This window comes from Squalius cephalus, assembly GCF_949319135.1.
Source record: "Squalius cephalus genome assembly, chromosome: 4".
NCBI classification, from domain to species: domain Eukaryota; kingdom Metazoa; phylum Chordata; class Actinopteri; order Cypriniformes; family Leuciscidae; genus Squalius; species Squalius cephalus.
In genome coordinates, this window is record NC_137125.1 from 5,606,036 (window position 1) to 5,678,124 (window position 72,089).

Consider the following 72,089-nt stretch of genomic DNA (forward strand, 5'->3'; position numbering starts at 1 on the left):
ATGTTGTCTACTGTTACACCATAGGACGATTTTGAGATTTGCCTCAAAGGTGTAAAAAAAAAAGACTCCTACGCAATGACCAAAATATGGGAAGGGTCATATCGCACCTTAAGCAGGGTAACTGTATCTAGGACTGAGACTATGTAATAAATATTTTACAAAACGCTGTCCTTATCTAATTTAACAATCTTTTCTAATGATTAATAATTTTCTTTATTGGTTCTATTCTGTATTGCTTTATTAATTTGATTTAGTAATCGGTTTTTATTATTTTTGTTATTTTAGTGTAATCCACGCCAGTATAAAGTTCTTCTGGGTGTGATAAATGAGCACAATCACTGGACTATTGTTGTGAGTATCCATGAATACACCTCAACATTAAGTCCATAGAAAGTTGCAATGAAAGCAGATTAAACCTGTATCAAATGTAAGTCTTGTAAATATGTGTAACGTTTAATGCCCAATGATGATGAAGGTAAACAAGGTACTAAACAACAAAGCAGTTTAGTCAATAAAGCAAAACAGATAATCCAACAGTAGCAGAGACTACTTTGTCAATCATTTGTGAAATAAAAGCAACAGTTTTGAAAGTTATTTTCAATATGTAGCAACTAATATACAGGTTGTGATTTGTTTAATTTTTAGGCCATTTATCCATCCCAAAAAAGAACAATTTTTTTGGATCCCATGGGAGAATCATCACACAAATTGAGTAAATGCCTGGAAACCACTAGGTAACAAATTCAAAGAATATTTAGTAGCGTTGTTATGGGTAATGAAACTGTTACATGAATATTTACATTTACATTTACATTTATTCATTTAGCTGACGCTTTTATCCAAAGCGACTTACAATTGCTATGCATGTCAGAGGTCGCACGCCTCTGGAGCAACTAGGGGTTAAGTGTCTTGCTCAGGGACACATTGGTGTCTCACAGTGGATTCGAACCCGGGTCTCTCACACCAAAGGCATGTGTCTTATCCACTGCGCCATCACCACCCCGTATATATTAATTCTCTTTGTAGAGCCTTTATGAGGAGTAAAGGCTGCAAAGTGGCAAGGTGGACGTGTGATACAGTTAATCACCCTGTGCAACGTGATGGCACATCTTGTGGTGTTTTTGTATGTAAGGTAAGCATAAAATAAGATTGTTAGATTGTAATAAGTGTGTTTAGGTATGTTTATTTAAAAAAGTACTTTTTAGTTTGCAGAAAAAATCTTGACAGGCCAGCCAATAGCCTTCGCAAACACAGAAAAGGCAGTAAACCTGGTGAGAAAAAACTTGGCGGTGAACCTTATGCAGGAATCAGGTAAATGTTCCTAAGGGGGTTACATTAACAAAATGCAAAAGGTTCAGTTTATTTAAGTTAAGGTTCAGAGTATTTAAACAGTGCATTACATATCGACAAGTACAAATATTATTGTTCTTTATGTTTAAGCACATTATGATTTAATTAAAGAGGGCATGGGCAACTAATGCACTATATATTTAACATATGAGCAGAAATTGGCGAACAAAAGCTTATTTGATGTGGCAGTAGTCTATTTTACAGTAAAAATCTTATAATCTATCCAAAACTAGTCAACGAAATGTTGTGTTTTATATTTCGTCTGTAACATATCGTTTTTTATATATATATTAGGGCATATAAATGTTAATTTGCAGTTTAATAAGTTGCGTATACAAAGACATTTTATTTCAACATATTTCAGTCGATTTTTACTCATCTCAGTATAGCAATATAGTTTGGTAAAAGCTGTTCATTCATTCGTGAAAAAACTGAGGGTTAATGCTATTATAATGGGTAAGTATACTTTTGAATATAATGTTAGCATTGTGATCCTTACGTTTGTTCATTTTTTTCTGCTTCCAACACATCAACATTAAGAACTGACTTGTTCACCTGCTTACTTATACCACTCCCTGACAGGTGCCACTGTAGCAAGATAATGTTATTCACTTCACCTGTCAGTGGTTTTAATTCTATGACTGAGTGCTTTATGATTAATCCAGTGTCTAAATGTTATTGACACTCTGTACACTTTTGTAGAAGATTTGAGTGATCTCTGTAGGTTCTGTGGAGAAGACAGTGATCCAGTCTTGACATCTGCTTGGGTAATGGGATTTTTTATTTATTTATTAGTTTTTAGTTTATTTATTTAAAAAAATAGTTGTAACAGCCGAATCTAATCTAATATTGAAATAAAATTATTTTTTGACACTATATTGTATGATCATTCAGATTGCCTGTGATGGATGTGACAGGTGGTACCACCAGTCATGTGTTGGCAATCCACCAGCAGAGGCAGATTATTATTGCCCACTTTGTACTACATAGACCAAGGTGAATTATATACCAAGATTTTTCCTTATCTTGTTTAGGCGCTCTATCCTGCACATGCTCTCTGGCACAACTGTAAACTATCGCAATCAGTGTTCATTCTCTGCACTTGTGTTCATGAAAATTACACGTTGCTCCTTTGCTATTATCTCTCTGCTATTTAAGTGTTTGTTTTTTACCTCTTTGTCAGTTTATTGTTTTATTGCATGCTAGTTACAGACGCTCTACTTTGTGATTTACCCACCTTCTCCAGTCTAGCCTAGTCCTGTCCTTTCCTGTCTTGTGTGTCCAGCGTGAGCTCTGCTCAGTGATCCTGCTGCAAGACTGCTTCTCTGTGCTGCTGAGTCTGCACTCATATCTCCCTAAGTGTCTTCTGTCTACTACAGCATACCTCCTACACTCCGCCTGGTTGCTGCCAGGCCATTTTTGAGTTTCCTACTCTAGTTCTGTGTCCGCCAAAATGGCTGGTGAATGCCAGACTGCCTTATGCTACTGAGCAATAAATCTCAGTAACCAGCTTTCACTTTTTAGTCCTTTCTCCACATTACGACAAAGGTGAATTGTGAGTTTTCGAAAGTGTGTATGTTGTTGAAAGTGTGTAAAGTGTGTAGGTCAGGGGTGCCCAATCCTGCTCCTGCCGATCGACTGTCCTGCACAGTTCATCTCCAACCCTAATCAAACACACCTGAAGCAACCAATTAAGGTCTACAGGATCACTTGAAAAATAAAGGCAGTTGTGTTTGATTAGGGTTGCAGTCGATCGGCAGGAGCAGGATTGGGCACCCCTGGTGTAGGTTTTTTTGTTTTTGTTTAATTTAAAATGTTTATAGTTTTACAGATTCAGTGTAGTGTTATACATGCCCTGTTATACATTCATAAAGATGACACTTACATCACCAGCATCACTGTAGTGTGTTATAAATCCTCAAAAGGTAATATACAGGGGGGGAACCACTTTTTCTGGGCCTCCAGGTTATACTGTTCCCCCTGTGTTCTCAGTGGAAGAGTCTGATCTGTGGATGACAGTGTTTACACGTAAAAGAAGACACTTAAATGCATCACCAGCATCACTGTAGTGTGTTATAAATCCTCAAAAGGTAATATACAGGGGGGGGAACCACTTTTTCTGGGCCTCTTGGTTATACTGTTCCCCCTGTGTTCTCAGTGGAAGAGTCTGATCTGTGGATGACAGTGTTTACACGTAAAAGAAGACAATTAAATGCATCACCAGCATCACTGTAGTGTGTTATAAATCCTCAAAAGGTAATATACAGGGGGGGAACCACTTTTTCTGGGCCTCCTGGTTATACTGTTCCCCCTGTGTTCTCAGTGGAAGAGTCTGATCTGTGGATGACAGTGTTTACAAGTAAAAGAAGACACTTAAATGCATCACCAGCATCACTGTAGTGTGTTATAAATCCTCAAAAGGTAATATACAGGGGGGGAACCACTTTTTCTGGGCCTCCTGGTTATACTGTTCCCCCTGTGTTCTCAGTGGAAGAGTCTGATCTGTGGATGACAGTGTTTACATGTAAAAGAAGACAATTAAATGCATCACCAGCATCACTGTAGTGTGTTATAAATCCTCAAAAGGTAATATACAGGGGGGGAACCACTTTTTATGGGCCTCCGGGTAGACAAAACGTAACCTAGGCCTATAATAAAATATCGTAAATGAAAATAACAACACAGTACTTATTGTGCAGTGCAATATAGTTTATTTATGTGTGCAGCAAAACTGACAAAACGACACAAACACGATGTAGGCTACATTAAAACACACAGTAATAATAATAATAATAACAATAATAAAAAGAACTTGAAATTAACAAATACGATGTACATTAAAACATCTGAAAACAATACATTCTATACTTTAAAACCTACACGTAACCGCTAATTATCTAGTAAACAACGTAAACTGTACATTACTGTGATGGAGAGTAGGTAAATGTATATAACTGCGATGGAGAGTAAATAGTAAAAACACACAAATGCACAATATATCCGCTGAACGAAGCTTGCGCGGAATTATGAGGTCACGCGCGGCCTATTTTTTACAGTCTATGCGCGCGGCGCACTGAGGGGAAACAGGGGAACCGAATTCTCCGGAACACCGGCAATTCAGTATGGAAATACACACCGACAATGACACGCCCCCTACTGCGTGCTAGAATCTCCGAAAAACAAGGCGATTTCGACATCAAAATGTACGCTTTTAAATATACCAATACTGCTATCTCAAACATGGAGAGGCTTCTTCGTGATCTCAACTTACAGATTCTGCAAAAAAAACGAAAATCACCAATTTTGAACAAAACCCGCTTCTTTCTCATTTTGCTCGAAAGTTGTGCTGCCGACTTGTGTCCTTGGTTTCCGTGACTGGTCACATTTGTTTATCAGCCAAGGCTGGATAATGATAAAGATTAGATTAAAAAGATGTATTGTCCCTCTTGTAGACAACAGTGGTATTTAAGGCTTCATCTTCAGTTTAAATGTTTTAAAGAATGTACTGTGAGCCCTCTGAGCATCAGAAATCCTTGAAACCTGGCACGTTTCTTCAAAATCAGTTGTCCTTCATATCTACACAGTTTTGTGAAGTTTCTACTTTGCGCACACAACATATAGACATATTACTCACAATGGCCCATACCAGAAATATATATAAAAAAATGTATCTGCTAAACGGTTTCTTCGATCGAAATTCTTTTGACAACTTTTTGTCACGAGGGTCGCTAGATGATGCATGTGAGTTTCGAGCAATTCGGACAAATGGCCTATGAGGAGTTTGAAAAAGTAGAGTTTTCAAATAATCACAAATATTTAACAAATTATTTGATTGACAGTAGTGGTTCTTGAGGCAAAGTTGTTCAGTATGAGGAGATCTATCAAATGATATGCATATTGTGTGGATGTGAGAAACACCACGTGATTACAGAGCCATAAAACTCGTTAGCGCCATCTAGTGGCCGATTTCTTTCAAAATTCTGACAGACCTCTAGGGCCATGAGTTGAACATGCCCACCATGTTTTTTTCCGAACCACCTTCGTTAACCTTGTCTAATAAGTGCTCAAACTTCACTGGCTAATGGCGGCCATGTTTTTCGAGATACGCCAATGTCCTCATAGAATGGCATGGCACCCTGGACAAAGACACTGCATGCCCATTTTCAAGTCAATCGGACTAACGCTAGCTTAGTTATAAGCCGTTTTATGCCTTTTTCGTTTTATAGCACCACCAAGTGGTGAATCGCTGCAGATTTTTTTGTGTGACCACAAAATGAGCTCGTACATGAGTATAACAAGTTTGGTGAAAATATCTCAATGCTTTCAAGAGTTATAGCCATTAACGTACTTATAACGTTTTGGCGTCCCATGGCGACCGTGAATCGCTGATCGTAATTCTTTTGACAACATTTTGCCATGAGGGTCCCTAGATGATGCACGACAAGTTTCAAGTGAATTTGACAAACGGACTATGAGGAGTACGATAAAGTAGATTTTTCGGAAAATACATTTTGTTTGTCTGGACTCAAGGATTCCAATGATATAAGACACTTGAGTCTACGATAAACGGTATAGGAGTTATGAGAGGTTTTTCGCATTGTTGATTGCTGTAGCGCCACCTATTGGCCAATCGGGGTCATATTTTGTGAGGTTCTCCCCAAATTGAGACCTACCACCTGGTCAGGTTTCAAGTCTCTAGGCCTTACGCTTTGTTCTGCCCGATGCGTTTTACGGCGTAATAATAATAATAATAAATATAGCTGCAAGCAGCAATTATCGGGTCCAAGCAGAATCAGATGAAAAGACATGCAAACATGTCTGAAAGTGTCAGACCAACTGCAACAATGAGCAATATAAGACATTTAAAGAGGATTTTAGGCGAAATGGCTGAAAAATCATTTAAACAGTAATTTAAAATATGATTTAATGGATTATCACTTTCGACCAATAAGTGGTGCAATTACAAAATTGATGTGATGTGGTCAGAGTAAGGTGACAATGACACATACAAAGTTTTGCATTGCAGAGAAAAAGATGGAATAGTCATTTTGGCATCATGCCTCAACTTTGCTGCTGCGGGATACGAAAACGGCTTTGTCTATCGGCACGAAATGCATAACATTTTGTTGGAGGTTTAACAAAATAATTTTTAAAAGTATGGTAAATAGCCTGCAATTTAGGCTAGAATGACTTGTATAGAGACGTAAATTATACTTAAATGATTTTAAGGCAACATATGAATTCGGTTAATGTATTGAAATGGGTCATCTTCTGTAATAAAATGAATTATAAAATGGGCAGACATGTTTTGAGTTGGGCCGCCAGTGGGCGATTTTCAGCTAAGTTTGCTGCTGAGCAGCAAAGGAACAAATATGCTATTATTCCTCAGATCAGTGCTAATTGTGGATAACATTTTTCAAATCAATTTTGTTTTCAGTATTTCTTTAGTTGCCTGTTGTTGCAATATTCTTCTGGTGTTACTGGTCGGTGCTTCATTGGAAATAATTATAAAATCAGTTCATGTAATGTGCTGTATGAAATGTGATGAATTAAGTGTGAGTTACAAATATTCAAACCAGACATTATGTTTTGTAGGCTGCGGTGTTGAACAGTCAGTATGGCACTGCAAATGTCTTTATACTTTGTTAAAATATTGTCTCAATATACCTTTCAAGCTGAATTATTGGTGTTGCAAAGCATTACCTACAGTAGGCTACGACAATTGAGATACGCAATAGAGTACACTAAAATGGAGTCTGTTGATTATTTTTGTTTATTAACATGATATCATTTTTGTCAGTTTGCCAGTTTGTCAGTTGTCCAACGTCCTTGATTTGCAATGAAAATACCTCTTTGAATAGTTCTGGATCGTTGCAATCATGTTTTGTCTCCAAAACATCTTTATCTGCATGTTACAGTGATCTGTGGAAGCTTTGTTTATGTTAGGGAGTTCCTGGATTGTCACATGACATGGCTCTTCTTCATGTGTTGCATATATGGACTAAATGTGCGTAGGGCGCCCTCAGGCTGCTGGTATGGATTGAAAACACAGTACATCAAAGTATCCAGCACTCATAATGATTACATCGGCTCATTTTGGGTATAAATTCAATAAATATTATTCCTCTCTATACAAATCTGCTGTAAAACTATGAGAATCTATCAATATTTTTCCAAATGTTAAATTTTTTTTATATAAAAGCCCTGAGAGACGTTGTTTGGTCAAGCGCTTTCATGTCGATCGGACATTAGTTTTTTTTTCTGAATGGGAGTGGCTGAAGCTCATAATTCATAATGTATCGACTATTAATACATTATAACTGTCACTATAAGTTTCTCAGAAAAAAATAGTGGTCAAATATTGAAACTTTAGTCTTATATGTTTTTAATGATGTAGAGTTTGTCAAGGTAATTACTAGTGATCGACCGATGTATCGGTTTACCGATATTTTTCCCGATATTTAAGCATTTTCCCATAATCGGGTATCGGTTTTGTAATATCGGATTCGCCGATAAACGGCGCCATCTTGTGGCCGTTTTGAGAATTCCGCCATTGCAGCCCGCGTCTGAGGAGATCAGTCAACAACAACTCTGTGCACAGGTAAAGTATATGTTCTACTTGCTTTGCTTTAATTATTCATCGTTATTTAACATAACAGACATGCAGAAATGAGATTTGAGACATAAATGCCTGATATAGTTTATTTATGCAATTGGTTCTAAAAAATTGAGACAAACTCATGGAGTCACGTAGAGTAATCCGTCATGTCCTGCCCCAATAAAGACGTAACTTTACATGAATTAAATAAAACAGACATGAATGAGTGCATGTTGAAAATAAAAGCGCTGAATTTATTTCTCTATCTGTTGTATTTGCTCACCATTAGTGTCGGAAAAAAAGTTCGTTCATATTGCGCCTGACAGGGTTGATGATCAGGAATGCTGAAGCACGGCCACTGAATGAAACTTTAGACAAGATTATCTCGTTTAAACACCCTAAATTATATTATCATTTACTACATAGCAATTATTTCGCTAATACAAATCTAAATAAATACCGCTGTGTGGAAATTAATTATTTATTATCCCCACGCGCGATCGCGGTTGAGTAGCCTAAGTTATAGTTCTGTGTAAATGCATATAAACAGTGCTTTGTCAGAAAGCATTTCATGATCTAGACCGACAAATCATTATTAATAATTAATAACATACTATTTGGAAAATGCAATGATGTATATGCTGTTTTGTTTGTTACTTTCCTGACAATGTTATATTTTAGCTAATATTATTCAGCAATTAATATTACCCAGCGAATTATTCCTCACTCTTTAAACCTATTAAACAGCACATAAACCTTCTAAAACTGTTTAAAATGAATTACATTTCTGCAAAGGTGATATGACTCCTCTGTCAATTATTTTCTCCATATGAAAACATTAGACTTTTAACATTTATTTTGCATATTGTTAACATTCTTGCTGCTGATGCTTATAAATTATATGTATAATTTAGATATAAATTATATATAAATGTTTTTATTGTAATTTGAAGATTTAATTTAACATGAAAGACTGCTAACACTTTCAACACTTTTGTTTTGTTTTGTAAGATGACTGAAAGGAGGAAAAATCGAAGTGAAGTATGGACTTACTTCACTCAGTCAATGGCAGGGGTGGCAGTTTGCAAAGAATGCCAAATGAACGTAAGCATTAGGGTCGGGTATCGAGAATCGGTTCCATTTTAGAACCGGTTCCAAAATGCCAAAAACCGGGGATTCGATAAGACGCGTATTTCGATTCCGCTTATCGATTCCTTTACTTTGGTAATGCTCGCTCGCTCGCGTGGTGAATGGCAGTGAGCATTTGTTTACAGTTGTATTGTTCTGCCAGGTCCTGCCTGCCGCACCTCGCTCGCTCACGATGAATGGCAGTGAGCATTTGTTTACAGTTGTATTGATCTGCCAGGACCTGCCTGCCGCACATGCGCTGTACGTTATATTTACGATGGCAGAGCGCGGCAAGCGTTCGAAAGTGTGGTTAAGCTTTTTAAAAAAAGACGAAAATACAGCAAACTGTATCACATGCAAGAAAGACATTTCATGCAAGGGAGGAAGCACCTCCAATATGATGAAGCATTTGCTTCAACACGGGGTCAATCTGAAGGAATGCACCGCATTTGATTCGGTGCGATCTCTCAGCAGCAGTACAGGTTTCCACACACCAGATAAAGCTACTAGTAGCAGCAGCAATAGCAGTCTCTCACACTCAGGTACAAAACACAGATGAGCAGACATTCGTCTTCGAACTAGAGCCGCATAACTCTGGATAAAATGAGAACAAAACTGTCTACAAAGCACAAACAGGGGTAGTGGTAGCAGAAGAAATTGGGGATATTTTAGATGAGTTTGGGATAAGGAGCAAAGTTGCAGCTATAACAGTGGATAATGCATCCAACATGAATGTGGCAGTACAAAAGCTTGACCTCATTAAAATAGGCTGCTTTGCACACACACTTAATCTTGGGGCCCAAAGTGTGTACACAATTACCTCAGTGGCAAAATGTACAGCAAAGATTCGGGACGTGATTGTCTGGATGAAGAGGTCAACGATGGCCAAAACCGTGCTCTGGGAGAAGCAACACATTCTGAGTAAGAATTATTACTCATCATCATTTAGTTAATTAATATTAGATATTATTGTGTATGTGTTAGTTGTATAGAGTTCTAAGAACTGTTTTTGTTGTAGATCTTCCCCAGCACTCTCTCCTTCTTGATGTCAGAACCCGCTGGAACTCTCTTTACCTCATGTTTGAGAGGTTCCTTGAGCAGTATGCAGCAATTAAAGCAGCCTCTTTGGATCTACGGCTAAAAAAAACAATGGAGAGGGACAGGTACAATAGCTTTTGGAATGCTGATTGAAGAATAATTCATAATTCTTATGAATATCTATGAATTCTCATAATCTTTTTTGTCCTGAACAGACTCGCAAGAGTAACAGATGAGGACTTAAAAAAAGCAGAGGACTTTGTCCAACTCATGCGAGTTATGTACACATCCACACTCTGTGTCTCTACTGAAAAGAGTCCAACCTGCAGCCAGATCCTTCCCATACTGCAAAAGTCAAGAAAACATTTCACTGTGCTTGAAGGAGATACAGTGTTTGTGTCCACTCTTAAGACAACAGTCTGGTCTGATCTGTCCCAGCGTTATCAGGTAAAATAATAATTAAAATGAATATCACTTATAACAAAACTTATGTTATGTTTTGTTGTTCCAATTTTATATCTACATTTTATAGAGCGTCAATGTCAGAGCCTTCCTTGAAGAGGCAACTGCATTGGATCCTCGATTTAAGCAGAAAGTGGAGGATGAGACAGTCTGGCACCGAATAAAAGACAAAGTACTGGCAGCAGCACATCCTATGGAAACAGAGGAGGTATTTATTATGAACATGAATGTAGTGTGAAATTCATTTAGACCTTAAAGTTGCTCTAAGCCATGTCACGAGTTTTTTAGGCCAAAATATTTTTTGTCACATACAGCAAACATCTCCTTGCTATCTATCTGCTAGCTGCCTGTCCCCTGTATACACTGTAAAAAAATGCAATCTCTGTAGACAGCCCAGGCTCCAAAAATGGCAAGAAAAACAAAATGGGCTAACCCGCACCACGAAACATAACAAACTGTTCCGGCCAATAACCGACAAGAAGAATTTGGGGGTGGGGTTTGGGGGGTTAGTGCTCGGATGAGGAGGAGTGAGGGTCTAGCTAGCCTCAGGTTTGTTTGACAATACTTCAAACGTCAACAAGAAGTGACGTCACCCAACATCACTTAGAGCACCTTTAAGTTATCAAATACTTATTTCCAGCATCATGTCCTAGGTATGTTAATCCTTTGTTTCTTTAAATGGCTTATTTCACTTTCAGCTGACAGAGCATAGCGATGGAGGGAGGGACATGGGGACAGGTCATCAGGATGAAGAGGAGACTCTACAGGTGGTGAGCACAGCATGGTATAAAATTGCAGAGATAAACTATGCAAATGGCTAAAGGTTTTCAATTTTTTTTTCTTTTGTTCATTGTAGATTCAAAAGTGCAAGAAGACCAAGATGACTCCCTTGGAGGAGCTTTTTGCTGAAGACGATGCCCTTAAGGAGAACCTAATTCAGAGCACCTTGTCCATCCAGGAACAAACTGCCAAAGAACTGGAGATGTATAGGGACATGCCGCCTCTAATGACTTCTGAAGACCCTGCATTCTGGTGGTGGAACAGAAGAGACACATATCCTTTCCTGTCTGACCTAGCACAATCATACCTTTGTGTACAGGCCTCTTCGACCCCCAGCGAAAGGGTTTTTTCTACTGCTGGGGATACAATTAGCCAAGAGAGATCACGTATACTTCCAGAGAAGGCAGACATGCTGATTTTTCTTCAAAAGAATTGCTGACTCTACATCTGATGATGTAACATTTTTACGTCTGTTACATATTTTGTTATGTTATGTTTTTTGTGTTAAAATGAAATATTTTTGTAATTGTTTTTCATGATAATTCCTTAAAGTGTTATATATATTGTAAATTAAGACGCATTGTCACAGTTTTACTGGTAATAGCCTAAATGTGACAAGAATAAAAGGTAGAATTTTTACAAGTATTTGCTCTCCTTTTTCTCTCCAATAAATACTGGAATCGAAACCAAGAATCGTTAAGAACCGGATTCGATAAGCAGAATCGGAATCGGAATCGTTAAAATTGAAACGATACCCAACCCTAGTAAGCATGGGGTCAAAATCTACTACAACAAAAAATACCTCTAACATGTGGAACCACTTAAAGATACATCACTCAACTATCTTTGAAGAGGCAAAGAAAAAAAAGATGCTGAAGAGGCCACATCAAGCCACATTCAAGCTTCTCTTCCTATGATGTTTGAAAAGCAGACAAAGTGGAAGACGTCCGATGTCCGCTCAAAAACACTGGACAGGATGATTACAGAAATGATAGCTACAGACAATCAGCCTTTCACCATGGTTCAAAATAAAGGCTTCCAGAGACTCATGGCAACTGCAGAACCAAGATATACTCTGAAGAGTGAGAAGTTCTACCGCACAGAGATGTTCCCCAGTATTCACAACAGTATCGTTGAGAAGGTTAAGGCACTGCTAAAGCCTGATAATGCAGGTTATAACTTGGCTTTTACCACAGACTGCCGGTCCGGTACAACTGAATCCCTAATGAGCTTAACATGCCATTTCATTGATGATCAGTGGATTCGCAGACAAGTCATTCTAAACACAAAAGCAATGATTGGATCACACACTGGAGAGTACATTAGCGAGATGTTTTTGGGCATGCTGGAAGAATGGGACATTGACAAAGATAGTCAGGGACAGTGGTGCTAACATTGTTAAAGGTATGAGAATTGCTGAACTGCCTGACATGAGCTGCAGTGCCCACATATTACAGCTAGTTGTCAATGACGGCCTCAACTCACAAAGAGCTGTCCAAAATATTCTGTCAGTGCTGAAAAGCTGTGCTACACATTTTAATCATTCACTACTAGCTAAACAGTGTTTAGCAGTGATCCAGCAGGATCTTGGGCTACCTGCACATGCCATCATTCAGGCTGTCCCAACCCGATGGAATTCCACCCTGCACATGCTGGTCAGGATGCAAGAGCAGAGAAGGGCTCTGAACATATATGCCAGTGAGCATAATGGGTTCACTAGCCTGAGTGCTGATCAGTGGAATATTGTCACCAATCTTATTGAGACACTTTCTCCAGTGGAGGAGGTCACTCTTGAGATGAGCCACTATGAGAGTTCAGCATCATGCATCATCCCATCTGTCAAAGTTCTGAAGATGTTGCTTAGCAGTCAAGGTCCCTCCTCTCATGGGATTAAAACAATGAGACAGGAGATGCTGGAGAGTCTCACCCGACGGTTTGCAAAAGTGGAGGAGGTGAAATGTGCAGTCCTTGCCTGTCTTCTGGATCCAAGGCACATGCCTTTTCATCTGAAACCACACTGTTGAATGCAAAAGATTGGCTTAAGGAGGAGACAGAAACCTTAGAACAAGACATGGGCGTAGATTACACGGGGGACGTGTCCCCCCCACTTTTTATAAAATGTAAATTCGTCCCCCGCACTTTTTCATAGGGCAAGTGTGTCCACGACAAGCTGAGGTTTTCGCGGGTGTGTATAGCCTATACATCGAGATTTAAAATCCAAAGAGTCAAGGATAGTCTATCTACATACGTGACTTTCACATTTCCATGGTAATCAGTCACTCGCGCATCACGACACGCCCATGCTCGCACCCGCGCGGCCGCGCCAATCCATTTTTTTCATAGAGGTCGTCGCAAACTCGCAATGAGTTCAAAACGGCAAAAAAACTCTTCACTCCTTTTTCACGAAAAAGTCAAGCACTGTAAGTAAGTTGTCATGTGGTATCCGAATTGGGTTGCACAATGATGAATAACTCTGTCTATTTCTCTTGTTGAATAATTAACAAGTTTTCTACTAAAAATATTCACTACCCGCGAAACGTGCACTTATTTTCAGTCTTTTTTTATTCGTAATGTATTTTATTTTCACAGATGTTATCAAAGCTCTTCAAATTAGAATAAACATGGTGATTGTTAATGCTGAATTTGTATTTTAATGCATTAACAGCCTGCTTGAATCAGGCAGCGTTGTAACGTGTACATGATGACAAACATGACAAAAAAACTCTTGAAAAACAAGCCTAACCAGAAAGTTTGAAGTAGTTTTAAAAGCTTGAAGTTTGAAGGTTTTCAATTGGAAAGTTTTAGTTTAGTAAGACAGACAGACAGACAGACAGACAGACAGATAGATAGATAGATAGATAGATAGATAGAAGCAGCCTACTTCAATGTGACATTTTACCATATTATCATGCTTAACACTGAGAATTTGAATAATTGTAATTGTGATGATAAATATCATAGGTTTGGGCGGATGGCGGGTGGATTTTTTTATTTTTAACAGCAGATTCGGGTGATTCAAAGTGCACCAGATTAATGAATTTATCTTTAAAATGTAAAAAAATTCTTCCGGGGGGGCATGCCCCTGGACCCCCCTAGAGGTACCGAGCTCCACCCACAAACACAGTAGGCTATATAATGGTCTATGAAAAATACAAATTTTATTATCTTATTATTAAAATACATGATCAGGATTTTACCACCTCCGCCTAGTTTGGAGCCAGGAAAAACCCTGCATGTGTGATATAAAGTACTGAACATCTTTCTTTCTTTCGTTCTTTCTGTTTTATTGCTTTAAAAATAAATAGCATATTAAGCCAATTAAGCAAAAACCTGTCAACAAAAGTCTGAAAAAAAACTGGTATTACACTTGATATTCTGTCCCCCTCACTTTTGAAATGATGGCTACGCCCCTGGAACAAGACAACACACAAGGTGAAGGAACACAGTCAGATGATTCCAGCACAGTTTCAAAAAGGCCCCGGACAGAAGAAACTGAAGAAACTGATTGATGAGATGTATGACACTCTGCTTGGTGCTACTAGTTCTGAAGTTGGTGGGTCTAGCCTTGAAGGAGAGCTTCAGCAGTACGTTTCAGAACCAGTGATTGATAGAAGGATGGGCAAGCCACTTGAATGGTGGAAACAAAATGAGAAAAGGTTCCCCATCATTGCTCGTCTGTCAAGAAAGTTCCTTTGCCCCCCACCGTCTTCGGTGCCCAGTGAGCGAGTCTTTAGTGAAGTGGGAGCCATTTATGAAAACAAACGAAGCAGGCTTACAGGGCAGAATGCTGAAAGACTCTGTTTTCTACACTACAACCTAGTTCTGCTTAACTGGGAGTATTAAGTTACACTACTAAAATAGCTATGCAAAAACAAAATTCAGGTAATTTAGATTCCCCCCCCCCCCCCCCCCCAATATGTTAGAATCATTTTTTGCTGTATATATATATTTTTTTTTTTTTTTTTTTTACCTCATCAAAGCTTTTATTTTTAAACAAAGACACACAGTAACAGTGCACTTTATTTTTTGGACTCAGACCCCTCTATTTATTTGTGTATAAATATAAAGTTTTTTTTGTTTTTGTTTTTATGCAAGGAGGGAGTGATTGTTATAAATAAAATGGTTTGTTCAGTTCATTTGTGTTGTAATAATTGTATCAAAAACAGAAGTATAACAGTAAATAAATATCGGTTCTGCATATCGGTTATCGGGCACATAAACATGCAAATAATCGGTATCGGTTATAAAAAATCAATATCGGTCGATCACTAGTAATTACTGATAGTAACTTTGAACTATTCAAACAAAGAAAGATTCAGTGTGTAAGCGTCCTTTTGCTGGCTAACATTAAATGCAGCATTTTTGAGGAATGTTAGAATAAACATTCGCTGCAGTGCATTAGATACATTCAGTGAGCGGAGATATTAGTGCTTGTGTATTACATAACATGCTGATGATAATGGAGTTGGTTACTTGCAATTGATCATTGTACAAAAAAGATTGCTAAATATAATGGTGGAATTGTATGTAGGCTATTACGTTTGAGTTTGGGGTCAATGTGTCAAAGTTTCGTAGAGATAGCCTCAGATTCAGTTTGACATTATGCCATCAAATTCATTGATGTGGTATTGACTATGTGCAGCACCACATGTGTCCTGGTCAAAGTGGAAGAAATGTGAGTTTGATGCATGTACAGTAGGGTGGAATGGTACACAGAAGTCACGGTTCGGTTCATACATTGGTTCAGACATCACGGTTCGGTACGAGTTCGGTACAATGGAAAATGGAAAAGCAAAACAAAAATGTACAAGGCTTTTTTTAATTGTGAATGTCTCAGGCTGTACCACCAAAGGAAAATAAATGTGTTAAGGCTTGTATTTTTTAAATAAGTTTTATTCATAAAGTTGAGCCATAGAACTATTTTTTTCTTCTTTTTTTTCAACAATGTTTTTTTTATTGATTTTCCAATAAAACAAACAATAACCAAATAACAAAAATTATATCACCAAAAGGAAAATAAGTTACAAAAACATTCCAAATATGTTGATCAAAGCAGCAGTAATTAAAATAAAACAAAACAGAACAAAAATGTCACGCTCAGAACATTAATACACCTTCTTATTTCTTAAGGAAATCAATTAAAGGTGCCCACATCTCTTCAAATTGTTGTGCTTTACCCCTTGTAATGTACGTTAACTTCTCTAAAGTAATACACATTGCCATCTCCTTGATCCAAAAGTGTGCAGAAGATATTTCAGTCTCTTTCCAACTCAAAGCAACCATCCTCCTGGCCTGAAGTCGATAAGAGTCCTCTGATTGTTATTGATAGAAAGATGATCTGGGTATATCCCCAGAATACAAAGTTTTGCAATGCACGGTATTTGGGTTTTTGTGATGTTACTTAGGGTACATACAACCATTTTCCAAAAAGTTACCAATTTAGGGCACTCCCATACACAATGAATTAAAGTTCCCTTCTCAATTAAACACTTCACACACGTGTCTGGAATGTCCGGGGACCATTTGTTAAACAAGATCTTGGGGAATGGATCGCTGAATGTGGAGTGCCACAGATATACAACGCTAACCTTGAAAGCCTTCCCCAAATTTATGGACGGATTGTGAAGCACTTCATTTTTCACAGGTATTATTACCAATTACATAGTTTAAATGTCATGTTTTTTAAGACAATGAAACACGCAGTGACACAACTTTTCTTCCCTGTTGTAGGGTAAATCCTCTGTCATTTATATTTGAGCAAAATGAGAACAAAAATAATTAATGTTGGTGATTATCTTATTCACCGCCGGTGAATTTAACCAATCTATGACGACTTCCTTTTTTGCAACGCACCGTCACGGCCTAACTGACGCTGGAAATTACCATAAACACTGCTCTCGTGGTGTATTTTGTGGCGAGAACAGTTCAAGGCTGACCCATCATGTATTTCGCGTGACTCCTTAAAAAAACAATTTCATCATGTCTGAACGGTAAGAGAGCTGTTCAGGTATTGAATTACCTATTTTACTGCAATTTGGACCTTTTACTTTTCTTGCTTTCCTAATTTAGAATAACGCTGCCGACCAACAAAATTATACAATATTTACTCATGAACAAATGTATGTTATACATGTATAACATAAGTTATATATAACATTTGTTTGTTATAGATGGAGATAATAACATTTAGCACATTTTTTATCTGCAGAATTATTGTTTTGGGGTGACCAGAATAGGGACGGGACTTACCTTAAACAAAGAGTAAGTTATAGAAGCCAATAATTATGCTTACCATATTTGTTATCTAAGTTTTTATCGAATAATTATATTATTATCGTAGATGGTGAATAAAATGTTATCCGATCATTTCGGATAGCTGTATGCTATGCTACTATCTAAGCTAACAAACAAAAAAACAATGAGTTCTGTTTAATGTCACAATTTCTGTTATATACTAGTATATGAAACATTTAAGTTAAAATACATTAATTGACGGCACTAAAGCGATTAACGTTACCCATAAAAACTGGAGACTTGTATAAAATGATCAATGATGCAAACAATTTTGATGTTCAATTTGGATGTAAAGCTGCTCTAAAAATAAAGTAGTGTTGTCTGCAGCTTCAATTTCGGAATACAGGTTTGTGAATGTCTTCAAATGCAAATGTCAACAATCAACTTCAGATTTTTATTTCACAGGGTTTCACATTGGAGCTATGAATGTGAATTTTAGCATACAAGTACAAATATTTATTTAACAAATTTTAAAAATTAAATCCTCTCTAGTTTTGCTTCTCAAGTTAGCTATCAGGCATCTGTTATTCACACATGTTGGTTGTAAGTTGGATGAAAACAACATTAGATAATTAGGCAGGATTTGGATTAGGGTGACCACCTGGTTATTGTTCTGTTGCAGGACAGTAGTTGCGATTTTGTGGGACATGTGAGAGATCAATTTACTACTATTATATACCAGAGCATGTGAGCGGAGTGGAGCGGGAGCGGGAGCGGGCGGATCTTGGACAGAGCGCAGAGCGGAATTTTTAAAAGGACGGAGCGTCGCCTTATTTCCCGCTCCAATTTCGCTCAGCTCACACCACGAGTCTGAAGCATGCTCAGTCAAACCTAAACCAGGATCCATCTGTCTTGCACAGTCATCAACAGTAGACTATTTTCAGTCAAAACTCGGCTCAATAATGGAGTTCAAAAAGGAAAATGAGAAGTCATACAGATCAGGTGTACTATTAAAGCTGCTGTCGGCAACATTTTTTTGATCATATTCAGTGAAATCGACACTATAATCCGACAGAACAACATAAATAAAGTGGTTTTAGAAAAAAACCCGAGCTTCTAACTCCACCTGGAGCGTGTTATTTGTTTTGCAAAAATCCACCGCTCCCGGATCATCGTGTCCAATCAGCGCAGGGGGGTGTGAGATCTGACTGTCAATCACAGTTCGTGCACACGCCACAGATCCCCCCCTCCCTCGCGGCTCGCGCACGTTACAATATCACCAGGGTTCTAAATTAACACCCGCCAACCCGCCAAATTCCCGCGGGTTCAAATTCATTTTGGCGGGTGTTAATAAAAACTTACTAGCCAGTTTGGCCGGTGATGCATGAGGCATTACATGCAGGGATGTAGTGGAGGCTAAACGCCGTTTACGTACCTTCCAAAATTCGGAAATAGCGTTTACCCACCTTTAAATTGCGTTTATCCACCTCTAAATTTCACGCTTTTCCAGTGCAGTACATGATTCGACTGCATTTGGGCCGTTAACGACAGAGCAGAACATTGAGCAGAGAGCGCAGCGCGGCGACACACACACACACACACACACACACACACACACGGAAGAGAACGGCGCACACACTGAGCGGAAAAGACACGCTCGTGAAGTTACTAGCTGCGAGAGAATGAAACCTGATCGCCGAACACGGAGGGGCGGGACGGAACATTTTTGTTTTTATTTTGTTTATTTTTTGCAAAATCATCTGCCAATGTCGGCTGCCATTACACTTGTGGAAACTACAGTGCAACTTATATTGTCTTCTGTTAATTACAGAAACTTTTTTCTGACTTTTCTTTAGCCTAAAGTTTACGAGAAACCATGTAAACGAACGGACACAGAAAACACAAGAAATAAGACAAACGGAGTTGGCTAGTAAAGTAGGTTAATATTAAACGAAATGCGGCAGTGGTTGGGGCAGACTTCTGGGGGGCGAGAATAGGAACGAGGCAGGGGATGAGGATATCTACATACATATATAAGAAAAGAAAATGTAATGCCAAATGGCTGACGGGTCGTGAATGGCTAGTGTTTGATCACAAGAATGTCGTCATGTATTGTCAGGATTGCCACATGTAGCCTACTCAAAAAAACAAAAACAAAAAAAATTTGGCTAGTGGATATTCTGATTGGCTGGTAACTTTAGAAAGTTACCAGCCACATTGGCTGGTGATCAAAAAAGTTCATTTAGAACCCTGAATATCACATGCACACGACACGCCTGAAGTTCGCCTGAAGATTGTACGAAGCGTGATGGCGGAGAGAAAATCAACTAACAAGCTTCCAATTCCTCGGTTATTGCTATCTATGGATAGATTAGCCAGGGCAGCCTACCTCCGAGTCCATGGTGTTGATCGAAGCTGAAGAGACGGACGCGTTCACAGAAAATCAGGTGCACATGCACTGACGATGGGCGGGTGCTCGTTGGTAGTGGGGGAGGGGCAGGAGAGTTGTAAACATTCAAAATTTTGGCTAAGTCCACTCAATCTGCCAGACTTGCCGACTGCAGCTTTAATATAACTAACTAACAATGACAATGTGGTACAAGAAAACGAATGTGGAGACATCGTTTCAGTCAGTAAAGATTCATTTTGGAATCTCAAAAGACATCTCTCGAAAACATGAACGTGAGCTATGCGAACACGCTGGGAAGAAAACAAAAGGTTAGCAAATTGAATACGGAAACTTGTAACAAAGTGTTAATTAAATATAGCGTAATATTCAAACAAATTAGTTTTTTCATTCAAGTAGACCTAATGGTTCGTTTTATTTAGCCGTTTTATTTGTGTCGTCCGTAATAATATTTATATTATTAGGCCCATTTATTCGTTTAATTTTACAGCAGTTTGTGTGTATGGAAGCCAATTTAAATTTTAATCGTGCGCTTTAAAAGTTCACTTATCAAAATTCTGGCCTTATAGTTAATTTACTTTTAAAAAATGTATGTATATTTTTGTTTATATAATTTTTATTTATATTATTAGGCCCATTTATTCGTTTAATTTTACAGGACTTTTTGTGTAGGCTATATTCCTTCTTACATAGGCCTGTAGCCTAATTTGAAATAAAACATTTCTATTTGAAGAATGTTGTCATGTATTCTCTCATTGGTTGAGATTGTGATACTCCCTATACATTTTCAGTATATATTCTTTGTTCAGAATACTGGAAGCTAAGCTTTATCTCTTAAGCTTCCCAGGCTGGTCTCTTTTCCCAGCAAACATTGGTCCGACGGCAACGTCGTGTCCCTGGCCAAAAATAGTCGCGGTATGACGGCATAAATCGGTAAAAATATGTAACACAGAACATTTCCTAAAAATGCATTCAGATACATTTGTACATGTCTACAGTTCTCTGGGGTTGCATGTTTAATTGTTATTTTGACTTTTAGCTACGTGTAGTTCAATATAGTGTATCGGGTGAGAGGACGTCACCTGGCGACGTCTTTTACACGTGCATTTATAGTCCATAATGACCCTCCATCATGAAATCCTTGTGAAATATGCAAAAGCTGTGCTTAATCCTTGCATGGTAAATACTGCAAAAAAATTTGGAATGTATGCATATACATGTAAAACAGAAATATATCTGGTCACCATTTATGTCCAAAACTGTGCTGCCAAGATGTAACAAAAGATCTCCCGACATTACCAAATCCCGCGATAGGTTAGATTATCTCACGAGATGTTAACCCGTTTTCCCCATAGACTCACTCCGGAACACTGAAGTTTGAACAACCACGAAGAGAGGAGGAATTTAGGTCCAAATTATTATAAATCTACTGTTGGGTACGTACATTTTGTATTATTAGATTCACGTGCTAGAGTTTTACTTGTTTGATATGAATGAACCGAAAGAAATGATGCCCACATTGTCAACTGAAATTGGCTAACTGAGTTTGGCTAAAATTAGCTAGTAGGCTAAAAGTTACTTTGAACTTATACAACGGTATACCATAGTATAAAGTATGTTTAATGATACAGTCAAAGTTATTACTGTAAATTATTAATGTAGCCTTTTGAGAGTTTCTTTCAGAAAGTAAATTATCTGAAGTAGAATGAAATGGTTAGCTGGATTTTAACATGTATGTTTTCAGTAACTGCTTTAAAAATATTTTGTAATTTTAGAATAGCTAAACATGTCTATTCAGGGGACATCACAGCCCACCTGTCTTTATCAGAAATGTCCTGTTCACTTTCTCACTGTTACACACCTAGTTAAGGGTCTTTCTCAAGGGCACCACAGTGGTATTGAAGAGGCAGGGGACAAATGCTGTTTTGAATTTAGCTGAAGACCATAAAAATATTTTGAAAATAAGTGCATGTCATTTACCTCAAATTTTTAATTTTCATTTATTTTAAAAAGAAATATATTCTCTTCCCTTAGATGCTGTGAAGAGGTGGAGCCCACATGCTACAGACACTGAAATTGATGCATCAATGGCAGAACACCTGAAACACGCTCCAGGAAGAGCTGGGGGTGGTGGATACAAAAAATGAGCCAAACAATGTGATTAAAGGATAGTTCACCCAAAAATGAAAATTGTCATCATTTACTCAACCTCATGTTTTAAACCTGTATACCTTTCTATGTTATGCTAAACACAAAGATGTTTGGAAGAATGTTTGTAACCAAGCAGATGTCGCTTCCCATTAACTACCATAATAATTTTTTCTCTAATAATGGTAGTCAGTGGATGCTCTATTTGCTTGGTTACATACACTCTTCAAAATATCTTCTTGTGTTCAGCAGAAGAAAGAAACTCATACAGGTTTGGAATTTGGTGAGTAAATTACATAATTTTCATTTTTGGGTGAACTACTGTATCTTTATATAATAATTCAGTATTTTGCATGGGGGGGGGGGTTTGGATGACGACACACATGCATTATATAATTGCTTTGCATATGATGTGTCTAAAATGAAGAAACCCCTAGAACACAGTAAAAAAAATAAAAAAAATAAAAACATGGGAACATTGTGTACAATTAAGATTAGCTAATTAATTTATTTTCCAATATCCTATGATACTACATACCACAGGAAAAGGGCTTCGATTTATGACGTGCTGTCTTTGCATTTGAACATTGCACATTTTAGCTGAATAAATGTTAACCAAACATATTTATAGAAAACAGTTGACAAGAATAGACAGGAGTCCAATAATAGCATAACGAATCACTTATTCTAAAAATAATATAAAGTATAAGTTCCGAATCCGACATATAATGAGGGCTGTGTTAACAGTAAAACGTCACGAATTTTAAAAGCAGGGATGGATAATACAAAATGCTTTTTGACAGAAAAAAACATAATTAGGTACTTTAGTTATAATTAACAACACAATAACGTAACACATGAAGGCTACGTTTCTCAACACTGAGAATGAATGAATAAATAAACGACTGTTTCTCCAGACTCGCGCTTATCAGTAGCCTAATCCACAAATCACAGCACTTTCATAATCACTAAACCATAGCGATTTCAAGATTTATTGTTCAGCATTACTTGAGCATTTTATTATTTGCATGACTGAATGATGTCTTCCTATTTTCTGAGTGACCAACCATGAATAACTTAACGGAGTATTTTAAGATAATCCATGCGATCTGTGTGATCATCGAATCCATACGATTAAGTTAACTCAACAATCAACTTTCCACATCAAGCCCAAGACGTTTACCTTCAGGAGTCAGAAGTAGGCTACCGTACTGTACTGTCCTCGCTTATGAACTCAGTCAGACGGCGGCCGCGGGAGTGAAGGGGGATCGAGCGGGAATCTTTATTGCTGTCGATTTTCAGTCTCTTTTTAATGATAGGCATAACGCATCTGTCAATCATCCCTGCTTGCTATTTGGGGAATGAACCCAGCGCTATGATTGGTCGAACTCTTCTTCTTTTGCTGTTGCTTGATTTGAGGACAGCTCGTGCACAGAGGCGTCAGCAGGTTTTTGCGTAGTTTAGAGTGACAAATCGTACCAGCGTACTTTGAAGTCAAAATGCGGATCCGCTACGCAAAATGCGTACAGGTTGGCAGGTCTGCCTTTTTAGAACCTTTGTCAAGATGTGTAAACCTCAAAACTTGATTGTCTTTCACGATGTTACACAATAGGTGTGTGATTATTTTATATGCAGGCTTATATATACACTTAAATTATGCAGCAACACATTTAAACACATGACGACGCATTTAGACGTCCAGGGACGCGCAGAGGAGACGTGGAATTCACGGCCAGACGACGTCAAAGAACTATTTTTCAACCATAACGGGACGTCTCTGTCGGACGTCTTTTCAACGGTCATTAAACGTCCAAATGTTTGCTGGGTTCTTTTGTTTTATTCATTCACTACCAAATAAAGGACGGAAAGAAAAGACACTTCGTGTTGGAATGAACTTTATTTCTAACAAGCGCGAAGCAAACCTCGTTGAGCACTGAGCGATAATGAGCGGAGCGGCCTGATGTAGCTTTGAGCGGGGGAGCGGAGGGGTGAACATTTCCGTGAGCGATGAGCGGAGATTCTCACCCTGTGTGTGTGTGTGTGTGTGTGTGTGCGCGTGTGTGTGTGTGTTAGCAGCTGCGATTACCTCACGTAGACACACTAAAATGACAGAAACTGCTCTGCCTTTAATGTTAAATGGAGTCAGATAAGGATGGAGAGACTCAAGAAGAAGTGACAACACGCAGAATGCAACAGGACGTCTCTGAATTGTTATGTTGAATTTACAGTATGTTGCTGATGTGGAGTTAACTATCTTCAATTAGCATATTCTGTCATGTTAATCTATAAATCGCTCGTATAGGAACTGTTGTGAGATGCACACAGAGTGACTTTCTACTGCATGTGAAAAGATGGATGCTAAAGTTTGAGCTGACTCACAAATGTGCTCAACTACAACAACTTTTCCTCTTCTCAACATGGACTGCGCGTTCAGGGGGCGGGGTTTATGTAAATTTTAGGGTTGGTGATGTCACTAACCCGGGAGGAAGCTCGTGTAGTCCCTTCCAGCCATTTGTTGTAGTCCTTTTCTTTAAAAGCAAATATCTTTCTTTGCTTTGAACTTTGAGCGTTGTAACTTTGCAGATGTAGTTTATGCTCAAACAGCAACATTACACACTAACTAAAGTTAGAAAAGTCAAATCATAATCAGTCACCCCTTTAACAAACTGAAACCATCACACTTAAGTGTTGTTTAAAGTTTTTAATTACTTTTTTATCTTATGATACGGATAATTCTGGTCCTTTATAATGATTGGCTGATCTGTGATAGAAGCCATTGTGCCATCACAGTCACACCTGTGACGACATTACATCAGCATACTGAGCAACTATGTTTCTTAGCAACCATTCTAAATGCTGCTGAAGATCTTAATTGCATATAATAGAAGAATTATTAGTTATTAATAAATTACATTTTGTTTGCTTTGTTTATTTTATGGAAACTTGCATTTTATTTTGGAACTGCTAAGGGGGTTTAGGTACTCTGCACTATGGTGTGCCTGAGAACGTCCTTTAGCTTTACAATCTCTTTTAAAGACAGCAGCTTCTGGCTTTTTTTTTTTTTTTTTTACATTAAATACAACTTTTAATTGTCTATTATGATTTTAATTTTTTTTTTTAAATGTAATGATTTGGTTCATTTTTAACAGTAGTTATTCCAAACATAACTCCATCCTTCCCTCCCCTTATTTTATTTGGTTTTAACAGATGGAATTCACTAACTTTGGAGTGGACTGGGATGGTCCTGTTCCAGCCATGGATTGTGGTGTTGTTGCAGTTCCTGAGGCCCCCGCATCCCTTCAGGAGTTTGTACTGGAAGAAGTCAGCCACCACATCCATCCCCTAATGTCAAGTCAATCTTTTGGCTTAGATGTATACTTGGAGGCACTAAGATTGAGTGAAATAGTCACTATTTAGGGGCCCAAGCAGTGTAGGTGAGCATTATGCATCTGTAATAAGTTGTGATGTGTGAATGACCATTGTTATACTATGCGAATTGTATACATCAGACCAGTGCAAACGTGCTTTGTGCAGCATATACACAGGATTTCTTTAAGGAATTGATGGAAAATAATGCACATTTAAAAAAATCTCAATTTAGATCTATTTTTCCACAATATAGATCTATATTACCACAATTTCTCAAATTACCAATATATACATATCTACTATCTCAATTACTTTATAAATATATTAATATTTTAATAGAATAAAAAATAATATAAATCTCCAAATTACTTTGCTTGTGCAAATTTTTTTTCCCTTTATTACTTAAACTGTTATTAATCAATTAACAGTACTTCAATAATTGTTTTCATTACAGATCACCAAACTGGAGGCATCCATCTTCACAATGGACATTTCCAGTACCACAGTCACCATCAGGGAGAATGACTGCGAACTGAAGACCTGCTGTCTGGCAGATGCAACTGGCACCATCTCGCGGTCTTTATGGGACACACAAATTAGCCTTATAGATGTTGGCAAAACTTACATTTTCACCAATTTATCCACTAGACAATTTAATGAAAAGATCACTCACCACTACACGTGCAACCACTATAACCCCTACCCACAAAAAACTTGCAATACCGCCTACCACTGATGAGACCCAAACTCCTCCACCTACAATACACACAATAACCGCAGACATCATTGGTGCAGCGATCACAATAAAAAAACAGTGCCCCAAGTGTCATACCCCCCAACATGCCTTGACCAAAAATGACCATTTTCATCGGTGCACTTCATGCAAAATCCTTTGTAAAAGTACCAGCTATAGCACTAAATGATTTGTCACAATTGAAAGAGAAAATGAGGAAGTTTCTCTCTCTATTACAAATTCACTACTTACAAAGTTCATCAACATAGAAAACAACATTAGCACTATGGACAGTCAGGACATTGAGGAGTACTTTATCTCAAATGGCCCACTCACATTCACATTTACAGATAATAATCAAATAATAGACCTACTACACACAACCAAACAAAGCACGGATGACATCTGCGACAGTGATGAAGAACTGACCTCAATAATGATAGACATCCCAGAAGAGAAAACACAAACACCCGACACACAAGAGAACATAACAAAAAAAACACAAAGCAATCTAGCAAGCACACACACACACACACACACACACACACACACACACACACACACACACACTTTAAAACACACAATGCATTACATGTTTATAAACCATTTTTATTTACACTAACTTTTTTGTTAACAATTTAGCTAACAAACAAAATTTGCTAAAATTGCTTTTTCCACAGTCATTACACAAACGTTTATAAAGTTATATTTGATTTAAATGCATGTTCAGATTTATTTAATCTATAATAACTTATAAGTAAACGTAAAATATGTATGTAAATAGTTCACATTTATCCAATTTGAGGTCCAATTTTCTATTTTATTTTTTTCAATTTTACATTATTGCTCATTTCCTTTATTTGTTTAATGAAAACATTAAAGGGTTACTTCAGGATTTAGCATTAAGCTTTGTATTAGTAGAAAACCTGTAGTATTTTCGAATTACCGTGCTTTCCACCCTCATATCCCCCTGAGACAAGAGATTTATGTATTTTTTGTCTGGAAAAAATCCTCCGATGACGCAAAAATCGTCATTTTGCGTCATCGGAGGATTTTCTGGCCAGAGGCTAAAGACTACAGCCAGTAGATGGCGTTGTTCCGCATGTTTTCAGCCCGCCCATAGAGGGTGGGATCTCACTCACAGAATGTACACAGTGTCAGCCGTCTTTCTTTGGAAGCTAAGCTAGCAGGCTCTTGTTCTGTGGAGAAAGCTGAATAGTAGGAGAAAGCCGAGTAAGTAGGGAAAACCATCCTCCTTTTCCCGGACTTGTCCGGCGGGCGAGATCGTTCAAAATGTCCGGGATTCAGCATTTGCGTTCTGCGGTCGCCATTCATTGTTTAACGTTACATGCAGCTCACCTTTTGTTTCAATCTAACTGAATTCATTCCGATTGGTGAATCTGAATGCAGTGTTTACATGAACGCTAAACAAGTGATCGGTTGATGTGCGTTTTACCCTTGCTAAGAAAATTCCCGCTCCTCCGTGAGAGATGCGAGACCCGGCGCGTCTCAGTAATGACGCCACCGGCCTCGCGCCGTTCTCCCGCGGCCGTCAGCCTCGTTCTGCTCGCCACAGTAAACATAATGAATGGCAACTGTAGAACGCAAAAGCCGAATCCCAGACATTTTGGGCGATCTCTAGAGATCCCTGGCAAACTCATCACGTAGGCTAAGCCTTGTTGTTTTCAACTAGTGCGCACTCTTACCGGTAGGCGTGGCCTCCTAAGGCAGCGAAGCAAGTGCATTCTGGGAGTTGTTGTCTTTCATCCACATGAGCCAAAAATAAATTTTCTGGCTTTTCTCAGTCTAGAAAGCTCCAAATTCAAAAATTTCTTCACATTTCTTCTACTTAAATGACCTATTTTAAATACACATTCATCTTCCCAGAGGTGAAGTATCCCTTTAAGCAATGTTACTGTACAACACAAATTTGTACAAAATTTTTTGTGATGCTTTTTCACTTGTTCACCTGTAAACTAAAAACTCAACAGTTTTTGAATGCTAATACTAAAATTGTTACTCTATATAACAATGTTATTGATTGCTTTAACATAACCAACTTGTTTTATACTGTTAAAACCACATCTTAACTACTTAATACATTAAAGTGTCCAATGATAAATTTCAAATTTGTGTACTTCAAATTCTTTCAACTCTTTACCTATTGAAAAACAAAATAAAACATTTTTAAGCATGCATTATAGACTATGCATGCATTATAAAATACAAACCCTGGTTTGCCTTAGTGCAGAAACGGGTGAAAATCAGTTTAAAATGAAACATGAGACAATAAGTGATCTTCAACTGCCCTACAAGTTTATTATAGTTTTGCATTTTTCATTACTTATTTTTATTTTGTTTTTACTTTGTTTTCAAATTTAGTTTAGTTTTAATTAGTTTTTAAAGGGGGTTTGCAAATTTACTTTTTTTAAATGCTTAGTTTTATTTAATTTTTATTAGTTTTAGTGTTAGTTTTAGTTTTTTTGCAATTTGGGTTATTTTAAAAGGCAATATTAAAAAAAGGCAGAAAAAAATGGTGTAATAACTCAATAAAAGCATCATAAAATACAATTTTAGAAATATGTATTCAATAACCAATACATAAAATGTACGTATGGGAACAAATATGTAAACAATCTCAAGACTCTGCAGTCAGTACAAATAGTGTAAGTGACATGTGCCTAAAAAACTTAATAGCCAACAGACTAAAGACATACATGAACAGCATGTATTCAAACCATTTATGAGCCACACAAGACATTGCTATCAGATTGTCACTCTAGAGGGTTAACATTTACATGAACCATCTCAAAATTAACTAGGCTACTCAATGAATTGGACTGCCCAGCATTAGATGCATGTGCTGCAGCTCTATTGCAAATCAAAACAATACTGTAACTATGATCATATAATTTTCATGTCATAATGTTCAAAACTAGTGCAGTACAATTCTCTGGACTCTCTAGATCAGGGGTGTCCAAACTCAGTCCTGGAGGGCCACTGTCCTGCAGAGGTTAGCTCTAGCCTGCCTAAACACACCTTCCTGGAAGTTTCTAGAATGCCAAAGACCTTGATTATCTGGTTCAGGTGTGTTTAATTGGGGTTGGAGCTAAACTCTGCAGGACAGTGGCCCTCAAGGGGCAGGATTGGACACACCTGCTCTAGATCAATAATTATCAGAAAAAGTTGAACTTCTTCATTTGGATGGCTATAATAGGGTCACTTCAAAACGTGGCCTTGACCAAGTGTCCCCGAAAGCCTTTATCTCTTCAATGAATGCTCAGATCTTCTTAAAAACAAGTCAGAACATGTGACATAAGACTCTAAACAAGCATGAACATTTTCAGAGAGATCAGACAAAATTTGCCTCTATCCTCCTGAGACCCAGAAAAAATACGTTTTTTGAATTTAGTTTTTTCCATGTCATCACATTGTTTAGAGCACAATAAACAAATGGTAAAAAAACATTTTTGAAAAATTATATTTTATTCATACGTTATGCTATGTCCTCTGTAGTGGACGCCAGGACTAAGTTGTAAATAAAATAAAATGACATGAAATTATATGTATAGGCAAAAACAATGGGATTTTGTTTTTCAATCACCAATACATTTTTGGGTTTCAGGATTTTTTTTAACCAAAATTTGTATAATGATGATTCTCAACTATGTTGTGAAAGAAATAACAGAATGAATTGATACACCATTTTACTTTATGCAATATGTGGGTAAAATGGCCATAAATGAATATTCCCATTCAATGCAATGTATCTATACACTGTATCTAATGTGCACATTAATGTGTTTTTGGAGCAACATTTAATGAAAAAAGAAGTGTAATAATTGGAGTAATAATTGGCAACATTTTAATAATAATATCTAATATTTCATAGGAATATTAATGTATAATTTATTTCCATATTCACTTGTTGTGTCTCACAAAATGCCTGATAAACATGATTTAAGTCCTGATGTCCTCTACAGTGGACACGTTTGAAATCAATGCCCTGTTCTGTAACAGAAATATTTTTTTTTGTTCTATCAACAGAAAAACACTACTTACATTTGTATTTTATAAAGGATAAATATTTTTTAAGGAAGTTGCCATATGACCCAGTATGCATCCCTGCGGTTTACTAGCCTATTGATTGTTCATATAAAGACTGTTACGTCTACATTACAATTAGAATATTATCAAAAAGAAGTTGAAAGTTATGACGGTGAAGGTTTACAAATCGGTTTATGGGTTCGATATTTCATTTGCACACATAGGCGGCGCTGAAACGCCCCTTTCCTCTAATTTGGTCAAATCGCACGGCCTTCAGTAAGCGTCAGGCAGAATAAGAGTCAGTACGAGTGAGGCACTGACAAATGCACTTTAAAAAAAAAATGTCTGAAATCACAACTCACTGTTAACTACGCACAATATCTGAAGCAGAAATATTTTGCTGGTCATGTAATTCGTGCTGCTGTGACTTGCAAGCGACCCCAATAATGTGAACCACAGTAGGCTATATCTGTAGGCTTTAGCTGTGCCCCGCCTTCTGCATCACACCTCTCTTCCGCGCTGAGAGCAGGAGCCGCTGCCTCTGACGAGCCGACCTCACGAGCACGAGCTGCCTCGATGGACACAAGGAAACCGTCCTGGGTCACTTTCAAGTCGAAGGCGGGGGACAGTAAGAAGTGATCCTCGATCGCCTCCGCGTCGTTGAACAGATTGGCGAGGCCGGCGCCGCGGAGATAGGTTGACAGTGCCGAGCTGGTCAACAACACACTCTCTTCTCCGCTGTCAGTGGAGACGACTGCTTTCCCTCCAAAACAGGCGGAGAAACAGAGGGACGCACCTGAGCATCGTCGACTTCTCCACGAACGCGCTCTGCTTGAACTGGCAGCTAGAACACTTCCGTTGAATAGCCACCTCAATGCCCTTTATTGTGGCGCTGAAAAGTGCCGTTGATTGCTCTTTCTCTCCGCCTTCTCCCTCCTCCACCTCCAGATCAGCGATCTGATCTATGGTGCTGGACGGACCAGTACACAGACAAATGCACCCGTCTCTCTCTTGCGTAGACAGGTTCTTGAACTTGTAGGAGTTGCCGCCCTCCGCCGAGTTGACGAAGCTGTCCCACAGCGTCACCTTTATCTCGCCCGTCCCGTCACAGATCCGCACCTCCTTAAGCTCGCAGTCCGACCCGTTAACGCTAACCACTCTGCTCACAGATCCGTGCAGTTGAACCTTTCCTTGCAGCTCACCCACCTAAACACATCACAAACACAACATTAGTTTTCTATCCATTGCCGCCATAAACAGAAGCGGTCAGGAAAAGTTAGCTCTTCAAGTCACACCTTCTGCCTCGGACCGAGAGCTTTCACCTCCGCTATTGCCATTGCTTTGCAGCTCGGTGGCGCGCACCGCCAAAACGGCAGACTGGTCACCTCCACGGTCGAGAGCACAAAACGTCAAAACCGTCTGGATCAGAGAAGTCTACAAGAAAAAGCAAAATAGTTTTATTAAAACTGAGCCCACTGGCGATCCAGCACTGAACCACAACACATCAGTGAGGCTGTTCTGTAAAGAGAACTAGGCTACTCACTTATACTGCGCCTGACGTTGCGCAGCCTCACTGCGTTGCCATTCTTTTCAGCTTGACTGAAGGTGGCTTGCTTGTCCATGGAGAAAACGACCACCCTGTGGTACTCCTGCCTGGCGCTCTGAATAACTGCGGTGAAAAACGGCGAGCTGTTGCGGCTCTGCCGTCTGGGTGACACGTTATATATGAATCCTTCGACAGCGTCTTCACCCTCCTTTCGGACCTTTGCAGGACTAGCCATCCCTCCGCTTCTTTATTGGTGACAGATGCGTGTTGACTTGGAGCTCCAAATTTGCTGTCTTGGACAAATCTCACTCTCACTTCCGGTGGAGAGAACGCTGGCATGTTTGGTTGCTGCTTCTCCACTCAGCAATTTTAATTGTTTTTTTGTTTTGTTTTGTTTTGTTTTTATTATTATTGTTTATTTATTTATTACTATACGTTATTGTTGGATTCCTTCCTTTGGTCGTGTTATCACATTCCTGATTGGGATCGGACACACTCACGCTGTGCCTGGATTTTTCACTCCTGTGTGCTCACCGTGTTCCTGTGTAACCGTGCTTCAGAAGATCTGTTTCACTCCAACGCTTTGGATTTACTCGGACATTTTAGACTCGATCAAACCGTGTCCTGTGTAGCAGTGTCTGCTTTAAGGTTTATCATAACATCTTTTGACCTTATTTTGACATTACTATGTGGATTCGTCTGCTATCTGCTGTCATCGGTATTCTCTCAGTGTCTGGGTTCTGTGGAGAACGGATCCCCGAACACCCGGACCACGCTATGATAAGGTACTCTCTGCCTGAACTGCTTTCACAGAAACACCAGTTAGTACTTAACTTACGTGTTCGTGAAACTTTACGATCACTCCACCTTCTACGTCGGCCTAAATATGTTCACAGGGGTTCACAGCGGAATTTTAACATCACAGGGACTGACATTAAGGTCTTGTGTTCCCGTCCCGCATGTACTGTTATTAAACAAAACATCTCTCGCGGTGTTTGCCCTACGAACTTATGCTATCCTCAACAAGTGTCTACAACATATTCTGATAAAGTACACCCTGATTCCATCAGGTTTGCCCATCTCAATGTACGTTCCTTAAACAAAAAGACTGATTTGCTCTACGACATCATCTTGGACAAAAAACTTGATGTCTTCTGTATTTCGGAAACTTGGCACCAACAGAATGACTTTTTAAATCTCAATTTATGTACTCCAGCGGGATATAGATATCTTGACAAATCCAGAGCAACTGGAAAAGGCGGTGGTCTTGCTGTTGTGTACAGTTCTGATGTCTCTGTTACTGAAATTGTTGTTCCTTCTGTTTCATCGTTTGAGAGTATTGTTTTCAAAATTAGCGGTGTTTCTCCTGTTCTGATCTTGTTTATTTATCGGCCACCGAAGCCTAACCCTCTATTTTTTGATGAACTTACAGAGCTAATTGCATTCGTGAATCCCTTTTGTCCATCTATGATTCTTATTGGAGATATTAACATTCATGTTGATAATCCTAGCTGTTATCATACTGCTAATTTGATGGAGATTCTTGACTGTTTTAACCTGATACAACAGGTCAAATTTCCTACTCATAGAAAAGGTCATACACTGGATTTAGTGTGTACAGCTGGTGCTGATATAAATCAGCTTGAAGGTAAAGATTTGTGTATTAGTGACCATAAGCTCTTGAGTTTTAACTTAAATGTTTCTCTGCAAAAACTACAAAAGAGGGTTATTAGTTTTAGAAATCTTAAAAATATTGATCTTAATCAATTTTCTTGTATGATAAATGACAGTTCTGCAGGAAACACTGTTGATCATTATAATTCAATTTTATCATCAACTCTAGATGTGCTGGCCCCCAAGAAGGAACGTGTTGTTTCATTTTTTAAATCATCACCCTGGTTTACTTCTGAGCACAGGGCCCTTAAAGCAAAAAATAGACAGTTGGAACGACAGTTAAAAAAATCAGGGCTCACTGTCCATAAACTTATGTATGATGAGCATTTGGTTCAGTACAGCGATGCCCTCAAAATATCAAGAACAGAATACTACTCTAAAATCATTAATGATGGTACTGCTAATCCAAATAAGATGTTTAAGGTAATTAACAAACTTCTTAAACCTTCCAATTCACTTATTTGTTCCACTGTGCAGCAGTGCAATACGTTTTTGAATTTTTTTGCTGAAAAAATTGATAATATTTATCAGTCTATTACTTGTGCCTCTCTGAGTGCACCTTCTGAGATTCAGCCTTTAAATTGTCCGTCTACTTGGTTTTCTAGTTTTAAAACGGTTACCATTGACTACATTTCCAAATTAATCATGACTATGAGTTCTACTACCTGCACCTTGGATCCTATTCCAACTCATGTTCTCAAAGAGTGTCTGCCATCTATCAGTTCTCTCATTTTGAACATTGTTAATACTTCCATTACTACTGGACTTGTTCCTCAAGCCCTTAAGGTTGCTTCCATCACACCAGTTCTTAAAAAGCCTGGGTGTGATGTGTCTGATCTGTCTAACTACAGACCAATATCTAATCTTCCTTTTTTGGCGAAGGTTTTGGAACGTGTGGTTGTGTCACAACTGCATTCTCACTTGTCCACGAACAAGCTTTTAGAACCTTTTCAATCTGGGTTTCGTTCTGGACATAGTACTGAGACTGCCTTGGTCCGAGTTATGAACGATCTCCTCGTCTCTGCTGACTCTGGTGCCCTTACTATCTTGGTGCTCTTAGATTTGAGTGCAGCTTTTGACACGGTGTGTCATTCTATAGTGCTTGAGAGACTTGAGACCTGGCTTGGTATTTCCGGTACGGTGCTGGAGTGGTTTAAATCTTACCTGACTGATCGTACCCAGTTTGTTATTTTAGAAAATAATAAATCTAACGTTGGACAGGTGTGTCATGGTGTCCCTCAGGGGTCTGTCCTTGGCCCGATACTTTTTAATATCTACATGCTTCCTTTAGGGCAGATTATCAGAAAGCATGGTCTCGGGTTCCACTTCTATGCTGATGATACACAGATTTATATTAGCACAAAAACTAATATCACAGGTGTATCAGCAACCCTTTCTGACTGTCTCCAGGAAATTAAATTATGGATGTACCAAAATTTTCTTAAATTGAATGGTACAAAGTCTGAGGTTCTCTTAGTTGGTACCCCTGCAGCTACTTGTAATGCTAACAATTTTAATTTGGAAATTGAAAATAATGTACTGTCTGCATCACCACAAGTACGCAACCTTGGAGTAATATTGGATTCTCACTTGACACTTGAAGCACATATCAAGAGCATTTCAAAATCTGCATTTTTCCATCTGAGGAATATTGCTAGGATCAGGTCCTTTCTTTCATTACCTGATGCAGAAAGGCTTGTCCATGCACTTGTGACCTCCAGGCTTGATTATTGTAATGCCCTTTATCTTGGGCTACCAGCAAAATCTATTAAGCGTCTGCAACATATACAAAATTCAGCTGCTCGTGTTCTTACACATACTCCTTTTCGTCAGCATATCTCGGGGGTGCTTAGGAACCTGCATTGGCTTCCGGTTCATGACCGTATTGATTTTAAAACTCTTATATTAACATATAAAGCTGTACATGGAATTGCACCAACATATATATGTGATTTAATTACGTTATATATGCCTTCTCGATCTCTCCATTCTGCTAACTCTTTTCTACTTAAACAGCCTTCTTGCAGACTGAAAACTATGGGTGAAAGAGCGTTCTCTGTGTCTGCCCCCAGGTTGTGGAATGCTCTTCCTCTAACTGTTAGGAATGCACCAACACTAACAAGTTTTAAGAAACAGTTAAAAACCCATCTTTTTAAGATGTCTGTGACTTAATTGGTGACACTTGATGTATATTCTACTATACTTCTTGTTGTTTTCTTTTTTTAATGTATTTTTAATGTATTTATCTTGTATTTTTGTAGCGCTTTGGGTATAAGAAAAGCACAATATAAATAAATTGTATTATTATTATTATTATTATTAAATGACTTAATATGCCACCAGAGAACAATTTATACCTGTGATATGCAAATTAAGCTGAGAATGATGATTGGCCGCTACTATAGCGAGGGGCGAGCACAATCATTTCATCATTCAATTTCGTTTGTAACATTTAGTTAAAACTCAAACCTTTTGCCTTCAAAGCTGCTGCTCTAATATACTTCAGAAAATAAAAAATTAAAACAAAAGACTACATTTGCAATACGCTGTAACTCAGGCCATGAAAAACATCTCAATTAGCAAGGCGCAACCTGATGCTCCAGCGCTCAGTTAGGCAATATTTTCAATCTATCCAACTAATTAATTCACGTCCTACATTTCCTTCTTATTCTACCAAAAAAAACAAACAAAAAAAAAACTCCCCCAAAAGACAGACACTACAACTTAAGCCCGCCTTTTTTCAAGCTCTTACAAAAAAACCTAGATTGGGGTTGCATGCATAACGACATTATAAACATGATGCATATCGAATATTTGTAAAACTGAAACTAAAATTGTCACGTTTCATTCAGAACATTATGACTGGAAATTAACTTTATAAGTAATAAAACGCAGACCACCCAATACAATATAGCAACCACAGACAAATGCAGAAACAAATAAAGCAAATTTATTTAAAACCTGTAAAGCTGCGATTATCACTGATCTGATAATATTATATCATTACCGAAAGGAATATCAGTTACGTAGCCTTAAGGCTGATTTACACTTCTGCGTCGGACCTACGCCGGAGCCTCTACGCTGTAGGCAACGCGTTGGTTTTCATTTATACTTCTGCGTCGTTGTCCGCGTTGACGCGCGCAGAGGGAGCATGTGAAACCTGAGGGAGCGGTCCTAGCAGACCAATCACAGCGCTTGCGTCCGCGTAGAGTTGACGCGTTGTTACATTTTTGGAGAGGTGCACGTCAGGGTACGCCGAAGGGTACGCGCGCTACACACAGCCTACGACGTAGCTACGGCGTAAGTTAGACGCAGAAGTATAAATTGGGCTTTAGACGTACAGCCGACATTCCACAGTGGTGATTTATTATTAGCGTCGTCTGCGATCGCACGCGGACAGATTGCATAACACATAACTAATAACTGACTTACTCAATAGGAATAAAAGCAGGATAAGAGCAACAGAATTATAAAACGGGCTTGCACGCATAGCCTACATGCGATGTTCAAAGTGCGTGCTTCTCATACCGACTCCACTCTGAGTGAGGGAGTAACAGAGTGCATTCCACCTTAAAGGCGCAGTACCTAACTCTACTTGTTACAAACTATAATCTAGTTCCCAAGTCTTTTCTAAATTTAACTGTTTTAAACAGACTTTAGAATCGACCTGAATCTCGTAACTTATAAACAAAAAAATAATAATACATTACTACTTTGATAAATTAATATAAAACACTTCTTCCTATGGCTTATTGATCTTTTAGGCCTAGGATATATATTTTTTACATTCGACCTATTTACCATAAGAATGCATTTATTGATATTATATAAGAAATCCCATTTGTCCCAGTCAAATAAGCAGACAATACAAATAGAATCAAATAAATTAACATTTTATTAAACATTTGAACACGCAAAATACTTGTAGTTAAAGAAAAAAATATATATAACAGTAACGAAGCTGAACTTGGCATCTCTGCTTCAAGCCTCCGAACCAGCAGACACCGTGTTGCTTTCCTCAGTTAGCTGTGCCCCGCCTTCTGCATCACACCTCTCTTCCGCGCTGAGAGCAGGAGCCGCTGCCTCTGACGAGCCGACCTCACGAGCACGAGCTGCCCCGATGGACACAAGGAAACCGTCCTGGTTCACTTTCAGGTCGAAGGCGGGGGACAGTAAGAAGTGATCCTCGATCGCCTCCGCGTCGTTGAACAGATTGGCAAGGCCGGCGCCGCGGAGATAGGTTGACAGTGCCGAGCTGGTCAACAACACACTCTCTTCTCCGCTGTCAGTGGAGACGACTGCTTTCCCTCCAAAACAGGCGGAGAAACAGAGGGACGCCTGCTTCAGCTCGCAGCCCTCGCACCTGAGCATCGTCGACTTCTCCACGAACGCGCTCTGCTTGAACTGGCAGCTAGAACACTTCTGTTGAATAGCCACCTCAATGCCCTTTATTGTGGCGCTGAAAAGTGCCATTGATTGCTCTTTCTCTCCGCCTTCCTCCTCCTCCACCTCCAGATCAGCGATCTGATCTATGGTGCTGGACGGACCAGTACACAGACAAATGCACCCGTCTCTCTCTCGCGTAGACAGGTTCTTGAACTTGTAGGAGTTGCCGCCCTCCGCCGAGTTGACGAAGCTGTCCCACAGCGTCACCTTTATCTCGCCCGTCCCGTCACAGATCCGCACCTCCTTAAGCTCGCAGTCCGACCCGTTAACGCTAACCACTCTGCCCACAGATCCGTGGAGTTGAACCTTTCCTTGCAGCTCACCCACCTAAACACATCACAAACACAACATTAGTTTTCTATCCATTGCGGCCATAAACAGAAGCGGTCAGGAAAAGTTAGCTCTTCAAGTCACACCTTCTGCCTCGGACCGAGAGCTTTCACCTCCGCTATTGCCATTGCTTTGCAGCTCGGTGGCGCGCACCGCCAAAACGGCAGACTGGTCACCTCCACGGTCGTCCCCCGAGAGCACAAAACGTCAAAGCCGTCTGGATCAGAGAAGCCTAAGAAAAAGCAAAATAGTTTTATTAAAACCGAGCCCACTGGCGATCCAGAACTGAACCACAACACATCAGTGAGGCTGTTCTGTAAAGAGAACTAGGCTACTCACTTATACTGCGCCTGACGTTGCGCAGCCTCACTGCGTTGCCATTCTTTTCAGCTTGACTGAAGGTGGCTTGCTTGTCCATGGAGAAAACGACCACCCTGTGGTACTCCTGCCTGGCGCTCTGAATAACTGCGGTGAAAAACGGCGAGCTGTTGCGGCTCTGGCGTCTGGGTGACATGTTATATATAAATCCTTCGACAGTGTCTTCACCCTCCTTTCGGACCTTTGCAGGACTAGCCATCCCTCCGCTTCTTTATTGGTGACAGATGCGTGTTGACTTGGAGCTCCAAATTTGCTGTCTTGAACAAATGACATAATATGCCACCAGAGAACAATTTATACCTGTGATATGCAAATTAAGCTGAGACTGATCATTGGCCGCTTCTAGCAGGGGCGAGGACAATCCCTTTGTAACTAAAGGGTAAACTGTTTGCCTTTAAAGCTGATACTATAGGCTACTATACTACACAAAAACAGATACAACTACAATACACTGTCACTCACGAAAACCACTCATTTAAACTAATTCGCCTATTTCTCGTAAATACAAAGAAATAAATACTTTTTCTATTCCCGCCGCAAACTAATATAAGAAGTTCATCTCAATGTCTCTTTCTACAATTTCATTCCTACACTCCTTAATATATGAGGCACATACTGGATTTGGTTCTGGACGGTTTGGATTTGGGTGCTGTAGCCCCTGTCCTGTTCTAAAATTAATCAAAAAGTACCTTCTCAAACAAATATCAATGATAATATTGTGTCCATTAAAACAAAATGCATTTCATTATAATTAATTATTAATTATAATTTGATTTATTTTTATGTTTCTGTCAGTCTGATGTGTTGCCATAACGTGTTGTTATGGGTTGCATCAAATTGCGTGAGGATCTAAAACTCTGGACTAATGTGTGTGTGGACAGCAAGCGTAACCGTAGCAAAAGTTATGCGTTTTAAGATGAAACAACACTCGTGTAAACACAGGTATTTCACAGTCTGCTCGAGAACCAATGCTCTCGAGCTAACTATTTCAGTAATGGCTCCACGGCAAGAAGGAAAAAACAAAACTAATTTTACACGTTTTTTTTTTTTTTTTAATAGTATTGTGTCGATTCAATAAAAAAAATCCACATATTTCAAAATATTACATAATTCATTGAAGACCATTTGTCATGTAAAATACACCGACATTGTTATCTGACACAAGTTCAAATTTCTTTGAAACTGGGCATGTTAATTGACCCTTCGCAGGGAGCTTGAGTGACAGGCGATCTAACCAATCATAATCAGTGTTGCCAGATCTCACGAGACAAATAAGCAACCAGGCCAGTAAAAACAAGCCCAAAACAAGCGACCCCCCCCCCCCAATCCCCATCCCATACTCTCTATGCGCCCCCCCCCGCATAGACATATTATTATTAATTAATAATAAATAGTTTATTAATAATAAATAACTGTGACGTAGGGACTGATTTTAAACTGTTGCTACAGATTGTCAATTTACATCCATGTAGACAGATTGGTTAACGTTAAATGTGCGCAGTTTTGCAAAACTGTAGCCTACACATGGTGACGTTACAGTGTTTTTTTCTTTTTTTTCTTTTTTTATTATGTTTCTGTGAACATACATTATTTATCTGTTCATTTATTATGTTCTGTGAACATACACAGAGCAATAATGCGGTGCATTTTGATGTCTTTGTCACAAGTTGAGCAAATTAATTCCCCAAGGTGATCGGCTGATTTAATGTATGTGTGACAAGCTACATCTACCTTTAGCACAGCTCTAGATCTGTCTTGACTCGTGTTTGGAGACCGTAAATCCAATGTCCGGAAGCCTCATTGAGGAGAACGGTGCTGCATTTTTAGCGCAATTTTCCACCGGACAAATTGCGCTTGTTAACTCATGATTTCTGTTCTGTCTGTGCGCACCAATCTTGCACTTCTATCTAGTATCTACTCCTCAAGACCACCTAGAGACTTCGGGTTTTCGGCATTATGTTAAGGAAGGTCTAATCTCGGGAACGCACAAAAAATCCAAGAAAATATTTACTATCTCTTAGTGTTGTGATCCCATGAGGTGAGAAAATTGCGCTAAAACACTCACTGAGTTGTTATTACTTGTTTTAAATTATGTGCATTTGAGTCATCAAAGTGCTTTTGAGTCATCCCCCACGAGTCACGACAGGTTGAATCCATACTTTTACTCCTTTTTCTTTCTTCCGACTCGCGCGTATTTTCATTTAAACGTCACTGACGTTTTCCTAACCATAAAAAAACAGACGGCCTCTGATTGGCTAACTTTAGTACTCGTTGACATCTGAGTCAACCCTGCTTTCTCCTGTGTGTATGGGAAAGGGGAGGGACAGAGGGAACAGGCAAGACAAACTACGTTTAACATATAGGCAATATCTGTTTGACAACTTTTTATGGAGCTGGGAACAAGCCCAAAATAAGCAACTACACTTTAGAAACAAGCCCAAAAAAACGCAACCCGCGACTACCAATATTTGTAAGCGACTTTACAGAAAAACAAGCCCAAAGTCGCTTATAATAAGCGGACTTGGCAACACTGATCATAATCCGCCATCCGCCATTTTGTCCGACAAAGCAGTCAGGAGAGATAGCAGATTATGGGAGGATTTGAACTTGAAAAACGGAGTGTACTGACGCCTTTCTGCGGTTTAAAACAACATTCCTTCTTATGTTCATTCATGTTTATTTGAGGCTATAAATGAACTAGAAGGAAGAGATGATCGGTTCACGAGCAGCTTTAACTGATGCTCTACACGTCTACAGCGATCTGTCAGACACATTTAAGAGACACAAAACGGTATGTATCGTTTAAATTTCTTTTAAAAAATGATCAAATTTGAAGGGTGAGACTTTGTTTAATATGTTTAATATCAAAAGTAACCGAAAAGTAACCTGGTCGTTCCTGTCTGTCAGCGTGTTGTCAGTCTCCTCTCTGTTCCGCGATGTATTTTCCACTGTGTGAGAACATGGTGTGGCGTGAGACAGGGGCGGACTTTACCATTAGGCAAAGGTCTGCAATTGCCTTGGGCCCCGAGCTACCTAGGGGCCCCCAAAATGCCCTATTAACTTATGCTTATGTTTTTATTTTTTTTAATTTTTTATTAAATATTTCTAAAACTCCATTTGCGAAAAATGGCATCAAAAGATAGATAAACAATAGATAGATAGATAAGCGCGAAAGATAAACAACACGCAGTAACAGGAGGACTGGGAAATAGAGCAATTGATCCCCAGGAGCAAGACGAGTCTAAATGCGAAAATTTAAAGTTTTGAAGTTACCCAAGCGGCTCAAATAAAAGAAAAAAAGTGAAAAGACGCTGATAAGTATTTGGGAACACTGCCAAAGATGACAAACTTTTTTACGACTATTGTTGGGGATACAGATCAGGAACAACAACGTCTAACGCACAGAAAAATCGTGAAGCAAAGAGGACACGGAGATCGACAGACAAAACTGAGCAGTTTATGAATCATGATATTTAAAAAAATCTCAGCTCTCAGATTCTGTCAATTCTATTACGAAATTCAAACAATAAATACCGTTTTGCCGTTTTAACCCTAATAAGGTCTTCGTTTCCTGTTTACAAATCTGGTCTTTGGGGTCAATATGACCCCAACAATTGATAGAGAAATTATACAAAAAATATACATTTTTAATTATACAAATAATATATGTTTTTTTTTGTTTACTTCTCATCTATTCATTAATGCTGTGTTTTGGGAGATATGAAGTACTTTTGTACCTATTTACCACACAATTCCTCAACTACACCATAAGCTTGCATATGAAATATTAATTTTTTATGAAAAAATCACTTAAATGATGATCTAAATTTAATTTAAATTGTTTCTGGATATTGATCTAGGTGTTATGTGTAGAAGTACACCATCTACTGGTTAGAGATAAACCTAAATTCTTTGCAGTTTAAGAAAGAAATAGTTTTGACCAGCAGAGGCAATAGAGAGCCATTCATTTTACTGCATGTGGCCAACTGCTTGTATTACAACTTTTGAAATACATTTTGTGAATTTATATATATATAAACATAAGAAAGGACATTTAAAATAATAATTTTTTAAAATAGTAGAATTTTTGTAGTTTTGATGCATTTTGAAATGTCTGTTTTTACAAAATGCCACAGAGATTTGACAGAAAAATGCCACCTAAATGCCACCCAAGACACACCTAAAGGACAAGACTTGGAGTCAGATTTTAGTTGCATATTGTTGAACATATTTTAATGAACAAAGTGTAAAAATAAATAATTAACTTTAGAATGCAAAAGAAATGAATAAATAATATGTAAACAAAAGCAATATGAGTGAACATCTAATAACAATAAAAAAAAAAATTTCAATAACATTCTGAACACTGAACATAAAAGCAATAACAAGCTACAAAAAAATATGTAAAACAAATTGTAAAACAATAATCAGTCCACGCACATCTGGCACAGGAACACTGTGTGAGCAGCACAAATGGCTCTTTTGCAGTTTGTGCACTGCTTGTCAGTTTTGGTGTCCTTTGCCCGTGGACAAACCTGACACCGTTTTCTTTTTGGGGGTGGATCAGTGGAGGGCCCTGGCTCGTTGGACGAATGCTGTTGTTGTCTCTTCAGAATCGCTGCAGAGGCTGGTGTACGAGGCACGTGTTGTCGTCGCTCCATCTGAGGGGACACCAGAGCTTTTCCCAGCTGCTCTAGAAAGAGCCTCCTTTTCATACACTTCCCTCTCTCCCATGATGGATTGATTTCTCTCCACACCACAAAGGCATTTATGGCCGAAACATCGAGGATTGTGGAGAAGACAACCATTGGCCATCGATTAGTCTTTCGCTTGCAGCTGTAGCTTGAAACCATCTGCAATATTTCAAACACACACACACACACACACACAAACAAATTAGTATATCTGCTAGCAAAAGAAATACCAATTACTAACTCAGCAACTTTGAAAATTCGCTAAACAATGCATCAAATAATAAAATTTGTAAATACCTTGTCAAGGTTGTCAACTCCGCCTTTGCAGCGATTGTAGTCCAAGATGACCTCTGGTTTCTTGTCCTCCCTGTCGCTGATTTTGTCAGCCTTGTGACATGTGCTCATGAGCAGCACATTTTTATGCCTTTTGGGGCAGTATGAAACAATAGTGTGTGTTTCATTGAACGCAAAAAGAGAAGAAAACACAGCTCGGTCTCTTGTGGTCAGTAGAGCAGGTGGGAGTTCTGGTTTGTTTTTTCGAACTGTGCCCACCATGGTCAACTTCCTTCTCAGGAGCTCCTGGCCAAGGGCATAGGAAGTGAAGAAATTGTCACACGTCACTGTGTGTCCCTGGAGACCAGTGGTCAAATCAAGGACCACACGCATGCCCTGGTTTCTTTCTGGCTGGCCACCTCGAGGTTTGCCGGTGTAAACTTGCATGTTCCATGCATAACTCGTTCTGGCATCACACACTGCCCAGATTTTCAATCCATATTTCGCCGGCTTACTAGGCATGTATTGCTTGAATGAGCATCTACCTCGAAATGGCACCAGGCACTCATCCACTGTTACGTCTGACCCGGGGTTGAACATTATTGGGAGACGCTCAACCCATAAATCCCACAGGTCCCGAATTGGTGCCAGCTTGTCAGTTTCTCGGCGAGCAGGTCTTGTTGCCCTGTCATCAAATCGGATGACTCTTGATAAAGTTTTAAACCTTTTCAGAGTCATTACCGCACAAAAAATTACACGCCCAGTTTCAGCCTCCCACAAACTGGACAGGGCCTCATTGTTAGAACGAAAAACTCCGGCAAGAATAAGCAGACCAATGAATGCCTCAATATCAGTCCAGTCGACATCCCTCCAGTCAGCATCATATACTCGCTTGCCTTCCAAATTTGTCATCTCCACCAAGATGCTTTGGATGCTTGGTGGAAAAAACAATAAAAAAGATGACTTTATGTCCTCTACACGAGAACATGCGTACCTTGTCGGTCCGGGTGTCAGCTTTGTCACACGTGCTGCTGAAGCTCTCCCTGGCCCCTGGGAAGGTGGGGTAGTAGACCAGGTTATTTGCCCATTTTTAGAAGTGAAGGTTTGATCTGCATCTCCCTCCTCACAGTCATCATCTGATTCCTGGTAATCTTCCAACCCTGTGTTGTCTTCAGGGGGCTCAGGGTCTTCTGGCTCAGAGTCTTCTGGCTCAGAGTCTTCTGGCTCAGAGTCTTCCAGGGCATCTTCAGTTTCGCTGGAATCCAGCAAGCAGTCCAGTGTCTCGAGGAGAGTGTAGCGCTTTGTCATACTGCCAGCACAGAATGAACTGTGTGCAGGACACCAAAGACCCTCTTTTATAGCCTTTGCGTGGGAACAATTCCTTTGTTTTCAAAACACAGGTCTAGCTCTTACATCTAGACGTAAACTTTTTACAGTGGAAAAGGTCAGTTGTCTTTTATCTCTGTTTCATCTCTCTCTTGCTCTCTCTGCATGTGAGTGTGCATGTGGATGCATTAGGTCTCACTCACACGTGTTCTGCATTTGGCTTCATTAGCCAAATTGGATACTAATTCTCTCTGTGACAGTCACACCTGTGTGTGTGTCTGTGTGTATGTGTGAGAGAGAGAGAGAGAGAGAGAGAGAGAGAGAGAGAGAGAGAGTGTGTGCATATGTCTGTGTTTGTGTGTGTGTGTGTGTGTGTGTGTGTGTGTGTGTGTGTGTGTGTGTGTGTGAGAGAGAGAGAGAGAGAGAGAGAGAGAGAGAGTGAGAGAATGCATGTGTGCATATGTATGTATGTATGTATGTATGTATGTATGTGTGTGTGTGTGTGTGTGTGTGTGTGTGTGTGTGTGTGTGAGTGTGCCTGTGTGTTTGTGTGCATGAATTAGGTCTTACCCTTTTATATCTTTGTTCTGCATTTGTGACTGATTTCCTTTGCCAGTTCTACAAAAATGCTGTGGCAGTACACACAGACATGTGTGTGTTTGTTTGTGTGTGTTTTTGTGTGTGTGTGAGTGAGCATGTCTTTTCTACATCACATTTATGCTCTAGTAGTAGGCCTTCATTTCTGTGTGAAAATTTTCTGATTTATGCTGGATTTATAGATTTTTTTTGACAAATGAAGAAAAAATATTGCGTTTTTTTCACATTTCCCATTCATTTCAATGTGGGGTCATATTGACCCCGAAGACCAGATTTGTAAAAAAAATTTTTACATACCTTCAGAACAACCGAATCAAGCCCAGTTTTTTTGTGTGTGTATAGATAGATTATGTAGGAAAAGTCACAAAATATTATTCCACTCAGATGAAGGGAACCCTTTTTTTTAATCAAGGAAAAGTCGATTGGGGTCATATAGACCCCAAGAACCGATTGAGGGTTAATGTGATGTGACAGATTCTTACCTGTATAGCGGCACGTGAACTGATCATCTCTACCTAATAGTAAATAAACACGAATTAACAATGTTGAAAGATACCGTATAACTTACCGAAATGTATATTCCTCATTCATAATATCGATCAATAAGTGTTTTTCAACTGCGGAAAGAGGTAAAACAGCTGGAGAACAATCGTCACATAACATTTACCTCAGAAGCCATTTAATTGGCTAGAAAAAAAGAGCTATAGAGAGTATTTGGCTAAATATGTGTACTACTTATTTTAACCTTAAATTATACCAGCTGACAGGGCTTTTTTTCTTTCTTGAGAAAAAGTAACGCCTGTCTTGTGAAACGTTACCTAATATTTATCCAAATGAGTCAATATTGAATCAAATCACAAGAATTGAATCAAAATGGTGAAATTTTCCAAGCAAAAAACAAAACAAAAAAAACATAGTTTACCAGAAATTATACCATGTAGCCTAAACATTGTAACATGTTTCTGTTTAGGAGTAAAGAAGTCTATGCAGGGTTTAAAGGGGACGTTTTTTTCTCCTCTCTAACCTTTATTTCCCGTAGATTAGCTTTACCTGCCTATCCACCATTCAGTTGGTACATATTTTTTTCGTTCTCTTTTAAAGATTGGATGGGTAGGGGCCCATAGCCTACCTTCGCCTTGGGCCCCCGATTTGCTAAATCCACCACTGGCGTGAGAGCAGCGTAGCTTGTCGGACATAGCAACAGTAACTAAGGGGGGTGGGTCTTTGCGAAGGGTCAATTGAAAGGACTTGCACGTCTCTAAACTGGTTCTATATGAAGTGCCTGAAAGAACCTTTTAAAATTCTATTTAGAACTATGCACCATCAGACTGTAAGCTACACCAGCAACAACATCTAAACAGTTAAAACAAAAAAGATTGGCAAACCACCACAGTTTACTATCATTCTTGCAATAGTTTAGAAATGCTGTTGGAACAGCATACATAGATGAGCGGCTAGCGCGGTCATTGGCAGGCTCTGACGCAGCAGGGCGCGAATTGCCCTGATTGGATTGCGCGTCTGAGCCGCCACGTCATAGGTTCGTACGGTGCATACGGTGACAAACCAAACCCACGCAAAGCATACTGAAAAGACGCAGAACACAGAACGCGCTCCAATCTCAAAGGGGAAAGCACTGTGTTCATACTTTTTGTGAACGAGGACCGCAACACCTTTGAAAACGAATGTGGAAGTTACTGCCTTTTGCCTTGACTTCTCACTTTTTGCAGACATTACAAACGTCAAAATAGAAGTCAAAAGTCAAGCTTGAACTCAAGATTTTTAGATAGGCTACTTTTCATTATAAAAAAATAATAATAATTGCCGCATTTTCAGTATCATACCTATAATTAATTTGGCTGGACAACTACAAATCTTTCATATCATTTTCTCACTTCTACACTCTACCAATTAAGTTTAGCTCTTCCCTTTGTAAGGCAGCACTGCCAGACGCCGCCGGCGTTTCACTGGCGTTATTCTAGCGGACCAATAGTGGCGTCTAGCATCCGCTACCGAGCCGCTGGTTTATAATATGTTTTCTAGGAGACCACGGTTTATAATCAGTTAGACTCATGCTAACCAAAATGACCTTAGATAATTAATACAAAACACAAAAAGATAAAAACGTACATCATTCTCAATAGCAGTTTCAAATTTATTTTTATTAAATACATTTTCAGTGAACAGATTAAATAAACACTTTTACATTTATTCAATATATCAAATCCTTTTATCCAACATGACTTTAGAGAATTTAAGTATATTTGTACCTTTATGAAAATTAACCATGGTTTTATAGCATTTGCAGTAAAATCATAGCTAACAAAATGAACCATGGTTTTACTACAACAACCATAGTTTCACAATTTATGATTACTATGATTACCATCATTTTACTTTAGTATTACTACAAAGAACCATCTTTTGAATGTAAGATAATAAAACTCATGACTTTAAAGAAGTATTCAGTTAAACAAACATTTTTAAAAGTCAAGTGTGCAGGTTTTCAACCTACTATTGTTACAATGTTGGTCATATATGTAAATGAAGACTGTTTAATCTTTCTCTAAGTTACAGGTTTATTTATCAGCAAAAACATTCCCTTTAAGACACTTTGCCCAGTTTCACAGTCAAGGCTTAAACAGGACTAAAATGCATTTGACTACAAGACTACAGGACCAGTGGTCAGCATAGAGGACTACTCAGTTCTCCTGTTATTTCAGTGTTGTATTTGACTTAAGGTAAGCCTATCTTCGATTCTCTGTTTATTTTTCATTTTTAACTTCACATAATTCTGTATTTTATTTAGACGCGTTGCTACATTAATAAACAGCCGCGTGTGAAAATTATTATTGCAGTTTAATTGTACTTAAGTATTGGCTCCATATTGTAGTCATTTATCGCCCCCCAGGTCAGCTGGGTAACTTCAACATTCATCTCGAAATGCCGCATGCAGCAGACTTAGTCTCTCTCCTAGCCTCTTTTGATCTCAAACGACTCATCACCACAGGAACTCACAAATCAGGCAACCAACTGGAACTGGTTTACACACGCAACTGAATCACAGACAACATTTTGGTGAGACCTCTCCATGTTTCAGATCATTTCCTCATTACTTTCAGTCTACAACTCTCTACCCCTGCATCTCCAACCCCACCACCAGTCACTTTCAGGCGAAACCTGCGCTCACTTTCTCCCTCCCATCTTTCCTCTGCCGTGTCATCTTTTCTTCCCCCACCCTCACAATTCTCATCTCTGGATGTGAATACCGCAACGGATACCTTATGCTCCACTCTAACCTCTTCTCTAGACAATGTCTGCCCTCTCTCCTCCAGGCCTGCACGCGCTACTCCCTCTAACCCCTGGCTGTCAGAGGTTCTTCGTGAACACCGGACCGAACTCAGGGTAGCGGAGAGGAAATGGCACAAATCAAGAGACACATCTGACCTGAGTATGTACAAATCTCTCCTCTCTTCCTTTTCTATTGATGTTAATGCTGCAAAGTCTTCATACTTCCACAACAAGATCAACTGCTCCTCCAACACACGATCACTCTTCAAGATATTCAACTCTCTCCTCTGTCCACCTCCACCACCACCCACCTCCTCCTTAACTGCTGACGATTTTGCGAACTTCTTCACCAACAAAACAACATCTATCAGCAGTCAGTTCTCAGCTCCACACACACAGGAACCCAGTCTGACCCTTTCCACGTCCAATAACCCTCTCTCCTCCTTCTCTCCACTAACCAAGGAAGAAGTATCTACACTTCTCCTCTCCAGTCACCCTACCACCTGCCCTCTTGACCCCATCCCCTCACACCTTCTACAAGCCATCTCTCCCACACTTCTACCAGCACTCACACACATCAACTCATCCCTCCATACTGGCACCTTCCCTACAGCATTCAAGCAGGCTCGGGTTACTCCACTGTTAAAAAACCAACTCTAAACACATCATCTGTAGAGAATTACAGACCTATTTCTCTCCTACCATTCATTGCGAAGACACTTGAAAGAGCTGTCTTCAACCAAGTAATAGAGCCCTGCATTTCAGCCCGAGCCCGACGGGCCCCGACTTTTTTACGCCCCTAGGGCCGGGCTTCGGGCCAATTTTCACGTCATAGTTAAAATGCGGGCCGGGCCTCGGGCCTTTTTTGGGTTATCCTGCTTTTTATATTTTTAGACATTAATTAAAAAAAAAATATGAGAAGTTGACGTTGACGATAGAAAAACAAACATAGAAAGACATTTCGTAACCTCATAACTTATGGCGTTTTTTTCCTGTCAAATGTCGAGAGCGCATTATTGTAGCGTGAAAGTAGGCTACATTAATATAATGCGCGAGCGCGAATCTCTCTGCTCGCACACGGAATATAATGTGCCGAGCGCGAATCTCTCTGCTCGCGCGCGGGAACCTATGGCGGGAACTGGACGTGCCCTGCACTTAAAACGTGTTTTAAATACTGGCCATTATAGCCATCAGCTAATCTTAAAATTACACTGACATATGACTGACATGACAGTCTGTCTCACGCACGCACACAGAAGGTTTCCCGTCAGCGCGACTCACGATTCACCTCATGTGCAAATAATGGAGAATATTAAGAGAAAAATCGCGTGCGTGAGAAGAATTCGTGATAGAAGAAAGGAGGACTGGGTTAAAACCTTCCACTGTGGATGCTTAGCTATTCTTTTTCTCCACGATGCTCTGTTAGAGACTGTTCTAACTTTTCGTTTGATTGGACTTTATTTTCGTTTAACTGTTGGAAACCTCTGATGTTTTTCGTTTGATTGGACTTTGTTTTCGTTTAACTGTTGGAAACCACTGGAAAAAAAGAATGGCCATGTTCTGTGGTGCATTTTTGAGGTAAGATAATCTGCAAATAATTTGTTTTTAATTTATTTAATTTAATAGGCTATTGCTCATTTCGTTTGCAAGCGCTGTTGCGAGCAGCCTGAGCCTTCCTCAGTATTTCAAAAAAAAAAAAATTACTCACTGTGGTTTAATAAATAAACATTTATTAAACTAACTGTCTGTGTGATATGCTTGAAGTTTTTTATATCTATTGATTTTATTGTAGACAAGTAAAGTATTATAGCATTGATTTGAGAGGCTCAATTGATCAAACATGTTTTACTTGCTGTCGGCTCGGTTTGCTTGGTCGTCATTTAAAAAAAAAATGCTCCAAACATTTGTCTAAATTAACCTAATAAAGAAATGAAAATAAACATTAATTTACATAACTAACAAAGAAACATAACTAACAAAACTGAGCTATTTTAATGGCTGCAAATAGGGCAGGCTGCCGCTGTGTAATAAAAATAAAAAATAAAAAATAAAAGCTCGGGTCGGGCTCGGGCTGATAATTCTGATGGTCGGGCTAGGGCCTGAGCGTCTCGGGCCAGGGCCGGGCTCGGGCCTAAATTTGAGGCCCGTGCAGGGCTCTACCAAGTAACATCCTTCTTGTCTCTAAACAACCAGCTGGATGTCATCCAATCCAGCTTCAAGAAAGGGCATTCAACTGAGACTGCATTACTGTCGGTCACAGAAGCCCTACGGATCACAAAATCTGCTTCCAAATCTTCAGTTCTCATTCTCCTGGATCTGTCTGCTGCCTTCGACACTGTGAATCATCAGATCCTTATGTCCAGCCTCTCATCACTGGGCATCACAGGTACTCCTCTCCACTGGTTTGAGTCCTATCTCACAGGTAGGTCCTTCAGGGTCGCATGGAAAGGCGAGGTATCCAGAGCACATCAACTGACCACAGGTGTTCCCCAGGGTTCAGTTCTTGGTCCCCTCCTCTTCTCCATCTACACCACATCACTGGGACACATCATACAGGCACACGGCTTCTCCTACCACTGCTATGCTGATGACACACAGCTCTTCCTCTCATTTCAACCAGATGATCCCACAGTAGCTGCCCGGATCTTAAGCTGTCTGGCGGACATCTCGACATGGATGAAGGAACATCACCTGCAGCTCAACCTGGCAAAGACTGAGCTTCTCGTCCTCCCTGCCAATCCAGGAATGCAGAATCCCTGACAAAATTCAAAAGACAGCTGAAAACCCATCTCTTCCGTGAGCACTTAACCTCATAAAAAACAAAAACAAATAAAAAACCTTCCCTTTCCCTCTAAAACCTCACTTATCGGGCTTATGCTACTCTGAATAATGCCTGAACTTCGTATTTTGAGCACTTCTTGCGTTGTTTTTGCCTCTTCATGATGACTCGCTTAATTTAGTCCTAATTTGTAAGTCGCTTTGGATAAAAGCGTCTGCTAAATGACTAAATGTAAATGTACTACAATACATATTTGCATATTTCTGTCTTAACTGGAAACAACTTGACCTGACATATTGTAAAATATGTCAGTTCTATTGTTTTGTCTCAAGATTCACTTCCAGTAGATAGAGTTCTCAACGGGCCTGAAAATTACAACCCGACCCGACCCGGCCCGTGGCTTTTAAAGCCCGGACCCGATGTAACCCGACACATAAACATGAATTATTTGCCCGAACCCGACCCGCGGCCCGACGCCGCGTCAGTTTTTTTTTTTTCTCTCATACACATATTATAATGACCAGCAGACGGGAATTCAAATCAACCTTTAATGTTCACGCCTTTTAACAATACAAACAATACAAACAACTGAAACAATACACTTTAAATATATAATTAGGCTGTAGTAGCAACGGTGAATTCACCTGCGGCAAGTCAGGTCTGCCCCCGCCCCTCTCCATGATGCACGTTACATGCAGCAGCCAGACTTTCTTTACGGTGACCAGCAGCGATGATTAATAAATGTTTTTTGTTTTTTTTTACTGATCGGAAAAGATTAAGCCCGAGGTCCGACCCGACCCGAGTCATTTGATTATATTTTCGACCCGAACCCGGCCCGAACCCGCGGGTCCCGTCAGGTTTGTCGGGCCGACCCGACCCGTTGAGAACTCTACCAGTAGATAATGTTTTTTTATGTTAGATAATGTTGTTACATTTAAAAAAAGATAGTTAAATATCCTAATTTAACTAAAATCTTATCCTGACTTAATCTGCCCTGTCTGTAAAACCGAGCCAATGCAATATAAGCATAATATCTGGTAGTTTTTTAAGTCCGTCTATAGTTGTCATCATCTGAAGTCTTTGTCAGTGTTTGCAACATCTGAAGTCTTCGCAATTGAGACTGGATCCAAACTGGAACTGCTGTAGTAAACTTGCTGAGCAGCCTGACATAAAGGGGCTGTTTACACCTGGCCACTTCATGCGTTTTCTCAGATCGGATAGTTATCCGATCGTGAAAAGACCAGGTGTAAATGCCCTCCGAAACGCATTCGAGACGGATTTGAATCCGATCGCTCAAGCCACTTCAGGAGGTGGTCTGGGCCGCATTCCAGACGAAACTGGACAAGTGTAAATGCATCTGGTTGTTGAAACCACATATGTAAATTGTACTCCTCCCAAAAATGCTAAAAAAACAAACGTGTGAGAGCGTGTTATAGGCTATATGTAATGTTATAGCCAGACATGACGACGCTACTGGAGCATCACCGCAGACGAGCAGCTGAGCATCTATTCATTAAGCCAACATGCAAACTATCGCAAATCAAAGTGAAAGTAAGTCGCAAATGCCTAACACACACTCATCATCATTAAAAGTAAAGAAACGAAATGATCTTACCAGGGCTGTTGCCGCTCTCTCTTATTCCGGTCTTTGATTCAGAAATTTTAGCTGATGATCAATAAAATGCAGCTCATATCTGTTGCTTTCGGTGACGTGCACTCCATTAAATCTGCATGTAGCGCGGGAATTGAAGATCGGATTTAAACCCGTTTCGCAAAAACACATTTATGTGACCAGGTGCAAATGGAATCGTTTTGATAAATCAGATAGCTATCCGATCTGAGAAAACGCATGAAGTGGCCAGGTGTAAACAGCCCCAAAAAGAGGGAAGCAACAGGAGAAAGATTAGTATAGCTACTGTTCATATTATTTCAGGCAAAAGATGATCATTTGCACTTTTTACTATTTCAACACATATTACTGCATGTAGAACACAATTGTGAAATATGTTCATTGAATTCTTGCTTTAAGAAATGTCTTTAATCTACATTTAATTGTTTTGTCTGAACCCCAAATATTATCAGGAAGGCTATTACAAAAAAGCAACAAATCTCCTTTAGTGGACTGTGATACCATATGCTGGGCACTTCACTTATCTATATAAAAAACTGGATTCCTCCTGACATCATATAAATTAAGCCACCACACCACCATACTGGTATTCCCTAGTATTCTCTTAAATTCTATTCAATTAATAGGAAATCATCTGATTTTAATGAGAAAACATGACCTAACAAGTCAGCCTTTTTAAATTTAAACACAATACATACTTACAATGCAAAAATCTAAAAGATTTCTGATTATTATATATGTCCAAAACAGTGGTGCTGATTAATATTTCTGTTTAAACCATTGTAACAGTTTAAATTTTTATTTATTTTTTCTTCAGGATTCATTGTTAAAATGGCCCTGTCACGGTTCATAAATCCTATGCCTCTTTCTTGTCTCGTGTTTCTGTTGTTGTGTGTGTGTGTGTGTGTGTGTGTGTATAGGCTAAATGTGTGTTGTGGCACAGTGATGAACTCGGAAACTTAAAAATGGCACTTTATGACAAAAAGGTTGCCGACCCCTGGTCTAGCGCCTATCACCCCGAGTCACAGGGAGCTTTAGAACGCTGGCACCAAACGTTAAAGTCCATGTTGAAAAAATACTGCCACGAGACGTGTAAAGACTGGGATGAAGGAGTCCCTTTTGTACTTTTTGCTGCTCGTGACACAAAGCAAGAGTCTTTAGGTTTTATTCCAGTCGGGCATAACGTGCGTGGTCCGTTAAAGATCTTCAGAGAAAAGATGGTGTATGATGAGTCTCCTAAAACTAATGTGGTGGATTTTGTTTCCCGGTGCAAGGAGCGGTTACATCGTGCTGTGGAGTTGGCAAGGGAGTCACTTTCTTCCACACAGACCAGTATGAAGAGGCGGTTTGACAAAAAAGCAGTTGAACGGCAGTTCAATGCAGGTGACAAGGTATTGGTCTTGCTGCCCGTCCCTGGGTCTGCCCTCACTGCCAAATTTTCAGCGCCATATGATGTGGAAAGGAAGTTTTCAGAGACAAAGTTTCGTAGACGAAGGAAGTTTTCGTAGACGAAAAACACGTCTATGTCATGTAGTGCACCCGTGCTGGCGGCACCCAATTTTTCCCAATCTTTTGACCTGGAAGTCGATGCTAGTGCCACTGGGGCTGGGGCGGTGCTGATGCAGAGAGGGGATGGAGATATGTGTAAACCTGTGTGTTATTTTTCAACTAAATTCAAGAAACACCAGCTGAACTATTCCACTATAGAGAAGGAGACATTGGCCATGATCCTGGCTCTACAACACTTTGAAGTGTATGTGGGTTCAAGTTTCTTGCTGATCACTGTTTACACCGATCATAATCCTCTTGTTTTTCTAGCCCGCATGTACAACAGTAACCAACGTTTGATGCGTTGGGCCCTCCTGGCCCAAGGCTACAACCTCCATATCAAACATAAGAGGGGAGCGGACAACATCTTGGCTGATGCCCTGTCCCGTGGGTAAGACCGTTTTTTGATTATGGTGGGCCTGTAACAATAACATATAAATGGTAAACTTTTACAGTGGTATACAAACTATGTGATAGGTTTGTTCTTATGGGTGGGGGTGTTAGGACCCGTGAGGTCTGAGTGCGTGTTTTGTGTGTTGCTGTGGGTGTTTCCTGTCTCTCTTCTTCAGGTGTCCCGTGTCTTGAGTCTGGCGCGGTGAGAATCCCGCAGCTGAAGCGGATCAGTGGCAATTAGTGGGGCGTATAAGTTGAGCCAGTGAAGTGCTCTCGAGTCTCTCACTTTTCCTGGGCGGCTCGCGTCAGACTGTGTGAACTCCTGTGTGGATTACTGTGTGGTTTGAAGCGCGATCTGCTGGGTGCTGATTTTAGCATCTCCCCGCGCTGTCTGTCAAGTGACTCTGTGGAGGCAGCTGTCGGACCGGGGTTCCCGATCAGCTGGAAGTCGGCGTGGTGAGCGGCGGGCAATCTCCGTGTGCGTTTCAGCAATGCGATGGAAGCTGTGGAGACTGTATATTGTGTTGCATTTTTTTATTGAGTTTTTTTTTTTGGTAGTTAACTTTACATGAGGCTGTAATAAATAAATACATGAACTTGACACATGTTTTGAGTCATCCTTGGTTTTTCCATCCTGGGTATATATATATCTGTTTGTTAGTCCCACACCCCTAGACAAACCGGGGACTTAACACACATACTAAATTAATTCCAAAAGCAAACAACAATTAATGCACTGTTTTGAATGATTATGAATCAGATTTTGAACAAATCGTTTGAATGAATGATGGAATGACTCACTTATTGGCCACTTGCCGCCACCTATTGGCGATTTAGTTTCATGATTAAAATGATAATTTTACTTTGTATATTCAAACATTTATTTAAAACAATAATCTCATTACATTAGGCTATCTATTGCAGTTACACGTTTACAATGTAAATTATTTTATTTGATTGGTAACAGCTCTATTTTATTATCATAACTGAATTATTGATCAAATATAAGAATTTGACATGAACCAACACTGATCTTGCATACTCCTCAGCAAATGTGCAGTTGCACCCCTGATTGCAACAGCAAATCAATGTTTATTGTATATTTTACTGCTATAAATTTACATGCAAAAACAAAATAACTCGTCCTTTTTGAGTGAAAATAACTTAATTCCCACATAAGACACACACGATTGTGTTTCTTTTATCCTCAAACATTTCTAAAAAATGTTTATATATATCTTAAAAAGCCAATAACATGTAACTCATTATTAATGACATATATTGTCATAACTGAAGTAAACAATCACAGTAAAATATGTGCAATACTGCCATTTTAATCTCACTATACATTACAGGTGGAACGGTAGCCTACATGTATTCGTATTGAACCGAAACAGTACGGGCATCACGGTTCGGTGCATGAATATACATGGAGAATACACGGTATAAAAATAAATAAAACTCCTGTGCAAATTAATTAATGTAATGCGAAACTACTGTTAGATACGCGGATTCTTTAGGGACACCTAATCTGTAGCCCCGCCTTAGCTCTGAAGCTCCGTGGCATGAACAGGCTGCGATGTCAATATCACAATGATGGAATATGGTGTGTGTGTGTGTGTGTGTGTGTGTGTGTGTCAGGGCCGTATTAAGACAGTGTGGTGCCCCTGGGCACTATACCTCAAAAGGTATCTTAAAATCTTAAATTGGATGAGCTCTTCTCCAAAGTCTTTGTCCAGATCATCCGAATATTTGGAGGAGAGTGCAGCAGCGCATTTATGCTCACTATCACAGTCTGTGTCGGTGTTAAACAAAACACTAAATAGTTTGTTCAATTCTGTGTATGCGCCAATGCGTTTGGCAAGACAAGACAGCAACTTGTCCAAGATGACATTGTAGGTTTCCACTTTGAATCGTTGGCTGCCATGCAGGCCTAGTAGAGCATCACTTTCTCCTGATTCATCTGGAAAATATTTTCGTTTTTTTGACTCTTTTGGTCTCCTCCTCATATAGGTGAGTAACTCCCTCAATATCTCGAGCGGCATTTTCGTACTTCTCAAACTGATCCCTCTGTGATGCCACATAAGAATGCAGTGACTCCAAAAGACGTTCTGCATTGTCTAAAGTTATGTCATGCTTTTGCAAAGTCTCAGTAGTGGCCTTGAACCTGGTTAGTATGCTATCCCAAACATTTGTCATAATCGCGGTCTCCAATTTATCAAGTTGAGCGCAGAGTGATCTGGCCTCACGTCTGGCGTCCCCCTTCTCCTCCGGATCGATGGAAAATCTGCCCAAAGCCTCTCTGATGGCCTTGTAGTTTTCCTTCAATGCCTTGGTCGAATCCGTTCTGCATGTCCACCTGGTATTGGATAAGGGTTTTAGAGTCCTGATCACATCTGTGTTGTGGAAGATTTTATCCCAGCGGTGTGTGGACTTAGCACAAAACACATAGAGAGACTGGAGCAAGTCAAAGAAATTTCTTGCATGTGGACAACTGTCCTCTATGCTGTTCACCCCCACGAGATTGAGTGAATGTGCAGCACAGGGCACATAATGAATCAGGGGATTTCTTTTTTTAAGATGAGCCTGAAGGCCATTGTATTTACCGGACATGTTACTGGTGTTGTCGTAACTTTGGCCTCTGCAATTTGACAGGTCTAACTCAAGATCATTTATCATTTTCACGACACAATCAGCGAGGCTTTCTCCCGTGTGGCTATAAATAGGCTCGAAACCAACAAATCGCTCAACTACTTCACCTTCATCACTGACACATCTAAAGATAAATGTCAGCTGGTCAGTATGTGACATGTCGGGCGTTGAATCCGTGATGATTGAAAAATATTTGGCATGCTGTAGTTCGGATGCGATCCTCCTCTTTACTTTCTCACCCATTAAACAAATGAGCTCATCACAAACAGTAGATGACAGGTAAGATGTGGTGCCTCTTCCCTTTTGACCGTATTTCTCCAGATGCTCTTTTAAGAATGGGTCAAACTCTGCAATGAGTTCCAACAGTCCGAGATAATTACCATTCCTCGATGAGCCCAGAAGTTCGTCCTCCCCTCTTAACGCTAAACCTCTCACACTCAAGAATTTGATTACAGCCACAACATGCTGTAAAACCTCTCTCCAATACTTTGCCTCATCATCTCTCTGTTGCCTGAGTAAGGCATCCACTGTGCCCACATTCCTTGAACTCCTTAAAAGGGCTAACATACTTTCACGATGGCTTGCACTCTTTTCATGAGCCAAAACTCGCTCAGGATGTTTCCAGTCAGAATATCCAGATGTAAAAGCATTTTGCTGCAAGGACAGCAATTTGCATGCAAAGCAATAAACCATGCCCGTTGAAGGCGAGTAAATTAACCAATCTCGAGACACCACTTGTTTGTTTGGGAGGTGGCATTGCAAAAGATCATTTGTAAGAAATCGCTTTTTCATACCAGTGTCCCGTGCAGAGGCGGGGTATTTAGCTGCCCGATTGTGATAGGCGGCGGAACCTTTAGAAATAGCCAGTTCTATCATTACCTCGGTTAGATCTCCCCATAGTGCAGGATCAGTTGAGAGGGTAAAATGATCCACAGGCTTCGGCGGCACATCTGGCCTGGAGGTGTCTTCATTGATGACATCCCTAACGTCCTCATCTTCCCCCAGGTCTTCCACGTCGCCATCTCCTTGGAGTGCACTCTCATGTACCTGGCTGGAAGTGCTTTCGACCATATCTCCAGTGTCTATAAAGGTAAATATGGTGCAAAATGTGAGAGCTTGTAGAATACGATGTGAGAACTTTCAGAACAAAAAAAAAAAGGTAACTTATATTGTGAAAGGTAAATATAGGAGGTTTGAGGAAATCTGGAATCCTTTCTTATTCTTTCTTGAACATGGTGGAAACGATGTACCAGTGGCTGATTGAGAAGCTGTGTCAAATAGTATGAGATGAGAAGCTTTTAGTTATTTTTATTTTTATTTTTTATTATTATTATTATTATTATTAATGAATCTGTCCATTACATTTGTTTTCCTTAAGTGTCAAGCATGTTTTATATGTAAGTACATTGATTATGTTAAAACTCAATAAAAATATTGATGAAAAACAAAAATATTCATACTCACGTGATCTGAATTTGAAGTGACAGAGAGAAAAACAAAACAAATGAGAGCTTGTAAAAAAAATCTGAACTTGTAAATTGAAATTTGTAATCGTAGAAAATGTTCACACCTGTATTCTGAATGTGAAGTCAGAGAAAAAATAGATTGATTGATATTTACAGCTGCAAACTTGCACATGGTACAATTTCTGGTAAGCTACATTCTTTTTATTATTGCTTGACAAATTTCAAGATTTCAATTCAGTTATTATTATTTGATTTAATATTGATTCATTTGGATAAATATTAGGTACACAAGATAAGCATACATTTTTCTCAAGAAAAAAATAAATCTCACCTGCTGTAAACATACAGAGAGCCCTTTCAGCTGGCAGTATTATTTAAGGTTAAAAAATAACTCAAATTAAATATAATGCGTTTTTTATTAGAATAACAACTTTATTTAATGATATAAGTAACAATACAATAAATAATATAGTAGCCTACACGTATTTAGCAAAATACTCCATAGCTCTTTTCTATCTAGCCAACTAACGTGCTATAGCCTATATTATGGTCATTAAATGGCTTTCCTGAGGTAAATGTTTTGTGACATAATTGTTCTCCAGCTGTTTTATTGATGGTGGTAGTGGTTATGTAATTATTATTTATTTATAATTTATTATTATTAAGTTAGTGTTCATAAACGAGTTATGTATGGTCTTTCAAAAATTTCAAGTTAATAATAAAACAATTTACGAAAAATATTTTTAAAGCTTGTGTCATGTGGTGCCCCCCTAGTGGTTGTGAATGGTTGGTGCCCCTGGGCACTGGCCCAAGTGCCCTTATGGATAATCCGGCTCTGGTGTGTGTGTGTGTGTGAGAGAGAGAGCGAGCCGCGGGCAAGATCGAACAGTGGAAACATAAAAACATACTCCGTAATTTTATTCATACAAGACATCATTCAAACTGCAAAGAGTTTACTTATATTTGTGTACACTCGCAATAAAACACAACATTGTGCTTTTGTCAAACTAAACTCTTGTCAAACTGTAACCTTCAACTATCACCCAACCAAAATCTCTCTCTCTCTCTCTCTCTCTCTCTCTCTCTCTCTCTCTCACACACACACACACACACACACACACACACACACACACACACACACACACACACACACACACACACACACACACACTGTTTAAAACCAAAAAAAATATTTATCCAACCCGATTTAAAAACAGTCTGTCGGCGCCAACTTTTGGACATTCATCATACTGCAGAGGATTTTATTTCTTATCCTCAAACAGGGGAATAACCTGTTTATTTTTAATTTACACATTATAATTCAGATAAGAATAAACTTGGTGTTAATTAAAATTTTAAAGAAAACAAATACAGTATATTGATCTGAAATATAGCAAAATAATTTTAAATTCATTCAGGTTCAATTACCTAACATATCTCAAGGTCTTTTTTTTTTAATAATATATTTTATTAATTTTACACAAACAACAAACCAACAAGCCCAGCTATTACCAACATACAAAACAGGCTGATGATATACAAATAGAATTGTTACTTTTTTTAATGACTCACCTGGCCCACTGTTGACATGGCGGTGCAGAACTCGCAGAAAATAATTAATTTAAAATCAGCCAAATGAATTTTCATGCCAAAAACGGCGTATATTATATTGTATGTAACTAATATTCAAATGGCATGAGTTATTTTTAACTTTGAAGGGGACGATATCGTATGACGTCATAACAATCGTTCGTCGTGTGAAATGTTGTTTTTCCCACAAAAATCCTAGTCCTTTTTAAAGGAAAATGAAGATATGAAAATGGAAGATTGAAGAGCATTTATAGTTCTTTCATCTGTGAAGATACTACTTAAAAACAGTGTAGAAAATATTGCAAAACCATAAGACGTGTAGGAGGAGTAAAATAAATAACATCTCCTGTTTGTGCATACAAACAACAACATTCCTTTGTCTTCAATCAGTGCTTATAAACAACTTGCATACAAACAACTATTTTGTTCCTGTATATAAAATGATTTATTGAATATTTTCCAACACACTGCTCTATTTTGCTGCAACCCAAAGACTCTAGTACCCGTCATGATGTTTACACAATAAGAAATATCATGAATAAAGGAAAGAAAAGAGTGACTCATGACTGAATGTGGTTTGCAAAAACTTCTTAAACACTGTTTGTGGTTTTAAAGTAAAGTTATGGGGGCATGTGCACTGCAAACAAGGCCCGACAAGGGCCGGTCCAAAGCTCAGAGACGGAGGCATCGGCTGGTTAGGGGAATAAAACGTCCAAGGCTCAAACCTAAGGTCTAATGTGCTCTCTTAATAAATAAATTAATTAATTAAATAATTAAATTAAATTACACCACTCAAAAGGGGGTAAGATGACCCGGGGAACCCAACGGCGGGCTTATATGAGTCCGGGGAGAACCGTTAAGGTTGCAAAATTCCAAATGTAGAACAATATTACAAGAGAGTGAATATAAAATTCAGAAAAAGGGTTAAGAGAACCCGGGCTATGATCCGAATGCTTCAGTGACCCTAGAAGGAAAAATAATCTCAAATGTATGTCTCATTCAGTCCCCTCGGGTGCAGGGTATCCAAACGTTTAATCCATCTACTCTCGGCCCTCAGGCGTTCTTTCAGGGACCATAGTGGATTTGTTTTTGGACATTGTAACACACGGCTCTGGACTTCAGAAGAGGAGAACTCGCTCACTGTGTTAGAGTAACTGCTCCCATGTCTTCAACAGAAAATATCTGAGATGGAGCTGCTTACTGACACTTTGCTGATTGTAGGGCTTGATGATCTTAATGGAAGGTCAGTCTGCATCAACATAAATTTACTTTAAGACTGTATAAAAACGTGCTGTCTAAAATGCCTGTACAAAAACTTTTGCATTTTTACAAGCATCTTCACAAGCTTCAGATCATATATACACATATTATATATGCGCTTCTCTCTGGGCTGTGGCTCTGACCTGAATATCACGACTGCACTGAGAAGCCAGCAAATACAAAAACCTCATCCACCAAACACGAGGGTTTTCGTACTTGCCTTAAACGCCTGGTTCGACACGCTTCTGCCACTGGATCACGGGCTTCACGTCGCCGTGTTCGTCAGTACTCTCTAACCTTTACCTGAGTTTGTGTATTCAAACTAGCCAATCAGAACACACATTACACCAGCCCTCACCAGCCCCCTTGTAAAGGTGTGAATTCCACCCTGGAAAGACAATAATAGCCTATTGTGTATTTTTCTCTTTGTTTCAGTGTGTGCACAAAGACACAAGCAGTGACAGCGGTGTGGTGACTTCAGGAGCAAGTGATGTGGTGAGTAGAAATCAATATTCATATAAAATGCTTTGTCATTCGGCCAAATCATCATCTTTATTAACTTGATTTATAACAAAGCTTGTGGTAATATTTCATTTATGTTTTCAATGTTTTATTCTTCCCCAAGGCAACCACTGTGATTTTAAGCCGTACTGACAGCGAACACACAAATCCTCATCATAGGAGGAGATCGTATTCCTCCTCTTCCTCGTCCCAACAGCCCCAACCATCCGCCCCATCTCCTCCACTACCTCTTCCTCATGAGGAGGATTTTGATGAGTATTTTGCAGACGACGAAGAAGAGGAGGAAGATGATTGATTATCAGTTTTAAATAAAAATAAATATTTTATATATCATTATGGTCTACTCTTCTAATTTTTAAAATATATTTCCAACATAGCCAGTATACAGTACAATTGTTTAGCAATGTTTTATTCTGGATATTTTTGGAGCGGCTGATCCTCTTGCCAGGTGTGTGTCACGGTGTGACAAAATGCGGAACTCATTTCCCTTAGAGTAGTGTTTCCGTTGGGACACTTTTGAGTGTAACACCGCTCCCAGGCCTGTGTGTGTGCGTCTGTTGCCATGACAGCCTCAAATGACAGATTGACAACAGGTGTGAGGAATTTACTGGGAGTTTGGGTGAGGCTCTGCCAGCAGCTGAGAGAGTATAAAAAGCCAGTGAAGAGAGACTGTGTGGTGGTTCTACTCCCTGCCTGGGGGTTCTCCTCCCTGTGTGTGGTTCTCTTCCCTGTGTGTGGTTCTCTTCCCTGTGTGTGGTTCTCTTCCCTGTGTGTGGTTCTCTTCCCTGTGTGTGGTTCTCTTCCCTGTGTGTGGTTCTCTTCCCTGTGTGTGGTTCTCTTCCCTGTGTGTGGTTCTCTTCCCTGTGTGTGGTTCTCTTCCCTGTGTGTGGTTCTCTTCCCTGTGTGTGGTTCTCTTCCCTGTGTGTGGTTCTCTTCCCTGTGTGTGGTTCTCTTCCCTGTGTGTGGTTCTCTTCCCTGTGTGTGGTTCTCTTCCCGTGAGATACTGTGTTTTGTCGGCAGGTGGTTTATATCTGAGGCTGGGCTCTGCAACAGGGCGAAGATTGAAGCCGAGAAATGGAAAGGAGAGAGTGAAGTTTGTCAACGAAAACCCAAGGGATATCGTCAGGAGTGGGAGAGACGCAAAGTGATGAGTATTTGATCCGTTGTTTATATGCACTGACACTGAAGTGGTGTGGAGAGTCTGGAAAGCGTGTGGCACGAGTGAACTATTACACCGAGTGAATTAATGATCTGTCTCCAACCTTTGTTCTTCCTTCACTGAATGTGACGATTACTACATCCGTTTGACTGTCTCTGAGAGAAGTGGAGCCCGTGTGAGAGACGAGAGTCGATCTGGTGGGAGAAAGACCGGTGGGTGAGTGCTGGCCCGAATGCAAGGTGTGCGAGTGGAATGCAGTGCCTGAAGTGACGATTCACACGGTTCTGATATATCAAGCGCCCAAACTTACCATTTGAGACCGCCCGGCTCTGTGAATGCTGGAAGAGCCCGCTAATGCTGGAAGAGCCCGCTAATGCTGGAAGAGCCCGCTAATGCTGGAAGAGCCTGCTAATGCTGTGCTGAGAAACGCGAAGAGCTCGCTGAAGAAGAGAATGCGGAAGCTGTGGATTATGTCCATTCCTCTCTCTGTCCGAAGGTGAAGAGAAATGTGCTGAGATACATGAAGAGAATGCCGAAGAGACTTTTTAAGATTGTTTTTATTATTTAATAAAGAGTATATTTATTTTGAATTCTGTGTCCGCCATTTCCTTCGTGTCCACGGCCGGCTCCTCAGGGGCGGCACGCAAGCGAAGGGGTGGGCGGCCTGCTGGCGCTCCACCCCGACCTGTGACATGTGTATGCCTCACTGCTCTGACCTATTGCAGAACAATACTCAATATTCCATCAAATGTGTGTGTATTCACTGTTTTTCCTTTAGAGGAAATGGACAGGAAGGGCTTGGTGGTGAGGAACATGCCTCCACTCCTTCCTGCTCCATCTTCGGTTCCTCACAGCTCCTCGACAGATGCTGAGATGCAGATGCCAGCTGTAGAACCAGCAGAACCGGAGCCAGCGTCCGATGAGGAGTCCTATCAGAGGTAAAGTTTCACATCATCCTTCACAGAGAGCAGATGCAGAGATTGGACATGATTACTCTTGAACACATAGACAATCATTTGACCACCTGGTTTATTTGATTTCAGCAGCACTGGGCCTCGGTGGACCTCTGAAGTCCGGGTGGAGATGGCAAAAAAGGGACTCTACGAGAAGCACTCCATTAAACACCCCCTCCTTGATGGATTTCTCCACTATTTACGGGTGGACTTGGGCAACAGGAGGAGCAAACAAGAGGTAATTGAAAAGAAAATATAGCTTTAAATGTCACGCACACACACACATAGAGAAAAAAATACATTTAAAGAAAAAAAAATAGGTTACACTTTATTTTAAAGTGTCATTGTTACAGTGTAATTATATATTTAAGTAATGTGTAATATTAATACATGTACTTACTATAGTATTAGGGTAAGGTTAGGATTTAGTTGAGGTTTATTTGCATTTATTTATGCATAATTTACTGGTACTAAATGTTAAATAAAGTGTTCCCAAAATGTATTTTGGTTCCTATCCATAAAGTGTGTGTTGTGGTCACATGTTAACCTGTTTTACATTCAGCCCTGCAGATTTTAATGTGTAATGTATAATTACAGGTGGAAAATGTCTCCCGGTTCATGCACTACATGGACCCCAATGAGCCGAGCCTGTCTTTTGTTCGGGAGGTGGAGAAGGTGCGAGAGTACTTTAATGTACTCACCCAGACCCAACTCTCCAAGCAGACGGTGCTCAACTACTGGAGGAGTCTCAAGAGGTCAGGACTGTGTAACGTAATAAACACATCATGTAACTGTCAACTAATAATTATCAGATAGGCTGTCTTCTGGCTATAACAATCATTTATTTCTCTCTCTTTAAGGTTCATGAAGTACATCCTCACTTCCACCAGCCTTCACAGCAAGGACAAAAGTCTCTACACTGACTGTAGAGACTTCATTGATCCTCTGGATGGCATACAGGCTGGATATGTCCATGAAGGTCAACAAAGAGTTGACACAAAAATTTTATGTTTTTTTATGATTTTTTTCACTCCTTTTTTATCTATTAAAGTGTAAATTGCAGGTGAGCTCAACATCACTATTTTATTTCTCAGGTACCAGGGTTACGGGAAGGAGAAGCTTCCAGCAGACTGCGTGGCGATCCTCGATTTGGCTCTCATGGATTTCCTGGGCTGGCGGTCATGGGGAAACTCCAGGGTCCAGAAGCCGTTTCCGGGATGAGCTCGACAAGAACGACCGCCTGCTGGTCCTCTACTATTTGGAGGCGATAGTCATCCTCAAGCTCCTCCAGCGGCCCGGTGTCGTAACCAACATGACCGTAAGTGTATTTTAGTAACTTTCTTTATTTTATCAATGCCTCCTGATCTCTTTTGGTTCACAGATGTGTGTGTACCTTTTGATTATTTGTGAGACCAGTCATCGAATGTGCACGCATGTGTGTTTGCAGGTTGAGGAATGGCAGGGGAGTCTGTGGCGGTGAAGGAACACAAAACGGCTGCCTCACAAGTGGCCGAAGTTCCTCTGACCAGGAACATGTACGTTTGTATTCAAAATTACATTATAACTGTTTGTGTGTGTGTGCGCGTGTGTTTTTAAATGTATTTATTTCTTTTTCCCAGTGGTTCAGCCTCTACTTTGACCATATTCGGCCGGTGATGCTCCAGGGTCCCAGGTCAGGGGACGATGCGACGGCAGAGGGCCATTTTTTTTTTTATTTCCAGCACCGGAAGGCCGATCCACAACCCCTGCAACGACCTGTATAGACTCCACGCTAAGTTATGCATATCTGTATTTTTTTACACTTAATCTACAGTACATAAATGTGCACATGGTTCGCTTGTTCTTTTGCAGTCTAATGTAATGCGGTAGCTCGGCTCTTGGGACACACTCCCGAGACCGCAGAAAAGCATTATCGCATGCGAACTCCGGCGGACGCTTTCCTGGCACAGCGTCTGGTTGAGGACATTGCTGGAAAAACACGGTAAGCAATCTGAAATCTAGTGAACGAGATTATTATTTGTAATGTTGCTACTCAAAGCAGTCATTCATTGGCACTTTCTTTATGGTTTATTCATTGATCTTGTAGACCTGGATCTGCTGCGTCCACGAGCCGAGAGCAAAGGGTGGATGTGTCTGACAGGCCTCCTCCAAAAAGGGCACGCAGGGATCCATGTGTTTTGTAATGCTCCACAGGCTTCCCTAACACTGGGGCAGTGGGAGCCTTACGGGAGCGTTCAAGTGGACTCTCTTATATTGTTAGTAAAATAAAATTTCACTTAACCTATTGTTTACTTTCATTTTTTTTTTTTTCATTAGTATGAATACCATAGCAATTATTCAGTCTAAATAGAGTCAAATTATTAACACTTCCCCCACCAGCAGTTTTACATGATAAACAACTGTTTGTTGCCTCTCCTGAGTGGCATGTGTGCGTTTTTTCCTTGTGTGTCCACAGGTCGCTCACCACAAGAGGAACATGGCGTTTGGGGCGGCCCAGATCGTCCTGACAGAGGAGGAGTTCGGGTGGGTGCAGCGGTTCCTCCGGGTTAAGGACCAGCTGCCGGGCAGACCCACGGCCAAGTACCTTTTCTTCACTTCGTCCCAAAACAAGTCCATGGGCCTTCCCGGCTGCCCCACCTTCACGGACGTCCGGACATCCATTGCCAGTCACGTAAGTGTTTCGGCGCTCAGGCATGTATTTCGGTGGTCTTCCGGGTGGCATTGGTTTTTACTTTTCTCTGTCTCTGTCTTTCCAGGTAAAATTCACCCACTCCAATGATGACTGGGAGAAGCTCTCAAAGTTTATGTGTCACGACTCTTCTAAAGTGGCTGTAATATTTTTCCATACCTTTACATCGTCACTCTTGCACAAAACCGTCAAATAAATTGAAGATAGTGCTGAATGAGAGCCTGGTAGCAGGTTATTCTGAATCCAGTTCACACTAAACCATTTGTGTGTTTTTACGATGTACCCAGGGGATTATATAGTTTAAAATTATTGATGTACAATGTTAACCCTTAAACAGGCAAGAGTAGAAAATAAGCAAAAAATCATTTCATGTAATTTTTTTTATATCATCTGGACTCAAGTAAACCATATCCAAAAGAATTTTTGAAATATTTGATACATTTAGGATTTTATGAGTTGTGATTCCCAGGTCACGTTGCCTGATTAGGGTATAAAAAAAGGACCAAGTCATTAATCTGTTAACTGTTACTGGCCCACTTGCCACTGCATTTTTAAAACAATTGTATCCTATACTTTGATTATAGATGTTGATTATATCATTCAAAAGCTTACAAACTCAAGATTCAGCCTGTGAAAACTGTTTTAAGCATGAAAAGGTTATGGATGTTTAAATTTACAATAAATCAAATATACTGTACTTAATGATTTTTAAATTCAGAGTATGACTTTAATATTTTCCTGATAATGTTTGGTGTATTTAAAAAAAATAACTATATCACAAAACATATGCCTGATAATTATAACCACATTATGTTAAATCAACACAAACATTTACTTTGCATATTCATTATATACACGTGACTCCTGTAAGTCATAATTGCATTATTTGATCTTAAAGGGGGGGTACAATGGTGTTTCATGTATTCAGAGTTGTTTACAGTGTTAAAGAGATGGATTCTCATGCTAAACATGGCAAAATTTAAAAAAATATATTTTGGACGAATAACGGAGAATTTCTGTGCCGAAAATCTTACTTCCGGGTTGGTACAAGTTTCGGCTGTTTTTTTTTCGATCGTGGATCTAATGACGTAGATGAGAGTGGAACTCCTTATATGAGCATTTCTCTCGGAAAAGCTCGCCCGCGCACACGTCGACCAGAGGAGAGCGAGACCGCGCACATCGACGCGCTTCAACAGGAAATCATCGGCAGCGCTGCATAGGATTTGTTCAAGAATGTCTCCAAAAAAGTGTGTATTTGGATGTGAGGGAAAGCTTACCGTGTTCAGCTTTCCAAAGAACCCAGTGTTACAGGAACAGTGGATGCAGTTTGTTTTTCCGGGGCAGCAACGGAGTGTACCAAGTGCGGTTGTGTGTTCTGGCCATTTCAGTGACGAATGTTTTATTAACAAGGCCCAGGTCGACGCTGGATTTGCAAATCGTTTGCTATTGAAACGTGGAGCGGTCCCAGTGATAAAAGACCCCATTCATGTAAGTACAACTGGATCAGATTTCTGTCTTTTGCTGGAAATCAAGCACTACCGCTTAACTCTATAGCACCGCCTCCAGGACTTCGGTTTTTTCCGGAGAGAATCGGAAAGCTGTATTTTTCTTTTATAAATATAATAAAACTAAACACTTTTTGGAGATATTAAAGATGCACTACTACTCTATAGGTACTCAAGATTAACATGAGATTAGGTGAAACTGTGCATGTTATGTACCCTTTAAATTGTTTTTTAATGTGCATACGATATTTCTTATAGATATGGCAAGTTCATCTAACACTGAGATTACTGTAACTGGATACATTCATCAGGTGAGCTGTATAAAACAGGTCCCCCCCAACATTTTTTTTTGATGCATTATTGCAACAAAAAGATATAGTTTCAACAGTCAGAATCTTCAGGCCTGAACTCCATGGTCAATTTAAAGCATCAGAAATTGATTGGTGAGTCTGTCACAAATGTTATTCTTTTGAAAAGTAGATTCACAATGACCTTTTAGCTCTGAAGTAGTTTTGCACTCTTAAAAATGGCTCTAAACAGAACCAAATTACAGTTCTTTGACTCATAACAATTGCAGAACCCTTTTTGGAGCTAAATAAAACAATATTTGTAATGAAAGCACTATATAGAACCCATGGTGTTAAAGTTTATTCTCAGTAATATTAATATCTGTATATTATAAATATGTATTTTATTATTATTATCATTAATATTATTTTCTTTTATATTTATTATATTGGGGGTTGTTTTACCCCTCAATCTGCCAGGTGTTATATTAACTTCTAGCCTCAAGATTGATTTGGTGGCTTTAATGATTTTGTGACTGGGATTGTTTATGCATAAAGTTTGTATAAAAGAATTTGAAAGGTAAAATAAGAAAGATATTTTTAGATAAATAATTTAACTTTTGAGAATGTGTTGAGTCGATGCTATTTAATTTGTTTTAATAATTGTTTTAATGTTTTAATTATGCATCTTTGATAGTTAAAGTGTTTATTCCCACCTCTTTAAAAAAAAAAAAACATAAACTGTACCACAAAGAACCATTTATATATGAAGGTTTATTAGTATCATACAATTATAAAAAGAAATGTTACTAAACGTAAAGGCGAGCATACACTGTGCGATGTCTGTGCGATTTTAGCAAGGAACCTACTCACACTGAACGAGTAGATCGCATGCGATGTAAAGCCAAAGCTCAGGATTTATGTGCTCACACTGTACGGTCCGAACGTCGAGCTGCGACTTGACTGCTCACACTATACGTGTGAAATATGCGCGAATCAGCGCGATAAATCCTCGTGCCGGGTTGCGCCTATGGACGATATCATAGCCTATTCAGAGATATTGTCAAAACACGCATCAGCTATCAATATCAAGAAGATTTAGCATTTCCAATTTATATATTAAATTATTAGTAGGCTAGTATTATTGTATTATTATTATTATTAGGGAAGGCTACTTTTATTATTAAACTGATAGGCTATTATAATTAAATAGCCACGCAACAATGTCATAGCGCATCACCGCATAACCAACGCGCTGTGAGGATAATAAAATATTAGAAGCTTACTTCTCCTCATTAAAAATTGTCTAAAACATTTAGGTCGATTACAATGAATTATATACATATAATTATTAACAGTCTATAATATGTCCGAACACTGCAATAATTCATCAATGAAAATTAAAAACAGCTTTATTTCAATTTTTTTATATATAATAAAAGAGGCAAAGTGTACATCGCAGGTGGCTTGGAAGAAGTGGGTAATGGTTAATCCATTTTGCAACACGAACTGGAGGTAAGCAACAGTAATAGTTTTGAACTACGGAACTTAAAGATCTCCCTTTTTTCTTTTTTTTTTTTTTCCTTTTTCGTTTTTTGCTGCAGATGAAACTGTTTTCGCACATGCGCAGTGAGGGGAAAAACACTGAGTTTAGGGCAATCGGTTCGTAGCTCTGCTTCAACTGTGCGATATAGTCACGAGGAGCGACCAAAATTTCTAACATGCCTGAAATTCATCCGACCATCCGATTGCCGGTCGTGAGAGGTTAATCGCCTCTCGTTTCCCCCTGTACACTGCACGAACACTGCACGACAAACGACGCACGACAAAGCTGAAAATCGGCCCGACCCGAAAAAGAGTCGTACGAGTCAGAATTCGGCTCAAAATCGGACGAAAATCGCACAGTGTATGCCCGCCTTAAAAAACCTTTAAAGAACAATCTTATTTTTAGACTGTGTGACTTTACTCTTTAAACTCTTTATACCAGAAGAGTAACTATATCTCCTTTATCCATGTAACTCCTAGGAGCAGGGCCGGAGTGGGGCCACTTTTCAGCCCGGGAGTTTCAGGCCCAAGACCGGCCCACTTTTTCCATGGTGGAATTCCAAATTAGCACTTTTTCTAAATTGGATAAATGAAGCAACAGTTCAGCTCTTACTGTTGTGTAGCTTGTATTAATACCATGGGTTAACATATAATGTAAACGTTAAATAATAATTCACTTAGACTTTATAAGAAGCAATTGCGACTTTTTCACACAATTCTGACTTTATATTTCACAATTCTGACTCTATATCTTGCAGTTGTGACTTTATAAGCAACTGCAACTTTATTTCACGCAGTTCTGACTTTATTTCTTGCAATTCTGACTTTATAAGAAGCAATTGCGACTTTATTTCACACAATTCTGACTATATATCTTGCAGTTCTGACTTTATAAGCAATTGCGACTTTATTTCACGCAGTTCTGACTTTATATCTTGCAATTCTGACTTTATAAGCAGCAATTGCGACTATTTCACACAATTCTGAATTTATATCTCGCAATTCTGACTTTATAACACACAATTGCGACTTTATATCACGCAATTCTGACTTTATATCTCGCAATTCTGACTTTATAACATTGCGTGTTATAAAGTCAGAATTGCGAGATATAAAGTCAGAATTGCGTGATATAAAGTCGCAATTGCTTATTGCGACTTTATTTCACGCAATTTTGACTTCATATGTCGCAATTCTGAGAAATAAAGTCACAATTCCGAGGTGTAAACTCGCAATTGTGAGATAAAAAGTTGCAATTATCTTTT